Here is a 72,089-nt window from a genome sequence, read left to right on the forward strand (position 1 = left end):
GGGAGTTTCTGCCCCTCCTATAGAGACTTGATTGATGCGGTTTGGCATCAGTCCGGTATGCATTATCAAAGATATTTTTCATTTTGGCACTAATGTGGGGATGCTACTACTCAGGGGGAGTAGTCAGCTTTGAGATTCAATGGTTTATGTTTTTGCTTTGATATTTTTGTCAGATTTCTAGCATTGATTCAAAGGGGGAGAGATATTGATGTGAAAAAGAAAAAATTAAGGAGTTATATACATTAGAGGGAGAGATTTATGTATAATTCAGAGCTTTATAAAGATATGATTCATAGGGGGAGTTTGGTCTTTGTTTTAGAACTTCATTGCTATATCTTTGAGTGAGAGATTGTTGGTTTTCTTCCATTGGGGGAGACTTTTTTGGCATTTCTTGGCACTTCGATGTTTTTCACATCTAGTGTTGCCATCGATAAAAAAATGGGGAGATTGTTGGCCATTTGGAAGAATTGATTATGTGTTGCATTGATGTTTTGTTATTGATATCAACACTAGCCATTTTGGATTCTTTATCGACACCCTTCTAGTCTCTGTAGGTTGAGTGGTTTCTGATTGGTTTGGATCCAGCATAATCCGGTAGGCTCCGGTATGGTTTGGTTATGGAATTGGTTTATTCATGATACTCATGTTCATATTCAGTAAGGTGGTTTTGTTCTAGTGATCGGATGCTATCCTGCTTGCTTGGAAGCTTGGCTTGTGGTTTTGGTGAGGGTTTCACTAGTAGAGCTTTTTGATGAAGATCTTTGATGATATGCATAATTGGTGTTGGTGCAGCTTCTAGTGGAGTTTCAGGATGCTGATGGTTATCTTTTTCAAGACTTGGTGGATTTGAATTATTGCTTTAGCATGTGGACCTATATTGGGTCTCAATTGATCTAGGTTATGGACTGGCTTAATGTAATGTGTGGATTGGTCCTCTTGATGTGTTTCTAGGATGTGTTATGTGTTGGATATTATTTGTTTGGTCTAAGGCCAACATGTTTTGTAATTATGTAATTGGTTTATTGTCTGGTGGCCGACCTGATTGTTTATGGTCGAGGGTTTGTATATATATGTTGTAAGATCTCATTGTAGATCATTATGATTATGGTTATGGTCAAGGGATGTAATGTGGGAATAATGTAATACCATCCAGGATGAGGATTTGGTCGATCATTGGAGATCAAATTGGGTTTATGTAAGAGGATTTAGTCCTTCGGTATTAAGATTAACCAGAACAGTACTCAGACATAGGTGTATTAGATAGTTTAGATAACTAGAAGACAACTGAGAGGGGGGGGGGTGAATCTGTTGTAACAGATTACAAGATCATTCAACAATTAAAAATTTAATACCAGAACCTAAAACAATGATACCGAAACAATAGTTAATCAATTAAGCATAAACATTTATCATAGAATAAAAGCCATCCACACAAAACCAAGGTTTGTACGTGGAAAACCCAGTAAAGGGAAAAACCATGGTGGGAAGCCTACCCACAGTCAAATAATACATCTACAATAAGTATGTGAATTACAATCAAGGGGCCTACACTTTTAGTAAGGATAACAACTTAGAGCACACTTCTCATCACAAAAGGAGCCTAACTGACTACATATAAATCCAGACTACAATCCAGAGAAGTGTTGAACTACAAAAGATAGCATCTCCTATGCCTGAGTATAGTTACAGTTAAGCTCAATACTGAAGGAATAAATCCTCTTACATAAACCCAATTCTATTTCCAATGATCTAACAACTCCTCTCCCTGAATGATATTACATTTATTTGCACATTACATTCCTTGACCATGACCTCTTACATTAACCATAATGATCTACAATGAGATCTTACACCTATTTATACAAACCCTCGACCATAAATAATCAGGTCGGCCACCAGACAATAAACCAATTACATAATTACAAACCATGTCGGCCTTAGAAAAAAAAAATAATATCAACACATAAGACATCCCAAAAATACATCAATAGGTCCTATCCACACATTACATTAAAGCCAATCCATAACCTAGATCAACTGGGACCAAGTATAGGTCCACACGCTTCACCAATGATCTCCAAAAGCCACATCTCAAACATGATCACCAACATCATCCTAAAAATCCATCAGAATCTGCACCAACACCACTTATGCAATTAATCAAAGATCTCCATCAAGAGCTCTACCGATGAAACCCTCACTGGAACCAGAAACCAATCTTCTAAACAAGAAGGATAGCGTCCAATCACCAGACCAAAACCAATTGAACAAATATGAGTCTAAGTTTCATGAACAAGACAATTCCATTACCATATTATATCGGAGCCTACCGGATCATACTAGGTCCAAGTTAACCAGAAACCACTCATCCTACCGGGACCAAAAGGGTTCCGGTAAAGCATCCAAACAACTAGTGTTGACATCAATGACAAAAAATCAATGCAACAATTAATCAATTCCACTAAATGGCCAACAATCCACCCCTTTGACATTGATGGAAAAAGTAAATGTGAAGAATATCTAAGTACCAAGAAATTCCAAACAAGTCTCCCCCTATGGAAGACAACCAACAAATTCCCACAAATAGCTCAGAATATTAATATCTCTCCCCCTTTGAATAATATCTCTGTAAAGCTTTGAATTTCTTTTTCTTATCAATATCTCTCCCCCTTTGACATCAATGCCAAAAATCTGACAGAAATATCAAAGCAAAAACATAAGCTTATGAATCTCAAAGCTAAGTACTCCCCCTGAGTAGTAGCATCCCGCATCAGTGCCAGAATGAATAGTATCTCAGATAGTGCATGCCATACTGATGCCAAAGCGCATCAATCAAGTCTCTACCGGAGGGGAAAAACTCCCAATCTATCTCTCAGGTACTCAAATGATTCCTTGGATAATGATTTAGTGAAAATATCTGCAATCTACTCTTTAGTGTTCACATAAACTAGTATAACTTCATTTGCTTCCACCTTCTCCTTCAAAAAGTTATACTTGATACATATGTTCTTTGTCTTAGAATGAAATACCAGATTCTTTGATATATCAATAGTAGCAGAGTTATCACAGTGGATAACTACCGGTGCATCACAATCCACCTTTATATCCTTCAACATTTGCTTCATCCATAAAACTTATCTATAGTTAGTAGCAGCAACAACATACTCAACTTCAGCAGTAGATAGAGAAGTACATAACTGTTTCTTGTTGATCCATGAAACCAATTTCTTTCCAAGAAAGAAAGATCCACTGGAAATACTTTTCTGGTGATCAACATCTCCAACGCAATCAACATCTGTATATGCACATAAAGTAAAGTTATCATCCTTAGGGCACCATAAGCCATATTCTGATGTACCTTGCAAGTATCTAAAAATCCTTTTTATCGCCATCTCATGATTTTCTCTAGGATCACTCTGAAATCTAGAAACAATACAAACAACATTCATAATGTCAGACCAAGTCTGAGTCAAATAATGAAGACCTCCAATTATAGATTTGTATCTTGTAGGATTAACCAGTGTAGAAACATATTTTCTTGTTAATTTCTCACTTGTAACCATAGGAGTACTTAGAGGTTTAGAATATCCCATACCAAATTCTTTAGCATATTTAGTTTGACAGATAAAAATACCTTTGTCAGTCTGAGTAATCTGCAAACCTAAGAAAAATTTCATCTCACCAATTATAGACATCTCAAATTCTTTCTCCATATTCTTAGAAAATTCTATGTTAGGATTCCCAAAGATACTGAGAGGGGGGGGGTGAATCAGTACCTTGCTAGTTAACATATTTTCTAATCTTATTAAACAAATTGCATTCCAAATCAGTGTACTGGTAAACCAAAAATAATGCAGTAAATAAGATCAATAACCACAACATAGAAAGCACACCATAACACAATATTTTTAATGAGGAAACTCGGTGTGGGAAAAACCTTGGTGGGATTTGTGACCCACAATATTCACTCACTGACCAATAAATGAATATTACTTACAATAGGGGCCTGCACATGCAGGAAGGCCAACTGCCTAAAGCTCACTGATTAATTACAAAAAGGGAAGTCTCACTGACTTACAAAAATGAATTATGCAAATCCAATATCATGTACTGCTTCAGTTTGATATCTACTATGCCAGGTTCAGTACTAGTTTAAGCTCATACAACTTCCATAAACCTTATTCAAAAATCTGTCTTATTATTCGCATGTTCGCATTTGCCTATTACATTCCATACTTACACAAATGATCTGCAAGATCTCATACTTATATGAGTCCTATTACAATTCACCTTGTCAGCTTACAAAAAGATTTTACAATTAAATACAAAATAAAATCCTGTCAGTTGGGGTGCCAATAATCATCTTTGCCAGTGTCGGTGCCAGTGCCAGTGCCTGTGTCAGTTCCTATGCCGGTGCCAGAGGATTGTAAGGTTGTGATCAATGACAATACCTTCAATCACCTACAATTTCTCATTGGAGTGTGCATTTGCCAACATTCTATGCATAATTTATCTTCACCTCCAAAAATAATATCATCAACAAATACTTCAACAATCAGTATATCATCATCAATTATTTTATAATATAAATTACTTTCAGCACTTCCTTTAATAAAACCAAGCTTCAAAAGATATTTATCAAACCTTGCATACCAAGCTCTAGGTGCTTGTTTCAATCCATATAAAGATTTCTTTAACCTGCAAACCATATCTATATCATCTGATAGTGAAAAACCATCAAGTTGCTCAATATAAACTTCATCATCAAGATCCCCATTAAAAAATGCACATTTAACATCCATTTGATAAACTTTGTAGTTCTTATAAGCAACACAGACAAGAAATAATCTTATAGCTTCAATCCTAACTACAAGTGAAAAAGTCTCTCCATAATCTATTCCTTCCTTATGAGAATATCCTTTACAAATAAATCTAGCCTTATTCCTTATAAATTGACCATCTTCATTTAATTTATTTCTAAAAACCCATTTAGTTCCAATAACTTTTATTTTTAGGTCGGGGAACCAAAGTCCATGTGCTATTTTTCTCAATGTGATCTAATTCTTCTTCCATAGCTTTCAACCAATGTTCATCTTTACATGCTTCAATTACTGATATCGGTTCAACTTGTGAAATTAAACATACCTCATTAGTTGCTAGTCTTCTTCTTGGCATCACTCCATTGCTCTTATCCCCAATGATTTGATCTTTGGAATGATTCAATCTCACATACCTAGGAGTAATCTGACTCTCTAATCCTCTTCCCTATTCTTCAATTACTGTAGAATTCTTTGATGTTGCCGGAGTAACTGGTTCAACTCTTTGTTTTGGTAAAGGTGCTACTAGTTCCGATATAATCATTTCCACTATCGGTTCCCTCTCATAAACTCTGATTTGACTTTTGTTCATTTCATCTACTTTGACATTAGCACTCTCCATAATTCTCTGCAATCTCTTGTTATAACATCTATATGCTTTGCTTTCATTAGAATAACCAAGAAATATGCCTTCATCACATCTAGGATCAAAATTCCCAATAGTGTCATCTCTCCTGATATAACATTTACTACCAAAAATTCTAAAATACTTAATTGTAGGTGTATTACAAAACCATAATTTATAAGGTGTCTTACCAATTTATCCTTTGATATGTACTCTATTGAATGTATAAACCACTATACTCATTGCTTCTCTCCAGTAGATATGAGGTAGATTAGCTTCCATCATCATTGTTCTAGCAGCATCGAAGATAGTTTTGTTCTTCCTTTCCACAACTCCATGCTGCTGAGGTGTCTGGGGAGTAGAAATTTGTCTTCTTATACCATGCTTGTCACAAAATTTATTAGACTCACTGGATGTGAATTCTCCATTATGATCTGATCTCAAACATTTAATCTTCAATCTTGTCTCAGTTTTTAGCCTTAAAGATTTAAACTTTTCAAATGCTTCATATTTTTCTCTCAAAAAAGTAACCCACATCATTCGAGAATAATCATCAGTGATTAGCTTGAAATATCTATCACCTTGAAAACTTTTAATTCTATCAGGGCCACACAAATCAGTATGAATAAGATCAAGAACATCATTTGATTTATCTTGTATACTCCTAAAAGAGGTTCTGACTTGTTTAACCATTTGACATTCTTTACATACCAAATTATTGGGCTTCATAATCTTAGGTATATCCCTAACAACCTTAGTTGAACTGATCTTCACAATGTAATCAAAATTCACACGACACAACCTTTTATTCCATAGCCAACTCTCATCAATCTGTGTAATCAAATATGTCTTCTCATTGGAGTTCAAATGAACTATATTACCTTTTGTCTGTGTATCGGTTGCAATCTCCAAGCCAGATCTGTTAATGATTTTTCATTTTCCATCCTTGAACTGTAATTGAAATCCCTTATCTACCAATTGTCCTCCACTCAAAAGATTATGCTTCAAACTTTCAACATAATAAACATTGCTAGTATTGTTCTTTCCATCCAATGATATAGTTCCTTTTCCTTTGATCATACAAGCCTTGACATCTCCAAATCTAACTAATCCACCATCAAATTCTTGCAAAGACAGAAACTTCCCTTTATCTCCAGTCATATGATGTGAACAACCACTGTCAATTAGCCATTTATCCTTGTCTTAAATTTTAGTAGCAAGTGCCTTCTCCTCAAGTACATTCTCTTCCAGTGCCGAATCATCTTCCTTGATAGCCAGGAATACCCATTCCTTCCCATTTCTAGATCCACTAGTAGAGTCTTCTGTCCGTTCATCATCTGAATTAGTAATGCCTTCTTCATCGGCTATGTAGCATGATTTGTCTATGTTTTTCTTATATTTATATTTGTTCTGATATCCAGGGTTAGGCTTAAATGATCTTTTAACTCTTTTTTCAAATCTTGAATTCCTTTCAGGATATCTAGATGCAAAATGACCTATATTATTACATGCAAAACATTTAAAAGGTGCTCTTCCTTCATACTTACTTCCTACTGGTCTTTTCGATACCCTTCTAGCAAATAGTGCTTCAAGTTGCTCAAACTCATCATCTTCTCTCTTCATATCTTCTAACTCCTTTGCATATAAAGCTTTCTAGTATTTCTTACTGGTTGTAGATGTAGATGCATGAAAAGAAGGTTCTATCTTCATAGCTCCAGAAGGTCCAAATTCCTCAAGCTCAAAAGAAGATGGTTTCCCAGCCAAGGTATCTCTGTTGAAAAATGTATTAGCCATTGTTCTCAATTAATTGATGGTAGTAGCCTTCATTTTGTAAGCCGGTGGTAGGGCTCTCAGGACTTTAGAAACAATTTCATCTTCACTCAAAGTTCCACCACAACATTGAATTCGCATAACAATCTCATTTACCCTTTCCATGAATGCAGTAATCCTTTCATCTTCTTCCACCTTCAGGTTTTCATATCTCACCCTGTAACCATCAAGCTTAGAAATCTTTACTATAGGGTCACCTTCATTAAGAGTCTCCAACTTATCCCATATAGCCTTTCCAGATGATTTTTTGGTTAATCCCATTATTTGCTGATCAAAGAGTGCACACAAGAAGGCTTCTCTTGCTCTACAATAATTCTCAAGATCCTTGTCTAGGTTTTCCAGAGGAGGATTTCCAGATCCCGAATTATAGGGTGTGACAACATTCTGTGTGATCTCCCAAATCTCCTTGCCAAGACATCTCAAATGATTCTCCATTTGAATCTTCCATACTGTGTAATTTGTTCCATCAAGCCTTAGATTATCCCTTCGAAAGATAGCTCCAGAAGAACTGGATGAACTTGAATTGTTAGTTTCCATAGGATCTTCCTCAAGTGGTTAAGCTTTCTGCAGAGAGGACAAAAGCTCTGATACCAATTGTTAGACAGTTCAGATAACTGGAAGACATCTGAGAGGGGGGGAGTGAATTAGTTGTCATAGACTACAGGAACATTCAACAATTAAAACTTTAATACCAGAACCCAAAACAATGATACTAGAATAGTAGTTAATCAATTAAGAATAAAAATTATCATAGAATAAAAGTCATGCATACAACACCAAGATTTGTACATGGAAAACCCGGTAAAGGGAAAAACCACGGTGGGAAGTCTACCCACATTCAAATAATACATTTACAGTAAGTATGTGAATTACAATGAAGGGGCCTACACTTGCAAGAAGGTCAACAACCTGGAGCACACTGCTCATCACAAAAGGGGCCTCACTGACTACATATAAATCTAGACTACAATTTAGAGAAGTGTTGAACTGCAAAAGATAACATCTCCTATGCCTGAGTACAATTCTAGTTAATCTCAATACCGGAGAACTAAGTCCTCTTACATTTAAACCCAATTTGATCTCCAATGATCAACCAACTCCTCTGCCTAAATGATATTACATTTATTTGCACATTACATTCCTTGACCATGACCTCTTAAATTAACCATGATGATCTACAATGAGATCTTACACCTATTTATAAAAACCCTCGACCATAAACAATCAGGTTGACCACCAGACAATAAACCAATTACATAATTACAAACCATGCCAGCCTTAGACCAAACAAATAATATCAACACATAAGATATCCCATAAATACATCAATAGGGCCTATCCATATGTTACATTAAAGTTGGTCCATAACCTAGATCAAACGGGAACAAGTATAGGTCCACACGCTTCAGCAATGATCTCCAAATGCAAAGTCTTGAACATGATCACCAACAACATCCTAAAACTCCATCAGAAGCTGCACCAAAACCACTTATGCAATTTATCAAAGGTCTCCATCAAGAGCTTTGTCGGTGAAACCCTTGCCGAAAGTAGAAACCAATTTTCTAAGCAAGCAGGATAGCCTCCAACCACCAGACCAAAACCAACTGACCAAATATGAGTATAAAGTATCATGAACAAGCCAATTGCAATACCAGATCCAAGTTAACTAAAAACCACTCATTCTATCCGGACCAGAAGGGTGTCGATAAAGCATCCAAATAGCTAGTGTTGAAATCAATAAAAAATCATCAATGCAACACATAATAAATTCCACCAAATGGCCAACAAGGTGATGCTATCTTTAAAGTTCAACCGTTTCTCCGTATTGTAGTTTGGATTTCTATGTAGTTAGTGAGATTCCTTTTGTGATGAGTAATGCGCTCTAGGTTGTTGGCCTTCTTGCAAGTGTAGGCCCCTCAATTGTAATACACATAGTTACTACAAAAGTATTATTTCACTATGGGTAGGCTTCCCACCATGGTTTTTCCCTTTATTGGGTTTTCCATGTATAAATCTTGGTGTCATGTGGATGGTATTTATTTTGTGATTATTGTTTATGCTTAATTGGTTTAACTGCTATTTCAGTATTAGGTTTAAGCATTCCAGTATTAATGTATTGGGTTTCGGTATTAATGTTTTAATTGCTAAATGTTCTGGCAATCTGTGAAAACTGATTCACCCCCCCTCTTAGTTGTCTTTCGGTTATTTGAACCATCTAACAAAAACTGTCTCAGAAACCAGTAGCGATAACTTGCCGGAAAATGATCCAAATGCTCCATGTTTTGGGAATAATAAAGATGATCGGGTCTTCAAGAAAAATCCAACTCCACAGGTTCTGGTGAGGTGAATCTGGGACACATAGAAAGAAATGCTGAAACTACAAACAAAAAGGAAAACAAAAAGGAAACATTTTTGGTTCATGCAAGATTGCTATGAACCAGGAATGCTCCTGCATAAAGTTGACATGAGCATCATAATAATCAACACTCAAACGTGGGTACAAATGGAGCTACTGTAGATACAATTTCTTCTTACCAGAACACTATGCTTAACTCAAAATGATCCTATATCCGCATGCCAATGGTCAATACACTTCAACTACAAACCACAAATCACTATATTTTCTTTCCATATTATTGCAAATCATCTCGTGTAGTCATGAATGGGGGAAAAATGATCCACACAAATATTTATGTGACATTTGGATACATTTCATTACTCCTCCAAACCATTTTTTTCCATAAAATGAATCCTTCATTATAATACGATGGTTTTTTGTTATGTTATTTTGATACCAACAAAGAATAAATAGTCTATTTGTTATACAATATTAGCCATGGGCCACCTGCATTTGGAGCTATTATATGGTTTATTTGCCTCAAGAAAGTATGATCATGGGCCAACCCATCCAAATTATGGAAGGAAGCTTTACCACATAGTAGGACAATTGTGATGGAGATACATTATCAAAACCATTAATTTGTTTATTTCCTTTATATATATATGTTGTTTTAACAGTGTGGTTTCTTTACCTATGATTGATAATCAAGGCTTCACATAAGCCTCTAAGTTATAGTTTGTTGGTCATAGGTTACAACAAACTAAATATTTTATATCATATGGCTATTATTGGCTATACACACGATCTTTATTTATCTGGTCGATTGTAACAACATGTGTGTATGTATGAAATTGAAATTATTCTCTAAATATCAGTATTTTCTGATTTGAATTCGAAGGTCCTTTGAGAGTTCTCTTCAATCGGCTTGTTGGGAGGAAGCGATCCCCCTCTACAACTTTTGATTGAGTGTAAATACTGTATTTTTCTACAGGTGTGTTATTTGGTTATATATTCTTGTCGATTGGTATTTTCGCTACTATAATTACATAGTTGATATATGTGTAAGTTATCTATTAATTTAGATTGAACTAAATGATATATTTTTTTTTTTTTTTTTAAGTACGTTATTGGTTTGAGTTATATTTGCATGTTTTCGATTTTATAAATTCGACAATTTGTGTTGAGTTTCTGCTTCAAATTTTGCTATAATTTCTGCATAATTCCTGTCGCTTAAATAAAATAGAACAACTCCTATCATTAGGAAGTGACAGTTCCTATCTCCAGGAAGTGATAGTTCTTGTCGCCAGCTTTATTTTGATTTGCAAGAGGTTTTCTTTTCATAGATGCATTCATCTCCACTCATCTCCCGACTTTCACCCCTTGATGGCATATTGCCCGGACACCTTTCAAAATTTTACACCCTCGGATTGACACATATAGACCAAACTGAAATTCATTATGAAGTGTTAAATCTTCCTTATTCTTTTCCCCTATGTTGGCCTATTAGGTGTCAGTGATAAAACAACATTAGAAGCAAGTTCAACAGGAGTAGAGCAAGGTTGTAGAATAGGAGTGGGGGCCTCAACAAAGAAGACCAAAATAATAGAAGTGAGAGGATCAACATGAGAATCTGCAATAGAGAGGGACACAACCTCCTCCTAGGAGGAGGCATCATAGGGTCCAACCATGACTGTCAAGTGATCTACGATAGAATTCTTCTACCAGGTAGCAACACCCTTATTACAAGGAATGGAATATTTTGAAGCAAGTTGGCCTATTGAGAAGCATTTTCGACAGCGAAAGGGGAGGCCCTCATTGTCCAATGGTTGTGTCCATGGCACATCCCCATCCATAAGAACCACATCTCTTGAGAGAAGCAAAGAGATGTCAATATCAATTAAAATGTGGGAAAAGGTAGAGTGCTCCATAGAAGATGTGGCCTCATCATCTTAAATATGTTGGCCACCCAAGCTTATTGTATTTATAATAAGGAACACATTGAGCAAGATCTCTCTAACATGTCCCAAGTTTTGAAATTAAATAGGTCTGATTATAAACTTACCTCTATAGTATTTAACCTTATAAAGAAAACAATATCTCTATGATAAAGCTTGATGACTCGAGTGTTGTATTTGTTGCTAACCTCAACTACCTAGAAGGCCTCTTTAGTGAGATCTCCAAAATACTTTCTAATAAACACCTAATCTATACCTTTCAACAATTCTCTAATATGAAAACTATCATCCATTCTACCAAAGGTCACTAAGAGAATTTTCTCAATTCTAGTGTCTATAGCATTATTTTTTCTTGTGGGAATCCATATATAAGAGAAGATAGTAAATCCATTAGCATTAGGGTTAAAGAACATAATGTTGACACTAGGCATGAGTGACTATCAAAATCTCCCCTTCTAAAGAACTCCCACAAGACTAAACATCACATTCACCTAAATGACACCCAAGTTCTCATAAAAGAACATTTTTTTAGTGAAAAATTACACGATCCATCCATAATAGAAATTATCTATTTAACTTTAATTAGGACTAGGTGCATGACTTAATTTTCACCTAATATTATTTATTTCATTCACCCACACCAATCTCAATTCCTCCAAGTTTTTGACTCCTCCCTCCTCCCTTATTTCTTTTTCTTTTTATTCTTTTCCATCTTTTGGATTTTCTTTCTCCCATTTTCACTTCTTTGATGACCTCTCCTCCTCCACTCCTCCATCGCTCTTCTTTTATCCCAACTACCCTTTCCCCTACTCTCTCTCTCTCTCTCTCTCTCTCTCTCTCTCTCTCTCTCTCTCTCTCTCTCTCTCTCTCTCTCTCTCCTAACCTCATTTTGAGTTCTACATTCTATTAATCATGTATCCTCATACCTCTATTTTTTTGTGTCTTATTTTTTATGAACCAACCTTCTTTCTCTATCCTAATATGGACTCTCTCTTTGGTCACCCTTTTTTTCCATTAATTAGATTTTTTTTTCTTTTTTTCTTGTAATCGGTGAAAAATTAGTGTTTCCACCACAAGAAGGATGAAAATTGCTAATTTTTACTTAGGGACCAAATAAATTCAAAAGAGGGTTGAATCCAATAGATTTTGTGACAAACCAAAAATGATAAGGACTGAAAAATAGTGATTAGATTCAAGGGGTGGATTTGTTTACCATCTTTTGTGAGCTGAATTGTTGAATTAGGGTAAAGTGTTGAAAATGAAGATAAAAAAATAGAAACAATGAGCTACAAATGCGAGACTAAGAGACACACCTAGATGGAAGAAGTATAAGAAGATTCTGATATGATCCCTGAAAAAGATCCAAAAAATGTTGGGATTGGAGCAAAATTCGCCCTGGTCCTCCTAACGTTTTGCACACCAAAAGGGGTTGATTTGTCTCTACAAATAATGTCGATTCTAAAGATTGCAACTTTGTACTTGTTTCCTACTCATAGAAAGAAAGGGAATTAGGTTGGGAATAGGGGCTTTCCTAAGTCAAACCTCAGTTTTGGAATTAACAATGAAATAGAGATAAAGATAATTGAATTGTTGTAAATGAAGATTCTCCTTTTGAGGAAGATGTTGAATAATGACTGAAAACCAAATGATATACCTCTTTGTAAAGCTTTATTTGCCTCCACATGGGATTAGGGTTTCATGAAGTCTTTCACAAAATAGGATGTAAATCTCCACTGCAATGCTTGAATCTTGACTTTGTTGCTACTCCAAGGCTTGAAGGAAGACTGATTACTTTCTCAATTTCTTGAATGCTTGAATGTTTTATGTGAAATTGAATTTCATGTGTGTGGATGTACAAATGAGAGGGGAAAGCCTCCTTCTATACATACCCGTTGAAAAACTTGCTAATTTTCTGACATGAGCCGACATGGAGCTAGGAATCTCGCTGAAATTTCAAATAACAAAAAGGGTTTGAAAGAGGGCCCAATTGGGGAGGACCAAAGCGTGGCGCTTTGGTCCTAATTAGGACTAGAGTGTGGTGCTCTAGTTAAACCCTAATTTTTCTAGGACAAGGTGCCATGTTAATTCAAAAGTAAAAAATGCAGTCATACTTGAGCGATATGAGCAAAATCAGGTCCCAATCAAGCCTAGGGGTGTAAATGCTAAGGTAGGGACCCAAATGTGATCAAAATTGTAAAAGGGTGCAATTTTAGGACACTAAATTTAGCCCCCATTTTAGCTGGAGTATGAATTCAATCATGCTCTTGGTAAAGTATAGGGGTTCGCATTGAAAAAAATTCACCAAGTCACCAAGAAGGCAAGATACACCCAAAAAGACAAGCACGTTATCACAATAATATACAAGGGACATCACAAGAGAAAGAACAAGGGATCTTACAATTTTGATGACAAGATACAAGGGAAATCACAAGAGAAAGAAGGAAAGAACCATGAATACAAACTATTAAGGGTCTCTTACTATGAGTCATGAAAATAAAAATACGAAAATTACAAAGAAAAAGACTGTTTGCTAAGTAACTTAAGTATCGAGAAATGTAAAAGAGAGAGATAGTTGAGTGGAGTGCATGCCGCCATGTTAAAGTGGTTGTGTATGCCTCATTGGGAGAAATTTATTTAAGGTATGATACACCCAAAAATACAAGCACGTTATCACAATAATATGCCCCTAAGAAAAGACAAATCAAAGGATACCGATTACAAGAAAAAAAAACACAGGGTAGTTTTGCTTACCTCTAGGGTCAGTATGATTTTTATGAGAAATTATATATATATATATATATATATATATATATATATATATATATATATATATATATATATATATATATATATATATATATGCATAGTATTGTCCTCATCCCCCAAAGAAAGAAAAACCATCATGAAATAAGGGCACATGTGTCTTTTGAGTCAACATGGGAGAGACCAAAAGTGATCTCAACACTTTGCATCATCCTAAAGTAGACAACATTAGGGACAACAAATAAGATAATTGAGAGACAAATATAAGAAGGTCAAACAAACAAGAGAGGAGAGAGATAGAGAATCTATGACCCTAATGAAGCTAATCATGCAAATCATCCACCTCCCCATCTTTCTCATCACTATTTTGGGAAGGTGGACGACATGCAAGAGGAGCCACTTCGAGCACAGTAGATGGAGCTATCACAAGTTTTAAACAAGGACCATGCTCTAATGATGAGTCACTTTGTTTATTAGTAGGAAATATGATTAATGCTTTTAAAAATTGTTTAGATAAATCATTGTTAACATAAATATACTCATATTCATCATCTAAATTATTAGCATCAACATTTTCATCATGAAGAACATTCTCACCTATTTCTTCATCAAGATTAACAAAAATAGGATCTCTAATAGGAATAGAAATTGAACCATCATTTGTCTTAATCATTTTGATTCTTAGAGATTTAGGTTGAACCTATTTATTAGGAGAAGGTTTAACAAATGTTATTATGTCAACAGTTGGTGCCTTCAGAGAAGAAATTGTTTGAGAAGAAAGTTCATGAGCCCTAGCACAATTTCTCTATCGGTATTCTTTTAAGGAAGGATTCATAGGAGAATGTTTCTTAGGTTGAAAAATAGGAGATGTCAGGCACTTCTATTTGTAAGATGTAGGAGGTAGAACCACACCATATAAAGGAGGAACAAAAAGTGTAGGAACGTGACTAGGTTCTTTATGAGGAGTAGGAATAGGTATATCCTTAGGAGGAATAATATATTTATCATTAGGAGGAAGAATAGGTTTATCAATAGGAGGAAATGAGAGAGAATGCTTATGAGAAGGAATATGTTCATTACTAGGAGGAAGACTAAGTGTTGTATTTCTAGGTTTTCTCAAGGATAAAATCATGCCATTCTTCCATCTTTGATAAGATTGAAAAAGAGCATCACTTCTAGGCTTACGAGGTTGGAATTTTTTAGACAAAAAATGGTCAAGACAAACATCTCCATTCCTCATTGTAGGTTGATATGTGCTATGATTTTATCATCATGAGGAAATTTCAAACACTTATGAAAGCATTTAGTTCCAACCTCAATAGGAAGTGTGATAGAACCAATAGCAGGACAAGAGAATCCATCAAATATTTTAATCACCACATAAAATTTATCATATGTCACTCGATGCAATTGTAAGGTATAAGGAAATTCTTCAGTTTTCACATTAATCATACAAGCTAGTGTTGGAATCAAGGAACATTGAGAGTGGGGGGCTGAATCAATGTTCTACCAGTAAATAAAATTTCAAACTTATTCTCAGATTACTAGAAGCAAATGCAAGAAAGTAAAATGTAGGAACATAAGATAATCAACCACAAAAACATAACACCAAGATTTTTACGTGGAAACCTGGAAAGAAAAAAACCATGGTGGGATTGGAACCCACAATATTCATATACTGTGATCAGGAGTATATAAATATTACATAAGGGGAATGCACTTGCATTCAGGAACATTGCCTAGAACCAAAAGTTAAATTACCATATGGAAGTCTCACTGACTTACAAATCATTTACAATGATAACTATAATTATTGAACTCCAAAATAGCATCAAACAATGCTTGGATGAGTTCTGGTTAAGTGCAAAAAGTCTAACTGTAACTGCTCTACAACTCTGTCCCATTTTGCTTCTCAGTAAGCTACCAAATCAAGAATGCGCATGTGAAACTACACCAAATATGTTTCTCAATCTTCTACATCGGTCATATATATCCACAATCACGAAATGAAATATTAATGAAGTCGACCATCCATATTATGCAATGTAACATGTAAACAAGTGTCGACTTAGACTGGATCTCTAAAACATATGTGGATCAACCAAATGATGTCAAAATTATTTCTACAAGTTGGCCCTATCATCCCATGCACAAATCCGACCACCAAAATCATCGCAAAGATTCCAAACCAAAAGTGCTCTGCTGTCAAGAAGTAATGATGATAGATTACCAGACCACTCACTATGCCAATTACCAAAATCCATAACTACCAGATAGGATTTCCATGAAGAGTTGCCATCAATGAAAATAGTGATGCATTATACATGCATTGGTATCCACCGGATGAGTGTCAATTTCCAAAAATATCCCCCTTTGGCATTGATGGAAACACTCATGAAAAATGGCTAAGTGTTGTATACCAGATCAAAATTTCTAAGACTCCCCATTAGACCAAAAACTCAAAAACTTGTATCATTCTCTGTACATTTTTCACTCTACTCTCCCCCTTTGACAACAATGCCAAAGTTGGGGTGCTGGTCAAAAATTTATATACAAGGGTATATACTGAATATTTTATACATACTTGAAGATATCTGCAAAAAGCATCTTAAAAAATCCTAAGTGGGTATCCCACCCATTCTTCAAGTTGTCCAAAACTATAATGAAAGAACCGAAAAAAAAAGCATATATGTCCACATATTTCAAGTCTGTCAGAACTAGTTGTGCCATTTTCTTGATGCAATCTACTTTGTTGCTCAACATGGTGTCCATCCAGGTGGGTAATAAGGTTCTGAAGTTCACCAACCTGCCTCAGTATTCTATCCTTTTCTGAATTTAGGCTTGAGATTTGATCAATTAGGGTCATCACTTGTCCTTCTATACTTCTAGTAAGGGCTACATTGGAATCAAATGACTAAGATATACCATCAAGCTTTCCCTAATAAACAATGATCTTCTTGTCTATATCTGATGTGAATTTGGGCAATATGAGGCATGACTTATACATCTTTCCTCCTTCACTCAATGCCTCAAAGATTGTTTGTAGTCCTTTGTTCAATTTTACCCTGTCATCTTTAATCATCTTTCAAAATGTCTGCATACACACCTCCTTGAATTTGTCCAATACTTGGGTGGTGGTTGCCTTTTCCAATGATTCAAAGGTGGTACTGATATTGTTGATCAACTGTAACAACTTGTTGGAGGGGTTAGAATTTGGATCTAATTGTAGTTTTGGCACAACCTTTTGCAAAACACTTACAATCATCTCAATCAACTTTTTGTCTTCATTCTCTGACTTAACAAAGTCCTAACTAGCTTGACCTTGAACTGTTGTAGCAACCATCAACCTTTCAGCTAGAGACATTTGTCCAATGTTAAGAGGTCCATCAAAACTGATGGAGGTTTATGAGAAAATCCTTTTCCCTTATCCACCTCTTCAATCTTATCTTGTACCTTGTCCTTCTTTGATTCCTCTTTTCCTGCACATTTTTCTTGATCCAGTTCCTACTCAGTATGTGCTTCTTCTTTATCCTCTTCTTTTTCTTCAACCTTTGCACCGATGTCACCACTTGGTGCAGTATCATATTTTGGTGTCTCTTTGGCCTCTTCAACTTTCCCTTCTATTGTCTCCGGGTTGTCCTTGTCAATCAGAGGATTTTGACTCTCCTCTGCATCAAAGGTTATACCTGGATTAGCCTTTGTCTGAATTTCATTCTTTTGATTACCTGGAGCACCTACCTGTACTTTTGGAGGGGAAGTATCTTCCTTCTATGAGTCATCATCATACTTGGGGTTGATTGGAAACTGATTGTTCTTTAAGAACTTTTTTAATATCTCTTCAGTTTTTTTTCTGACTTCCTCAATCCAACCAATGATAAGCCTGTTTACTCTACTTTTTCTTTAGAATTCCTTCTTATTGGCTTGCTTCATGAGTCTATCAATTTCTTCTTTCGAGATACAAGCACTGACATTGATCAATTCACTTTCTCTCATTTCCTTATCTACTTGACTTGAAGTTAGGCTTCAAGCATCAAGAATGTTATATAGATCTTTTGGAATACTACATTCTAACTCAATTAATGATCTGCTGAGGTTATGCAAATACAACACAACAACTTCCTCAATCTCCCTCTAATCATTATCATCAATATTTTCATAGTATGCACTAATATTCTTGAGATTACCCTTATTAAATATTTCATCAACCAATTCTTTTGTAGTCAATGGGGGAATGATGGCCCACCTTGCCGGATTCAAGATCTTCATCAAGCTTTGTCCTTAGCTTTCTTCCTCTTTTTGGCGTACCGGTTAGAGAAGATTTTGATATTGTCTTTTTTCTTTGCTAGGCACTTCTAGACTGTGGTTTCCTAACCACTCTGACAAATTCTCCTTTGTTCTTTTCTTTCTTAGCTTCCTCATCTGACTTTGTCTCGAATTCAATAGGAGATACAATGACATAAGTGTTGAACACAATGTAGCACTGAGAGGGGGGTGAATCAGTGGTTCCTGAATTCTTTTCCTTTTTAAAACAAACTTAGAATACCGGTTATTGTCCTAAGCACTAACTAGTCAAACTGGCAAGACAAAAGTGGATACCAAAAGAGACAAAAACACAAATGCAACCCACAACACCAAATGTACAAGGAAAACCCAATATGGGAAAAACCTCGATGAGAAATAATGCTAGAGACTACTACTCCAATCCAGCCTCACAAGTGAAACAATGAATTACAAAGATTCAGGGCACTAACCTAAGGAATACCAACCCCTACTGATTTAGGGAACTAACCCAAGGAGAACCAACCCCTACACCAAGCTCCAACTTGGTGATGTATATTGAAATACAATTTTGATATAGTTATAGCTTCTGACTGCAAATGAGTTCTGTAACACTTGATCAAATAGATTTTTACCAGTTAATAGCCTTCTCTTCTTCTCTCTCAGCCTCACATGACACTTAGTCACACTTGGATTCCTTCTTGACCAATCACACTTCAATTGTTAGCTCAACTGTCAGACCTGCAATACTTAACTAGTACTTTGTCTCTATCGATTAAACCCTCTCACCGGTTTGCCTGCTAACTCGCTCTGCAACTTTCTTAGAATAAATTCTAAGGAAGATGATCCTTATCTATGCTCAATCTCTCTTCACACTCCTTCTTCACCTCAAGCATCATCAATTTTTGTCTCAAGCTCACATATTTATAATCTAGGGTTCCCGCCAAAAACCGCATTCAAATAATACTGTGTTAGGTTTTGCCTTCTCCAACTCAATCTAAATTAGATTTGATTCATTTTGTTTTTCCAGGAATATGATCTTCATGACATTGATTAGCACTAGCAAAGCTTCACATTCCAATGTGCATTTTCTAAATCTGGAGGTCTGCACCATGATTTTCTACTTTTCTCTATCATATGCCATTAATGGCTTGGCTATTTCCTTCAGCAAACAGGTACGAAGATCAAATCTTCTTGCGGGTTTAGTTTAGTCGCTTGCCATCTTGCCTTCCTTGATCCACAATCCTCTGATATCCTCTGTGACTTGTGAGTTCTTCATAAAAGTTTACCTTCTTGCTGAATTGTTATGTTGATGCACACTTCATCGACTTGTGCAATATCACCACCTGGCATCCAGCTGTCATGTTTGTCAACATCCACCTCTGCTTGGATTTCTATGTCAGTTTGACATTCTTTGTTGACCAAGGTTGACTATCAGCATAGTTCACCTTACTGGTACAACCAAAAAACATCCTCTTTACTGGCAACACTTCCTCCTAACAATTCCTCTTGTTTTTTTGTATGTCTTCATGCCATTCATTTTGTTCTTCTGCTCACAAGGTGTTGTTGTGATTCTTTTAACATTCTGCCTCTTCATCACAAATAAACAACCAACCTTCATCCTAGTTTATGCCTTACCGGTAAGCCTTCTTTACTAGTAGATGACACAATTTATGTGTACTAGTAGCCTTCCTTCTGTCTACTTACTCACATGTGGATTGTCATCATTAATATTTCTCTTCTTATACCAGTAACTACTTCTCACTTACTGGTGACCTTGCCAAACCAGTTGACATCAATAACAACTTAATACCAATAATGCCAACAATAAGTTCTTTTTAGTTTCTGCTTCTGCTTCAGTACTCCTTTGCTGAATGAGCTTTGAGCTGTTGATTAAGGAGATGGCTCACTGGAGTAGGAAAAGACTTAGTCTCCTTAGACTTTATCTTGAAGGGAATCGGTTCAATCTTAGGCTTCTTTGATTTCTCCTATACTTCCATCTGATCCTTCTTATACATCGCTTTCTTGATAGCTTCTCTGGTAAAGCCCATCTGTTCAGCCACTACCTCAACCATTTTTGTTGTCTTTCTTTTCCTTTTGAGCTGAGTGAACTTCTCATGCAATTCCATATCTTTTTCTTTGAATGTGCAAAATTTTTCTTCTTGAGGGTCAACCAGTTTTCTCAAAAGATGTTGAGCATAGCTTTCAAGAGTTTGAGCATCAAACTCATATCCCCTTGGCATTATCCATACTATCCTTGGCTCTACTGCCTCCATATGGTACTGGTCCTTGTCGAACATGAAACAAATAGTATCTACATATTTGTCTACTACTTCCTTAGGGATCCTTTCCCTATTCTTCATTCTTCCTTGGAAAATTTTAAAGAAAATCCATAGGGCAGCTACCCGATTCTCTTTATTTCCTAATATTTATTGACCTTGTTTGATCTAAGTAGCTACCGGTAAGTCAAATACCCATTGGACCCTACCTATCCCAAGGATTTCATTCATAAAGTATAATGCTAGACAGACAATCAATCAACCAAATTTGAAAACATGCTTCTTGTCTAATTTAATTTTCTTCAAATTGCTCAGGAGCTCTTCAAGAAGAATTGTGCACAACTAATACTACATATCCTCTTTCACCATCTGATAAGCTACATATATAGTAGTACCAAATATTGAATTCAACGTGCTATACTAATTAACTTTGTACCCAATAATCATTGATGCAAATTTGACATCATGCTCTAAGATATCATCAATCGTCATTGACCTGCTGTCATATTGAGCACCAATTAGTTTGTTGATGGCTATGTTTGTTACCTTCCTCAAATTAGGTTTTCCACTAGTTTGGTGTAGACATGTGACTGCATGAATGACATTCTTGGTTATCTTATAAGGTATGTCCAGCCATATGAATTCATCGTGGACATGACTTAAAATATATCTTACTCAGTCATTTTCATCGAATATTGGAAAATGAACAAACTACGTGAAACCCTTCTTCTATAACTATGCATATTCCAGTTTGGGGCTTCCAACTTCATCCATTATGTGCTCAGTATACAAGGTTAAGATCTCCTTACTTCCAATTTCCTCAATTGTGCAGTGAATGTATTCCCTAACATCGTCAATGTGTAGAACTTTGTATGAAATGAATAGAAAAAGCACCATTGGGATTTTACTCAATAGATTTAAATAGATGTCTTATGAATTATGGCCTTGCTCATTCAGAAATTTATACTACCAAATGTGTATCGATAAAAGAAGATGCCATTTCATGAAATTTAGGGTTCAAAGGATGAACACACTTCGGTAAATACCTATTTCTTCTGTCAGATGCACAAAAACTTCTTGTCCGATCACCTCAAGCCTTTTGATCGCCTTGAAATCTAGTTCACCTCGCTCAACTTCAACTCTTCGCTCGCAATGTGAGAAATGATTCTTTCTTTTTCCCTTTTTAACTTTGCAAACCCTAACTTTAAGTTGAAATAAATATAAAATTGTAAAGTTCAACTGGATGTCCTGTTCAACATAATCCAATCCACCGAATTCCAAGATCGATATGATGAATTCTAGATAATCATCTCCAAGCATCTGCAATCAATCTTGATTAATCAAAGATCTCTTTAGGGGGGTTTCTGCAAGATTTGGCATGAATATGCCACCCGCTAAGGCCGAATGCCTTAGTTATCGGATGAAGATCCTTCATCAGATTCAGGTGCAAATCCATTAGCTACCTTGGATTCATCTTTCCAGACCCACATCTTCTCATACTTGTTCTTGATCTCTTCTACCTTTTCCTTTCCTTTTTAATCATCTTTGTATTCTTGTTCATATTCTTGCTTCTACAATACTTTACAATGTGACTGGTTTTGTTGCATGCATGGAAAACAACATTGTTCTTCTGACTAGCGTTGTTATTGCTTCGATTTACTCTAGATCCACATTGATTAGCCATACATCCAAATCTACTACAAGCATGACATCTGACATTCTTGAGACTTCTACATTCAATTGAATTATGACCATACTTATTGTAATTGTAACATTGACCAGAGAATGATGTTATTCTGATTGACTCTATTTCTACATTGACTTGCCATATGAACAAATTTATTGCAAACAAAACATTTATTGTTGAACTTGTGAGCATTAGGCTGCCTTACCGAAGGTATCTTTCTCTTTTGATGATTAGGCTTTTCATTTCTCTATCCAAAACCAGAGGATTCTCCTTTTTTATATCCAAGTCCTCTTGTGTCCTTTCCTTGTCTCTGACTATCCAGCATCTCATGAAGCCTTGCTAAGCTAGCATTAAATTTGTATCTGTACTCATTTTTAGTAGTAATTTTATCTCTTAAGACAACAATATATCTTTCAAGTTCTTGACCATCATTCCTTGATTGCATTAATTCAAGCTTCACCTGATCATTCTCATAGGTAAGTCTGTAGCATTCATCTGATCTATCTTTCAATGATTGAGTCAAACTTTCTTCATTCTTCTTCCTGTCTTCAATCTCCTTAGTCAGCTTCATCATAATGGATTGCATCTCATTATTCAATACAACATTCCCTCTAGCAAGATTTTCATATTCCTCAGTTATGCTTTGGTCTTCAATGCTTTTCTCTTGTTTCTCCTTCAACTTTTCCATCAACTCTTTTCTATTGTCTCTGGAATTGTTGAATTGATCTTTCAAATCATTAATGAAGTCTTTAGCTTCATTCAAGGTTCTCTTTAAGGAACTTATTTCATTTCTTGTTGCATCAACATCCTCAAGTGCCACACAAAGCTATATCTACCAACGTGAATCCATTTATTCAATCTCCCAGACCTTCCTCAAGCAGTTAGGCTTCTTCAAAGGAACTAGGCTCTGATACAAATTGTTGGAATCAAGGAACACTGAGAAGTAGGGGTGAATCGGTGTTCTACAGGTAAATAAATTTTCAAACTTATTCTCAGACCACCAGAAGCAAATGCAAGAAAGTAAAATGTAGGAACACAAGATAATCAACCACAAGAACATAACACCAATATTTTTACGTGGAAACTTGGAAAGGGAAAAAACATGGTGGGATTGGAACCCACAATATTCATATACTATGATAAGGAGTACATAAATATTACATAAGGGGAATGCACTTGCATTCAGGCACACTGCCTAGAACCAAAGGTTCAATCACAATATGGAAGTCTCACTAACTTACAGATCATTTACAATGATAACTACAATTATTGAACTCCAAAATAGCATCAAAAAATGCTTGGATGAGTTCTGATTAAGTGCAAAAAGTTTGACTATAATTGCTCTGCAACTCTGCCTTATTCTGCTTCTTAGTTAGCCACAAAATCAAGAATGCGCACATGAAACTGCACCAAATAGGTTTATTGATCACTACTTTCTTATATCACACCTCAAAAGATCTTCTACATTGGTCATATATATCTGCAATCATAAAATGAAACATTCATCAAGTCGACCAACCATATTATGCAATGTAACATGTAACCAAGTGTCGACTTGGACTAGATCTCTAAAGCATATTTGGATCAACCAAATGATGTCAAAATTATTTCTACATGTTGGCCCTATCATCCCATGCATTAATTTGACCACCGAAATCAGTGCAAATATTCTGGACCAAAAGTGCTCTGCTATCCATAACTACCGGTGATAGATTACCAAACCACTCACTCTGCTGATTACCAAAGGATGGGATATCCATGAAGAGTTTCCATAAATGGTAACCCTTATCCATTATAGATGCATTTGTATCCATCAGATGAGTGTCAATTTCCAACATCTGGATCAATGAGCAGCCCTTGTGAGGGTATGTCTTTGATTCTCGTAGTGATAAATAATGGAACATCGAGTGCCTTAATAGTCTCACTAGGATCAAATGTAATGCATAAGTCCTTAGGAGGTTTAGTTTTATCAATAAGGTTCACCACATTATTAGACTCAAGGCCAAGGTCATTAGGAGAGAAGGCAAGATGATCAGCCTGAATCACATTAGTGGAATGGGAAGGTTTAGGATTAGTGAAAATTTGAAGATTTTGATTAGGAGCTGAGGATTTATTTCGTTTATCATTCACACTAGCCACATATATGGTATTGTTATCAATCAAGTCTTGAATATTACTCTTTAAGGAATAACAATTTTTCAGTGTCATGAACAGGTTGATGATGATATTGGCAAAAATATTTGGAATAAAAATAAGGTGAAGAGAGAGGTCTTTGATGGATCAAGTGGTTTAATAGAAGGAAGATTCAAGACATTCCTTTGTAACAATTGCATCATAATACTATGCAAAGATTCATTAAGAGGAGTGAATTTTCTAAAGTATTTTGACAAAGGAGGCACACCTTTTGTTGTAGTTGCTACTTGAGTGTTGATGTTGTCATTGAACTTGATGAATCCCTTATTTGGTTTGAACTTCATAAAATATTGTTAAGCACTTCATTTTTATTAGTCGAATCTATTGAAGAGGATTTCTCCAATTGACTCACGGTAAGGTGATAATTGTGAAGTACTGTGCACAACTATGTAAAGGAAGTAAACTTAGAAAAGAGAAGTTTATCTCTAATGTATTTTTACAAATTAGAAATGAAAATTATTTGAATATCTTGATCAAGGAAAAGAAAAGAAATTTGTGAATACAAATGCTTATATCTACCAATAAATTTAGTCACTTTTTCTTTAACACCTTGCTTACAATGTATCGAATCAGTCAAAGTGATCTTAGGATGAATATTATTGTGAAATTGTTGAATGAAAGCATTGGTCAATTGTTCAAATGAAGTAATAGAATAAGGATGAAAATAAAAATACCATTGCAAATCTTTATCCCTAAATGTTCTAGTGAATAATTTAGCCAAAAGTCTTTGGTCATGAGAAAAGTCACTACACAAAGTTTGAAATGTTTTAACATGAGTCAAGGGATCATGTTTTCCACTCTAAAGATCCAATTGAGGGACTTCCACATGTTTAGGAGGGATAACGGACACAATGTCATTGGATAATGGGCTCGCCACATCAAATGTGGGCACATTATACTTAGATAGACTCATAGAAGCTATTTGTTGTTGTAAGGGAGACAATGTTTGGGTTAGATTATTGATGGTAGCTCTGATAGATGGATTTAAATTGGTCATGTTGGATTGAGATGGAGGAGTAACATTTTTGAATGGAGGATCTTGAGATTAAGGAGGTGGGACACTATGATAGGTAGGTATGGGAGATGATTGGGTAACAAATGGAAGACTCATAGGAGGCGAGATGAAAGAATTATGATTAGAGGAGTTACCCCCTTGAATAATATTTGTAGGTATGACATTTTGTGTAGAGGTAGCCATGATGATGTATGTAAATGTGGTAACACTAGCCATAGGAGTGGTCAAAGGAATGGAATGATTGACTTGACTAGGAGGTTGTGTATAACCAAGGACTTCAACACAACTCTTTATAGTCATAATATTAGTATCCATAATATGAGCAATACCACACACCACATCAACACCAAGTTTATCACTTTTAACCATTCTTTTTAATCCTTGAATCAATGGTAGAGCTTCACTTTTTGGGTATTGTTGACTCATCCATTGTTGAAGATTTTCAAATTGATTGTCAATCTTTGCCAATTGGTCAACAAAAACCCTAGTTAATGATTTATCCACATCATGAGGATAAATGGGGTCATTTGTAAGATTGGAAGAACCACCAATATCCTCATGTAAAAAGATATCCAAATTAGGCCCCATCTTCTTAGTAATGAAACCTTGAGAAGCCTTAATTCTACAACTCTTTCTCACGAGGATATTATAGGTTGGACTAATAGTAGTAAAAGTCATGCACAAAGGAGGGAAATTGGAAATTTTAAATAATTAAACAATGCAAATTTTTTGTAAAAATGTTTACTAAATTAATTAAGCAAATTGATTTGTGATTTGGAAAAGATAAATTCATAAAGAGCATGCAACCCACCAGTAAATTTAAATTTAGAAATTAAGGTTTTGTGAGAGCAACCTCTTAATTTTTAAAATTAATTTGAAATTGGATCTAAGAATGCAATTTTGAATTTGAATAATCAAATCTAAAATAATTAATCCAAAATTTAAACAACCCACAAGCTCAATTTTAGATTTAAAAATTAGGGTTTTTGAAATTAACTTGTAAATGTTATAAAATTCACTTGGAAATCAAACCTGTAAATGAAAATTTGAATTTTAAATTTCATAAAAACTTAGATCTAAGAACATAAATCAGTATTAAAGGTGTATGGAGCTGGCTTCACCAAAATGTATGGGGTGACAAATTAGTGTTTCCACCACAAGAAGGATGAAAACTGCTAATTTTTACTTAGGGACTAATTACATTCAAAAGAGGGTTGAATCCAATAGATTTAGTCACAAACAACAATGATAAGGACTGAAAATATTGATTGGATTCAAGGGGTGGATTTGTTTACCCTCTTTTGTGAGTTGAATTGCTAAGATTAGGGTAAAGTGTCGAAAATGAAGATAAAAATATGGAAACAACAAGCTACAGATGCGAGATTGAGATACACACCCAAATCTGAGAAGTATAAGAAGATTCTTATTTGATGTCGAAAAGATCCAAAAAGGTTGGGACCAGAGTGAAATTCACCTTGGTCCTCCTAACTTTGTGCACAATAAAAAAGGTTAATTTGTCTTTTCAAATAATGCTAATTCTAAAGGTTTAAGCTCTGTACTTGTTTCTTGCACACAAAAAGAAGGGGAAATAGGTTAGAAATAGGGGATTGCCTAAGTCAAACCCCAATTTTGGAATAACCATGAAATAGAGATAAAGATAATTAAATTACTCTAAATGAAGATTCTCCTTTTGAGGGAGATGTTGAATAATGATTGAAATCCAAATGATATACCTATTTGTGAAGCTTTGTTTGTCTCCACATGGGATTAGGGTTTCATCAAGTCTTTGACAAAATAGGATGTAAATATCCACTCCAATGTTTGAATCTTGTCTTTGTTGCTGCTCCAAGGTTTGAAGGAAGACTAATTACTTGCTCAATTACTTGATTGCTTGAATGAATGCTTAAATGCTTGATGTCAAATTGAATTTCATGTGTTTGGATGTCCAAATGAGAGGAGAAAAGCTCCTTTTATACATGCTCATAAAAAAACTTTCTAATTTTACGACATGAGCCGACACGGAGCTGGGAATCCCACTCAATTTTGAAATGGAAAAAAGGGTTTGAAAGAAGGACCAATTGAGGAGGACCAAAGTGTCGTGCTCTAGTCCTACCCAAATTTAGGGCTAGGACAAGGTGCCATATTAATGAAAGAGTAAAAATACAATCATACTTGAGTGATATGAGCAGAATCAAGTCCCAATCAGGCCTAAGCGCACAAATGCTAAGCTAGAGACCCACATGTGGTCAAAATTATACAAGGGTGCAATAATTGGATGCTACAATTCCATCCTTTATAGTATGTTTTATGAGTCTTGTTATTATTAGGAATATTGTGTCTTAACCTTGTCATTATAAAAGGTTACTATTGATAAATGAATGTGGTGGGTTGTAAGAGGGGTACCCCACTTTCATGGTTTGAGGGATGTGAACCAAGGGAAAACTATCATGAAGATACAAGGTTAGTTTTAATCTAAATATGTATAAAACATTCAAATAAATACAAAATAAAGCATTATACCTTCATGAAGATGATCTCTTGCTCCTTAGATTAGGCCTTCGGAAGAATGTGCCCCTTCCACTACACAACAAGATTGATTGGATTGAATGATGAATATAAATGAGATGGATGAGTCAATATTTTGGCATTAGGATGGTATGATTGATGGATTCAAAGCTTACATGGACAACATAAGATCAGGTGAAAAGTGGATGATTTGTGAGGAGACAAGACTCTAATTTATAGATTTGAGATGGCCAAAATAGAGTACCAAGATTGATTTAAAAATGAAGGGTTGAGATTGATTTAAAATGGAGGAGAAGATTAAGAGGACAAGGTGTGGGATTCAAGATATTTGCCATAAAGGCATTTCTTGTCTCCACACTCCTCAAGGTACATGGGGAAGAGATCCCAAGTTCATTTGGAAGAGAAAAGGAATATAAAAAATCCTTGGGGAAAGGGAGGAGGAATTACAAATTCCAAAATAAGAGGATGTGTGGTAAGAATTGATGAGTACTAAGAGGGGGGGTGAATTAGTATGCCAAAAATCTCTGCACTTAAACACTTTGCAAGACTAATAGTAAACTAGTAAAATAGTTTAGCAGACAAACCGATTAACACACATGCAAACCAAATAGCTAATAATGCATTCACCCACAAAAGAAAAAACACCATAACACAAGAGATTTTGACATGGAAACCCAAATGGGAAAAACCACAGTGAGATGGAACTCACAAGTAACTATCTGGAGAATAGGAATCAGATCGGTTAAGGTCCGACTGGTTAAGGTCTTACAATGTTCTTTACTAGAACAGGTCCTGTTAGGAATCTCAATCTCTGTTAGGAGATAAGTCCGATTAAAGACTACCTTGCTAGAGGATTTTAGATCCACAGATGTGAACCACCTTGTTAGAGGATTTACAAAAGGCTTTTGGGCCTACCCAGTTAAGGGATACAGACTTGTCAAAGATGTGAGTAATCAACAAGTGTTTGATCTAGCTAGTAGCACAGACTGCTTGGTTAGATCCTTGATAGCTCGTTCCTAATGCACTCCAGCATTACTTCAGCCTTATACACATTCATACTCTCTCCAGATCCTCAACCACATTAAACCCTAGCAACAACATAAAATTTTGCTACAACCACATCAACAACCTAAAACCCTAGACATGATGTCCCTATAAAGGAATCTAATTTCATGTCGGTCCAATAGGATTACATAACAATTTCCTAGGTTCAATGAACTTGGACATACTTGGTACCACGACACAAAAAGCACCATTTAGGTGTCGGCACCGTCAAACAATCGATGGATGGTAACTCATCACAAAATGTCGGTTGGTAACTCATCACAGAGTATTACCGGTTCATATAAAATGCTGGTTGTCGGTTTGACAAAAATGAAGACTGGTAAAAATGTGTTATGCCACTTTAATCCCTCGTACCACTTGGGATCCACGAATTGCTTGGGGTCAACATGCCGCTTCAAACCGGGAAACACATTCTGCAAAACACCAATAGTCTAAAGACTATAATACAACATACCGGTTGGAACAAATACCAATTGTGCTCTAACTCATACATATAAAGGAGATCTCAATGCAAGTGTGTGTCCATCAATGACAATCAAACCATAAATTAACATAAAAAATGCCAACAATCTCCCCCTTTGGCATTGATGGCAACACTTAGGAAAATAAAATTTTGACATCTAAGTGTTTTACAACAAAATCATGCCATTAGCAAAATTGCTCCCCCTAAGCATATACACTATCCCTTTAACAATACAATGTGTAACACTTTTGCATATAGAGCATAAACATTGAGATATTTAGAGCATATATCAAAATTTTGATTACCAGATACTTCTCCCAAATAGAATTCTTCTCCCCCTTTGCCAACAATGACAAAGTACAGCTGAACAACCCTGTTTTCAATTGATATTAAAATAATAAAAGTTTATGACAATAAGGAATAATACTTGTCAAAAATAGATTTAAAGTCCTGCTAGAATTGTTTCATCGAAAAAGACCAGGACTCAAGTAGGGAGGTGGCTACTTCTTTCTCTGTCTGCATCTGGGAGACCTATTCTTCCATGGCATTGATTGTGCTCATCTCTTGTGTAACTGTTAAGGCATCCAAGTTTAGATAGCACTTCTGAAGAATTTGCAATCGTGGGAGTAGAACTAGTTGTAGCTCCTGCAAATCTCTAGACTGGGTGCTGATCTCTTGCTCCATTTTTGCTGACTGGATGTGAAATCAGTGAACGGTTTTCCCATAAGTTGTAAAGGAATCATAAGGTGGCTTGAATGTGCTCATGTAGGACTGCAAGTCTATTTGAATCTTTTGCTTTTGAGCTAGCACATCATCATAGAATAGATGGGGTTGGCAGATCTTGCTGAGTAGTAGATTCCCCTCATCTAGAGCATCCCTTATATCCTTTTGGTATTTTTGCAGTTCAGACTGAAGCTCATTAAACTTCTTCACCAGAGCTATATTAAGAGCTTTTTGATGCTCCTTCTTGACATTTGCCTCTGCTGCCTCTTCTAGGCTCTGCACCTGATCATCCACTATTGTGCATAGGAGCTTAAGTTTATCTAGTGATGAATTAGTGTTGGGAAGATTTTTACTGGGTATCAAACTGGTAAGAGTGTCCACAGCCGCTTGAATTACATCCTGCTCCTTCTTCCTTCGAATAATTTCAAGGTAGTCTTGAGCAACCTTGATGCTTTGCATCAGCTCAGTTTCACTTGCAGACTGGAGATCGATAGGACTAGTGAGATCAGCTGGTTTGGCTTGACTCCCGGTTAACTTTGGAGTCTCCATCTGGGTGCTCTTCTCCGCTTCTCCTACCTTGTCCTCTTCTTCTTTCTTCTTCTCTGCTTCTCTCCTCTTCTCTGCTTCCTTATCCTCCTCTGCTTTTTTCTTCTCTGCTTCTTTCCTTTTCTCCTCTTCTTTGTCCTCCTCTTCCTTCTTCCTTTTCTCTGCTTCTCTCCTCTTCTCCTCTTCTTTTTCTTCCTCTTCCTTCTTCTTCTTCTTCTCTACTTCCTTCCTCTTCCCCTCTTCCTTGTCTTCCTCTTCTTTCTTTTTCTTTTCATCTTCTTGCTTCTTTTTCTCTTCTTCATCCCTCTTCTTCTTCTTCTCCTCTTCATCTTTCTTCTTCTTCTCTTCTTCATCCTTTTTCTTCTTCTCTTCTTCATCCGTTTTCCTCTACTCGACCTGTTCCTTTGCTGCTTCTTGTCTGTCCTTGGCTTTCTTATCAACCTGTTCAGCCTGTTGCTCCTATCCTATTGCCTCATATGGTGTTTCCTGAGTAACATCTTCTACATCTAGGGCATCGACATCAATAGTGTTGAGTGATTCATCAATCGGATTTACTTCATCATCAAGTACTTCGTCCAGTTTGGATATAACCGGTTCTTTCTCAGCTTGCCGGTTGGCTTCGGCCACTCGATGCATCTTCAGAGCTTCTACAGCATGAGTGTGTGTATCCTTGAGCACTTCCTTACCCTTCCCTTCCAGTAACAAGAGTCTTCTTCTTCTCATGAAGAAAAGACCTTTGTATTTGTTCATTACATCGAACAGTTCTGAATTTGATACATCAGGAAAATGTTCAGCAAAATTTTTTTCTCTCATTTCCAGTTCCTGCTCTATGGCAATGCACCATTTATTGTCTAAGGACTTATACAAAGAATCCGGTGTTTCAGATCTAATTTCTGAAGGTGATTGGTCATTAACACATAAATACTGAATTATTTCCTTTTCGATCACTTCCTTTTCATCATCATTAGAGTCATCAAAATACTTAGTTAAATCATGTAGCAATTTTCTCCTAATATTCTTTATTGTTCTTTGACAATGTGTCAAAGGTTTATATGAGGAGATATCAATATTTACTAGTGCAGATGATGCTGATTCATTCTTTGTCTTCTTTCTTGTCTGTCTCGCCTTCTTGGGCGGCTCCATAGACAGTTTCCTCTGAGTCCAGTGTATTGATTTTTGTCTTCCTTTCCTCTTGAAGACTTTAGCCGGTGCTGCTTCTGGTTCCTTCTTGGCCAGTGACCATTTGGTCACTTTTGGGCTTGTTGTTGTAACCGGTGCTGATGCTGCAAGCACTGCCTTTGCCTTCTTCACTGCAGGTTATTTTCCTTTCTTTGCAGAGGGTTCCTTGACCAGTGTAACCCTTTCCAAATAGGTTCCAGTCCTCTTTGCCTTAGGGTCAAGAGGTGAGGCAATAAGGGTAGAGGCATACCCTTCCAGCATATCGTACATCACCTCATAGCCCATTGGCTCCACTTCTTCTTGTCTGGGCTCAACAGCCTCCATTATAGATTTATCCACTTGGATGGTGAAACATATATCATCTTCATATTTCTTAACGATGTCACCTGATATCCTCATTCTTTGGCTCATTTTCTATCTAAACTCATCAAAATACTTGTTCAGAACATCAGGGTAACCAGTTCCAATTTCTTGAATGCTTTCCTTGATTTGCTTGGTCACTGGTTGGTCAGCAGACCACTGGACATATCCTACTCCTGGAAAGTAGCCTTGGAAATAGAAGAACAACCCAACCAGTAGCTATCCAAACTTGAACCTTAGTGCATTATTCTGTTTGATCAACTTTAGATTCAACAGGAGTTGTCTCTGCATACTAGTGCACAGGTCAAATGATGTATCCTCCTTTATCATCTGGTAAGCGACATTTACCGTTGTAGTAGATACAAAGTTAATTATACTGGCAGAGAATGTCCGGTAGCCTATTACCATGCAGGCATACTTAACCAGATCATCCTTGATAGAATTGACTGCCATGCCTCATGAGTCGCTCATTGAACCGGTGAGCTTGGACATTTCAGTTTTGCTTAACGTCCTTAGGGCTGGCACTTCCCCTATGTTGTAGAAACTAGTGACTACATGAATTGCCTACGACATGATATTATGTGTTCTCTCTAGGTACATCTTGTCACCATGGACTCTGCTCAGAATGATCCTTATATGATCCTCTATGAAATCCTCTAGGAAGTAAACAACATTGTGGAGCTTCTTCTTCTCCAAAATATTATACTCTGGTTTTATCTTCTTATCCTTTCCACAAAATAAACCTAACTAGGAGTGGATAGCTAGAGACCCTAGGTCTTCAATCTTGTAATCTATGTAGTCAGAAATTCCCTCTTCTACTATCACACTAGTCAGAACTTGTGATAGGGCATTATACTTAGACTTTCGTTGAATAAAACTTGTAGACTCGACAGATGCACTAGAACTGGTATGAGATGCGAAAGCCATGATAGAAATTTTAAGAATTCGAGAAATACCTTTTGAAACACGTGCATTTAGGGCTTGCAGATTCTCCTTCACTTCACTCTCCATCGATTGCTGAATCACCGCTTTGTGTTCTCCACTTGATCGTTTACAGTTTGAATTTGAATGTCCTTCGCGGTTTCTCAATTTCTCAAAATCTCAGCTCAAATCACCTTTTCGTCGCTCTTCTCTTTGAAAAAATTTTCTTCGCTCGAAAACTGATGGTGAGAAATGATTTGAAAAATGCTTTTAAGCATATTCCTCACAACCGTCATTAATGCTCCTCCATTAGGGCATAAACCCTAATTTGCCTTTTTACCATTTTTGATCTTCTGCCAAATGAAAGGTATCACATACCATTTAAATTCTTTTACCGATGTAAACCGGGGGTTTGAAACATTTCGCCATTTTCTCCCCCTAAGATTTTCTGAAGCTTAGTTTACCGGTTCCATGATTTCCACACTAGGTGCAGAAACTGGTTCCTCTTGTAACACCATTGGTTTCTTCTTCCAGGTTTTGTTCATGTCCGCTTGAACAGTGTCAACATCAATGTTTCCTGCTGGAGTGACTGGTATATCACCAGATATGTTCTTTCTTGATCTACAGAATTAGGCAATGTGACCTGGTTTGTTGTTGTGATAGCAGACCAATCCAAGTGCTCTCCAAGGTCCATTGTTCATGTTTCCATTCTTCCTTCTATATGTTGCAGCAGTGTGACCATGACCATGATAGACCATATAGTTTTCTCTCCATCTGGTTGCCGTTTGATAGCCACCACTTCTTTGTTGATGATTGAAGGCATTAAACCGGTTGTGATTCCAGTTCACAAAAGGTTCAGGACCAGCTTCTTGGGTCCTCTAAGGATATCTATCAATGTTGTTCATAATGGACCTGCATTCAGATGCTCTATCTCCATACATGTTGCATGCATAATAGTTACCATTGAATCTATAGGATCTAGGCTTATCATTTAGGAAATAAGGAAAATTGCTGTAAGCCTTACTTCTACACACATTTGCAGTATGTCCTTCTTTAAGATAGTTGAAGCAAATAGGTTTAAACTTTTTCTTACCTTTATCCTTTGATGTCAGTTGTTTCTTTGGTGTTCCAGTATTTGTACCAGAGGTCTCACCTTTCTCATGACCAAAATAACCAAGTCCATTGGTATTCTTGACCGGTTTGGCAGATTCAAGCTTTTTCTCTAGCTTGACAATACTCTTGTTGAACTTAGCAAGTATTTCCTTTGACTCAGAGAGTTCTTTGGAAATAGCAGCATTTGTTTCCAACAGGTTTTCATTCTCAGAGATGGCAATGTTCAGTTCTCCTTGCATGTCTTCCTTTTCCACTTTGCTTGCATGGAGTTGAGCAGTTAGGGCACTGATCTCTTATTTCAGCTTGGAGATCTCATGATCTCTTTCTTTCACCAGATCTTAAGCTTTCCTCTGGTTCTCAAGCTCTTGACAGATCTGGATAGTCAGTCCTTCCAACTCCTTTCTCAGGTTGGAGTTTGATTCTTTCAACTTATTTACTTCTACAGTTAGGGCTTCCATGTCTGCTTCATCTGAAGAACTATTTTCAGATAGCTCCATCAGCTTTTCAGCATATTCTCTCCTTTTTGCTTGAGATTCCTTGTATTTGACCATAAGATCATCATAGGCTCGCTCAGACTGAGTGAGATGATGTGTAAGCTCCCTTATAGAGTATTCCCCCATATCTCTTTCCAAGTGGTTAAACTTATAGAAAGGTAGGCTCTGATACCAATTGATGAATACTAAGAGGGGGGGTGAATTAGTATGCCAAAAATCTCTGCACTTAAACACTTTGCAAGACTAATAGTAAATTGGTAAAATAGTTTAGCAGACAAATCGGTTAACACACATGCAAACCAAATAGCTAATAATGCATTCACCCATAGAAGCAAAAACACCATAAAACAAGAGATTTTGACATGGAAACCCAAATGGGAAAAACCACGGTGAGATGGAACTCACAAGTAACTATCTGTAGAATAGGAACTAGACCGGTTAAGGTCAGACCGGTTAAGGTCTTACAATGTTCTTTACCAGAATAGATCGTGTTAGGAATCTCAATCTCTGTTAGGAGACAAGTCCGATTAAAGACTACCTTGCTAGAGGATTTTAGATCCATAGATGTGAACTACCTTGTTAGAGGATTTACAAAAGGCTTTTGGGCCTACTCAGTTAAGGGCTACAGACTTGTCAAAGATGTGAGTAATCAACAAGTGTTTGATCTAGCTAGTAGCATAGACTGCTCGGTTAGATCCTTGATAGCTCATTTCTAATGCACTCTAGCATTACTTCAGTCTTATACACATTCATATTCTCTCCAACTCCTCAACCACCTTAAAACCTAGCAACAACATAAACTTTTGCTACAACCACATCAACAACCTAAAACCCTAGACATGATGTCCTTATAAAGGAATCTGATTTCATGTCGGTCCAATAGGATTACATAACAATTTCATAGGTTCAATGAACTTGGACATACTTGGTACCACAACACAAAAAGCACCATTTAGGTGTCGACACCATCAAATAATCAGTGGATGGTAACTCATCACAAAATGCCAGTTGGTAACTCATCACAGAGTATTACTAGTTCATATAAAATGCTGGTTGTCGGTTTGACAAAAATGAAGACTGGCAAAAATGTGTTATGCCACTTTAATCCCTTGTACCGCTTGGGATCCACGAACCGCTTGGGGTCAACATGTCACTTCAGACTGGGAAACACATTCTGCAAAACACCAATAGTCTAAAGACTATAATGCAACATACCAGTTGGAACAAATATCGGTTTTGCTCTAACTCATACATATAAAGGAGATCTCAATGCAAGTGTGTGTCCATCAATGACAATCACAACATAAACATGAAAAATGCCAACAAGAATAAATGAGAAAAGGAATTAAAAATTCCTTGGAAAGAGGGTGTATGGGGAGGTTTAAAGAATTTGAATTTCATTGAAATGATCAAAGTTAACCCTATTGGCAATTGAAACTCATTCGACTTAGTTGTGTTATGATTGATGGCAATAGACACAATTTTTGGTTGGTCACTTAACCAGTACTCACCGGTATATACTGTTTGTCAACCGACACCCACAGGAAAGGGAAACCGACAATATAGGAACCAGTATATGAGGCCGACATGGGAGATTGATTTGGCAGGTCTACAAGGCATTGATCTTTAATTTTAATGAATTTATTTTTTCTTAGGCCGACATGTAAATAAATTGTAATATTATTGTAAACCGACATAAGGCATTTATGTTTGTATTTAGGAAGGGTATTTAAATCAGTCTATTTAGGTTATTTTGGTAATGAAAAATAATGTAATGGGATATAGTGATGTGATGTTATGCGAGAAATATTGATTGACAAAATGTGAATGTAATATTCTGTATTTGGTCTTGGATATTGGTTTAGAGGTGAAGAAAGATATTGGGAAGGAAGGACACAATGTAAACCAATATAGACTGTGCTTTAACCGGAACTCATCCATCATAGAAGATGCATTCTCAGAGTTCATAATTTTGTTTGTAACCCCATATGTGGTGATTGTAGTAAGTGAGGCTCCTTTAGTGATGAGCACTGTGCTCTAGGCGGTTGGCCTTCTTGCATGTGCAAGCCCCTATTATAATATTTATTCATTTGTCTAGTGGATAGATATTGTTGGTCCCCAATCCCACCATGGTTTTTCCTCTTTGAGGCTTTCCACGTATAAATCTCTGTGTTATGGTGTATGCTCTTGTGGTTGTTTCATTTTTATTTGCTTTTATATTCTTTTATGGTTATCGGTTATTGAACTGCATTTTTTAATAAGGTTAAAATTTATTATATCGGCAGAACACTGATTCACCCCCCCTTCTCAGTGTTCTTGGATTCCAAGAATTGGTATCAGAGCCTGGTGCCTTGGAGTAAGTCTAACAGCTTAAGGAAGATCTTGAATCCAGAATCCATGGAGATGAGTCTAGAAAAACAACTTGAAGTAGCACTTGAGGACTATGATGCTGAAAGGATGAAGAACTTGAAGTTGCAAGATAATTGAACTCTACAAAGGAATTCATTCTTACCCCACAGGAGAGGCTATCATCTATTCAAGATAAAAGGAAGGAACTTTTGCAAAATCCGGATGATGAAGAGAAGGATGCCCTTAAGGAACAATGTCAGAAGCTGAGTTAGGAGAATGGTGTGATGAAGAATGAAATGAAATCCATGACTATGAGAATGTCCAAGGAGATTGAAGACTAGAAGAAGGATGAATAAAATCTTGGTAGATCTTTAAAAGATAGATCTGAGGAATGCATAAGGTTGGTGATGAGAATGATGTGTTGAGAATTGAGTTGGTGCAATCACAGAACAATGAGAAAGAGTTGGAAATAATGATGTCAATCCTAAGAAGTGATATGGATGCTACAAATGAATACAATTTCAGGGTTAGTTTTGTAAGGCTTGATGAGTTATTGAAGGATCAAAGAGACACTGGAGACACTAGAGGTATTGGATTTGAGCATGGAGAAAGCTCTGATACTCAAAATCAGGAGAATCCACCTAACAACCAGAATCAAAATACACTGGTAAGGAAACCAAATTCACATAAATTTAATGGTAGATGCTTTGTTTGTAATAAGTCTGGTCATAGAGTAAGTCAATGCAGAAATAGAGCATATCAGATTAATAATGTTGTTCCCAGTCAGTGTTCAAAATGTAATAAGTATGGTCATAGGACATACGATTGTAGAATGAATATTAGATGTCATGCATGTGGAAAGTTTATACATATGGCTAATCAATGTAGGTCAAAGAATGGTCAAGGACTCAACAAGGCAATTCAGAGAAACAATGTCACTTGCTATGCATGCAACAAAATAGGACATATTGCCAAATGTTGCAAAAGCAAGAACAATCTGGTAGGAAACGATGAAAAAGGAAAACAAAATGTTGAAAATATCCAAAAGGAGCATGAGAGGAAATGAGTTAGGAAATTTGAAGATCAACCGACAGAGACAATCAACCTGATTACTCAACCAACAGAGTAGAAGGTTCTTGCACCAATAGGAAACTTATCTGGTAACTAAGGCATTAGCCTTAGGGGGAGGCAAATTAATAACAGATCTTGCATTGTCCCTGGTAGAGGTCCGAAAGCTTATTTTAGATCTTGGAGAAGACAGTCCAGAGATTCACTGACATTGAGATAATGGATTTTGTATCCGGTATCATATGCCGACATGCATTAATGTCAGTGAGAAATTAGGGTTTTCACATAATAAAAGGAAAATGCTGGTTCATTTTTTATCACAATACATTCAGAGTGAAATAGAGAAAGTTCAAGGCGATTCAAAGTGATCAAAATAATTTCAAGCGAATTCAAGTGCATTTTCTAGAGCATTCACCGGTGAAGGTTGTGAGGTATTTTATCAGTTTTTTGGCTATCTTTTATTTGCAATGACTTCTGGACCATCTTCCGCTCTGGTAGGTGTGGCTACCCCTATTATTGTCAACATCAAGGACCGTCCACACCCTATTTTCAAGCAATGCCCTCAAATTGCGAAGGTCAATGATTCAGTTGGCACATTTTCTAGGGTTCCTAAAGGAGTTTTGTATGTCGAAGATGTTCATGCATATATTCACTGCACTTTGGAGGATTTGGGTTCTGTTGAGATCAAGAAGATGTATGGTACCTTGCTAAACCAGGATGGGTCAATGAAATGGAAAATTCAAATTCAAAAGGATCGGGGTTTTATCAACATTTTGGAGATGCCAGAATTTCAAGATGAATTGATCTAGTATGCACTGAGCCGAGTCCATGGCAAATTCATATGGCTAGACCTGCCCCACAAGATCACTAAGGAGGCTATTCATGCGATCACCGGTTTACCCCAGACCAGTCCAACACCTAGAAGGAAGAATTTATCTAACAATGAGGTGTGGAGATTAACTGGTGCAACATCTAACAACCGGTCAATGATAATTATCACTATCAAAAACAAAGAAGTTCAATTTGCAAGCATGATCATCGGTTACAAGGTAACCTAATCAAATAGGTTTAACTTTGTTTCCAGTTCATGCATTTTCTGTGCTCACAAAATGAATAAGGAGAATGTAAAGCTAGATCTATGTTAATGGATGTGTGATGAATTGATAATAAACCTAGGGAATATTAAGGGTGATAAAAAGGGTATTTTCCGGTATGGCAACCTTGTTGTTTGTCTAATTCTTTTCTTTCTGAATGAGTTACCTGGAACTGATAAGACCCAATGGGAATTTGATATACTAGTAGCAAAACAAATCAAAGATTCTATAAGGAATATGGCACAGGATAGGGACTCCATTCTTTGGGGCTATTTCAAATGATTCTAGAAAGCAATGAAGAAGAGAGAAAGAGTTCCAAAGCATATTGTAGATAAATATTCAACTGAAATCTATTTTATGGTAAAGAAGGATGAAACACTGATGGAGGAAGTGAAACCTAGAAAGATCTAGATAACTGAGATGGGCTATGAGGTAGATGCTGAGATATTGGACTTGTATGCCAAGACTCTTATTGATGCCTCGATTGATGAAGTAGAGAAAGCTTTTGGGACTGCAAAGCAAAAAAAAACTGAAGTTGAAATTGGATTCAGTAAAGATAAAGAAGGTTGGGGAAGTTGTACATAAGATGTCCTCTGAGATAAATAAGATCATAGGACTAGCTGAAGGATCTTTTCCACCATTAGTGCAGGATCATAAGACTTATATTGCCCTTGTTACATCCGGTTATGATACTGATGTTGTGCCCTCACATATACCCAAAAATTTCATCAGGATACCAAGGAAGAAGGCTCATAAAGTAAAGAAGCAAAAAGTGAAGGTTACCCCTCCAACAACACCAAATAAAATTTCAAAGGAGAGGAAGCCCATAGAGAAGAGGAAACCGGTTAAGGAGTCTACTTCTACTCCCAACAAGAAGAAGAAATCCAATGTAGATATAGATCTCGAATCCGATAAGAGTATTGAAGTCATTCCTCCTCTTTCAGTTGTTGTTTTGATTGATCAAATCACTAAAGATGGAATTTTGAGTAATATACAACATTAATATGTACATATGGATGATAAGGAGAAAATGGAGATAGAGGAATCAGTTTTGTTGTACTTAGACATATATAGGGATTGAAAAATAGATATCGGGACATTTGTATAAAAAACTAGATGCTAGAAGGTTATCTGTGGTTGAAGAAGATAGACACATAAAGTTATAGGAATTGTTAACTGTTTGTGGTGCTATAACTGATGAAGAGATACAACAGTGTTTAAAGTTTGCAAATAAATCATTTTTTTGAAGCAAACACCGGCATGTGAGTCTCATGGTAGGTAGAGTGAATGAGATAGTTAAGGAGAAACATGAGGCTTGGGTAAAATTCTTTGTAGATAAACAAGGATTCTTTACATCACATTAAGTCCCTCAAAATTCTAACACTCTAGACATCTTGGTAGATGATAAAGGGAAAGGTAAATTGGTAATGGATATACCATTTTTGGATCAGAAACTATAAGAAGATATTCCTTCGGTAGAACCACTTGTACCTAATATAAAGATACCAGTAGATAACATTGAAATTATACAGGATAAGCTAGATATACTAGAACAGATCATTCCAGATATAGAGGTTATTGACATGGATACAAAAAAAAAGCAGGTTGAGGATATTGAACCTCCAACACCAAATGTACATACTGAAGAGGTTAAGGTTGAAAAGGTTATTGCACCAAGTGGCGAAGCCACCGATGCAAGTCTTGAGGTTGGATCTTCCCAGAAGATTTTGGATAGTCATTCATTGTTGGAACTTGACTCAACCGGTCAAATTGACTTTGCACAAAAGAATATTGAGTAACTGAGTAGTTTTGAATTGATGTATGTTGTAGCTCAAAAGTTAAGGAAGGAAGAGACTGAAGATAAGAAGGTTATTGAGAAGGCCATTCCAATTTTGAAGCAGCTTGCACCGGAATATAAGTTAGATCATATTGGAAGTCCATCGGGCAAAATGTAAGGTTTGACAGAGCATATTTCCTAAGAGTTTAAAACTCTTCAACATGTATCAAATCGACAATTGATTGAGTGGTATAATGCAGAAAGGTCACTTGTGACAACATGATTTTATCTAACAAGGCTAAGCTAATAGATGAGATATCAAAGATTGATGTGGCTCTAAATGAGTGTAGCAATATATATAGGTCCTATACTAACACCGACAAACTAACAACGAACCTTGAGGTGAAATTGAAGGCGGAAAAGACTCGGTTAGAACATTTAGCTAACAATTTTGATGGTACTCAAACACTGACTAGTACCATTGATGGTCAGATTTTGATTATAGAGTCTAAGATTTCTAGATTAGAGAAGGACAAGGATAGACTAATCTAGCGTGCAAGGGAATTAAGAGGTTTGGTGAGTCCTCGGTTGAACACTCTATTACTTCACAAGAGGGAAAGCATAGAGTTAATGAATAAACCTACTCTGGTAGACCTATCAGAAGAAGAGCTTCATGCATATAGTCTCAATGGTTTTATATCCATTTTGAGCACATTGAAGATAGGTTGGGATGCATACTTTGGATTTTTGTAGAATGCTTACCTGAATATTTTCAAGTATGTCTAGATCCAATAATCATATTTTGGTTTGTACAAAATTTTATTTCTTATTCTTTTTTTTTTGCCTCGGTCTTTGAAATTTCTATCAAAGTGGGAGAGGTTTATGTGAAAAATGATTGGGACATAAGAAGTAATGTATAGCTTAGGGGGAGCAGTTTTGGAGTTTTTGGCAGGGAACCGAAACAACACTTCAGTGATCCATTTTTCACATGAGTGTTAACCATCAATGCCAAAGGGGGAGATTGTTGGCAATTGACACTCATCTGGCTTAGTTGTGTTGTCATTGATGAAAACACATGCCATTTTGGGTTGGTCACTTAACTGGTACTCACCGGTATATATTGTTTGTCAACCAGCACTGGCAGGAAAGGGGAATCGACAATCTAGGAACCGATATATGAGGTCGACATGTGATATTGATCGGTTAGATCTATAAGGCATGGGTATTGAAGTTTAATGAATTTATTTTTTCTTAGGCCGACATGTAAATAAATTGTAATATCATTGTAAGTCGACATAAGACATTTATGTTTGTGTTTAGGAAGGGTATTTAAGTTAGTCCAGTTAAGTTATTTTGGTAATGAGAAAGAATTAATGGGATATAGTGATGTGATGTTGTGTGAGAAATCTTGATTGACAGAATGAGAATGTAATATTCTCTAGTCAGTCTTGGATATTGGTTTAGAGGCGAAGCAAGATACCGGTAAGGAAGGACATAGTGTAAACTGGTACAAACTGTGCTTTAACCAAAACTCATCCAACATAGCAAATGCATTCTCAGAGTTCAAACTTTTGTTTGTAACCCCATATGTGGTGACTGTAGTCAGCGAGGCTCCTTTAGTGATGAGCAATGTCCTTTAGGCAGTTGGCCTTCCTGCATGTGCAAGCCCCTATTGTAATATTTATTCATTTGGCCAGTGGATAGATATTGTGGGTCCCCGATCCCACCGTGGTTTTTCCTCTTTGAGGGGTTTTCCATGTATAAATCTCCGTGTTATGGTGTATTCTCTTGTGGTTGTTTCATTTCTATTTTCTGTTATATTCTTTTATTGTTACCGGTTACTGAACTGCATTATTAATAAGGTTAAAATTGATTATACCGATAGAACATTGATTCACCACCCCCTCCCCCCCTCCTCAGTGTTCTTGGATTCCAACAGACCCATCCCTAATCAAGGTGATTAGGGATGTGAAAATGATTAAGGAGATTGATTAGGTGGGTTAATGAGTGATTAGAGTGCAAGTGGTAAAGTTAGGAGGATGTGACTTGAGGAGAGAGAATGAGTGGAGGAATATAAAACTGAGGAAAATGATAAGCCTGATTAGAGGATGATTAATTAGGTCAAATGATAGGATTAAGAAAAGTGATTTGTAGGAATCACATGATTAGTTTAGTTAATTGAAATCAATTAACTAAGTAGGGTTTAGAAGAAATAAATGATATTTGAAATGATTTCTTAGAAGAATGGGAAATAACTAAGTTTGATAAATTAGTTATAGGACTATAGTGATAAAATTAATTTAATTTAATTTAATTAATTTTAAGAAGAAAGGGATGACCACAATTAAATAAATTAATTATGTTGACAAGCTTAAATTTATTAAATATTTATTTAATTAATTTTAGGTGTCTACATTTTGCCCCTCTTTGATATAGCGTTACGAAGTGATGTTATATCAAAGAATAATAAAACATAGTGGATCGAAAGGATAAGGAATAGTAGCATGATGCCCCAGTTATAGTTGAGATGGGGAAATATGATGAGGAGGTAGTGTTACAAGTGTGGTTGCCGTTGCACCAAAAGATTGACCTGTTAATGCCCGATACAACTACTAGAATTATAGAATCCTTAGGAGGTGGTTAAGCCATGTCACAAACCCGAGCGCTGCATTAAAAAACACAAGGAGACCAAAGGTGTGCAACAATCCCCCTAGCACAAGTGAGGGGTTTGAACTTTTGACCAAGCTCTGATACCACTTGGTAAAAGTGTGGTTGTCGTTGCACGAAAAGATTGACCTATTAATGCTCGATACAACCACTAGACTTATAGAATCCACAAGAAGCAGTTAAGCCATGTCACAAACCCGAGCGCTACACTGCACAACACAAGGAGACCAAGGGCATACATCTTGCAACAAGTAGTGGTTGTTAGTGTAGGTTTTTTATATTTTATTTTTCCTACACATTCTTAAGCATACTTAGGTTAATAAGGGACATGGTTTATGTGAGGACACATGGCATAGTCCTAAATTCACATGTGTCATTCACACCCACATTTGAGAGGTTGAATGTCACACCCTCTTTTAGACTCATTTTCCACCTCCCCATAACCATTTGTTTGTCCCTACCTGAGTTGGTTTGCCACATGTTTGACATTTTCCAAGTAGGCACAACTCCCACCTAACTTGGTTATTCGGTAGTTATTATTCCTCTTGGAATTATATGCCTACATGTTTCTATATAATCAGCACTCACCTCTCCCTTATGAGCAATTTTAGAGCTAACTCAGATGAGTGAATATCACCTCACTCAGTATAAGGGAGTGCTGATCCATATTGTATCTTTTGGAGTGTGATAATATCATTATTCTGTTAATGCACCATATTCAAACATTTCATCTTCTCTGTTGCTCTCATGTAGAAGGTTGATCTTGGTTTTGCAGGTGATCCTGGGAGATTGAGTCCATTGGTAACTCTGACATGGTATTAGAGATTCCAGATCTGCAAGCCCCTTCTCGAATTTGGGAAAAAATCAACACTAGGTTTTCGCTGGGTGCATTTTCAACTGAAAAGGACATCACAATCAAGTCCAAAACGCTGAACAAATGAATTTTGATATAAGACACTATATTTTGGTGAAAATAAAAAATTGGTCCCACATGCATAATTGCAGTACAGAGAATATTTTTTTGTTAAAATAAAAATATTCTTTCTTGCATTAAAAAAAAAAGAAAAACATTTATTGTTAAATAACAGTTTTTTTTATATATTTACAAAAAAATATTATTTATTTAAAAGTTTTTTTTAATAAAATTTTAAAAAAAGTTTTGAAGAATAAACTTTTGAAAAAAACAAAAAATAAATAAAAATTTTGGAAAAAAAAAAAAATCTTTTTTCAATTTTTTTTTAAAGAACCCCGTGCAGTACATAGGGCACCTGCGCAAGGTACTATAATACCAAGAAGGTATGTGGGAACCCACACCCCACTTGCCCTCCATTATAGCCTTTAAAGTCTTTCGTGGGGTTTATTAACCCCTTTCAAAAGGGGTTGGGGTGCGGCCGTGGCTCCCCCACCCTTTTTAACTTTAAAAAAAATATTTTTTAATAAAAATAAATAATTAAATCTGCACGTCCGTACCTGCGACCGGCAACAGTACAGTGCCTCAACTTTTGTACCTATGTTGGGTCACCACCATATTTGGCGGTATTTTTGGCAATTTTGCTAATTTTCTTTGAGAATTTAATTTAGTTAGAGATTTATTACATTTGGAAAAATTCCAAACTAGCTGGTGGTTTCTCTAAAGTTGGTGGCATCTCCAAATATATCAGCAGTTCAACTATTTTTGGTGGGACTCTACATTTAACAACTCTCAACTAAATTTGGGGGAGGTTGGTTTTCTCAAAATTTTGCCCCCTCACCAATGGAGTTTTCACTTTTGAAGCTGATCTTTTGAAGGCCATATCTCAAGCATCTGGGCTCCGTTTTGCGAGAATTTTTTTTTTGATTTGGGGTAGAATTTGCATGCTTTGCAGAGGTAGAATCAATTTTTTCTCAAGTGATTTGGGTTTTCTAGAAAATCAAGTTTTTCATTAGATCTGAAGAGCAATCCTAGTTTTTGCAACTTCAAATGGACATAACTTTCACATATGACCTCAGATCGAGGTGCTTTTTTTGAAAGTTGATATTTTTTTTAGCACTATTTATTGGTGCTATTTTGAGGTTGTAATTATGACACTGGTGTAGTGTCATAAAATTGCGACCCTAGCAATTTTAACCACATTTGAGGTCCTCACCTTGGTGAAAACATCTTCCTTCCCAACTGGGACTTCTCTCTGCATTTTCACCTCAAACCTCTCCTTGTTTAAGCCCTGAGATGGCCTTAGGACCCTGTTCGGACCCCATGATAGGGAAGGACAGGGGCATGGCACCCTTGTCCCCCTAGGACAGAGGCGTGGCACCCCTATCCCCCTCTCTTAGGGTGGCCCCAAGATAGGTCCCTCTCATCCTATAGGTCCCTCTCATCCTATCGGCATTTTGGGATTCAAAATCTCCCCAATGTTGGCCTTTGGTGAGATGAATTAATTCTCTAAGGCATGTATAAAAGGGACTTAGTCTTCTCATTTGCTAATGCAGAATAGACAGAGGAGGAAATATATAGGAAATACATGATAGGCAAAGTTCAAGCATTCAAGTATTCAAGAATCCATCAAGTCTTTTTCTTCTTCATGTGTCTTCTTCATTCATCCATTGGAGCAACATTTATAACATTTATTTGCAAGCATATGTGTGTGTTAGGTTTTTGTCATGTTACATGCCATTTAATGCAACATTTGTGATTACATTCAAGAAGAAAAGCAACCATCATCAATAAATTGCAGATCTACAAGGTACACATTTCCATTGTTTACATTCAAGCATTTGCAATTTCTTTCTTTCAAGGTTGATTCCTCAACCAGGGCTTGACTAAGGCAAACCCCTATCCACAACCCCTCTTCCCTTCTTTTCTATGTGTAGATTACAGGTGCGCAACTGTATTTTTCAGATCTAGACTTTATTTACAAAGGTGAAAGAACCCTTTTGGTTTTGCGAATTTTTTGGAGGACCGTGGACACTTTTAGCACGATCCCAACAAATTTTGTTCAAATTCACAGGGCAGATCTGCATCATTCTAAATATCTCAAATCCGAAGTTGCAATGCGATCCCAAACCGATACCTCCTCATTTCACTCATTTTATCTCTTTTTTCTACATAGTCAACAAGTCAACTTTCTCATTTACAAAAGAGAGTAAATCACACTTCAACCCTTGCAATCCACTTGGAATTCACATCCTTGTTTCCCTTGGATTTGGATCTAGTGGATTCAAGCCTCTCTTTTGAATGTAAAGTTTCTCCAATAGAAAATCATCCTAGTGACTTCCTTTCTCTCTCCTAGGTGGGGAGTCACTAGGATCCAATTTTCCACTTTACAATTGTGATGTACTTTTAGTATTTGGGTCCACATTTGGACATTGTAAAACTATGGAAAACACTCCAGAATTATAAATGCACTGATTTATAAAGTGCCACCATCATATTTTTCTAGGGGAGATCATTGATTGAGTGAAAAAGGGGGGGTCTCTCTTGTTGTTTGTTTTTATGATTTACTTGTTTGTGCTCTTATATTTTTAGTTACGGGTTCTCCAAAATTTCCACTCTTAACTCCATATAATTATGCAACTTGGAAAGTTAATACATGGAGTAAGCTAATGGAAAAAGGCCTAAATCATTATGTTGAAGGCACAATTTCAGAAGCCACATATTTTAATGATCCTAATATGAAAATGGAATGGCTCATCAAAAGTTCTTTTGCTGCTGGAACATTGAGAAAATATATATCTCCTAATCTTATCTTTCAAATTGATAAGTGTAAGACAATCAAGGAAGCTTGGGATAAACTTGACAAATTATATGGTCAAGTTGATAAGATTATAGGTTACACACTTGAAAGTAATCTTCTTAATTTGGATCCTAAATTTTTTGATACAATCCAAGACTATGCCAATAGAGAAAATGAGCTAAGAGCACAATGCAAAGAATGTGGCATTGCGAAGGATGATACATAGTTGGTTTTCAACTTGTTGGGTAAGCTTCCTTCTGAGTATGCATCTTTTGTTTCTAGCTTCCAAACCCATCAGATGACAATTGGTAGTGCTTATACTACACCTTCATTTGATTTATTTATAGAATTATTGATGCTTGAGCGATCAAAGTTGATCACCATGGGGATTCTCAAGTCATCTATGCCACATGCTTTGGTGGTTAAACAAGAGAGTGTAGGAAAGGATTCTAACAAGAAGCAGAAGCAATCAAAGCCAAAGTCACATAAAGATCAAGCACAAAATAATTCATCTACGAAGAAGAAGCTTACTTGCACATATTGAAAGAGGGTTGGACATGAAGAACATTCTTGTTATAAGAAGAATATTGATGAACTAAAACATCCTCTTAAGAAGAACAACATTGATCTTCCTTCTAGAATGTCTGAGTCAACTTATTCTTCCAATTCAAACTAGTTAGGATCTACTAAGGTAAAAGGTCCTGCAGGACTTTCTTCTGAAGTGGCTAAAGGTAAAGGTAAAGCTCTTTGTGATACAAGTTGTGAATCAGGGAGATGGATCCTAGATTCTGGAGCTTCTCATCATATGGCTTCTACACAGTCTATATTTTCTTCATTTGAGCCTTGTGTTATGTCACCTATTCTGATGGGAAACAACACTTAGATGAATGTGATTGGGAAAGTTCTATTGATATTGGGGATGACACTTTCAATGATGTTTTTTGTGTAACTCATTTGTCAAACAATATTCTTTCCATCTATCAGATCACCCATGGTGGAACAGGGAAGACTGTGGAGTTCACACCTGATTTAGTCATCATTCGAGACTTGGAAAGCATAGAGATAATTGCTACTGGGATGGTTGATCATGCATCTTGGTTATCTACCTTTTCAAACTTTGCACCTAATGATGGTTTTGATCCTTTGGCTATTGATCACACTCCTAGTGTGAATATTGATTCTGAGGAGAACTTTGGTTACTTGAATCTTGGTATTCTGACATCAAATCTAGTTCTTGAACCTTGCATTCCTTCTCCTCCATCGACTATTATTTCTGATGATACTGGTATTGCTACATCCATGGCTCCTATTGATTCAGTGCAATAGGAGATTCATTATCTTCCAGACATAGCTACTTGGGATGAGTACTTGACAGACATTGATGGTTTGTTTTGTGAGTCCTATCTTGCCGACTTGGAGGACACTATTGAGTACATACATCTTCTCTTTGATGAAGTCACTTCATCTTCTTCAAGTATTGAGGGGGAACCTTTCAACCATCTTGTTCAGTACCCACACAATCATTCCTCATAGTTTGACATGACTGTGGCCACTATTGAGCACCATTTGGACGAGACACGTTTGCCTTTGGAGGAGATACCTTTGTCTCTAGATTGTGTTCTACATCAATTTCCACTAGGTTTTGGATTGTCATCTTCTACAGTATGGCCTAGAAAAACTGATTTGATGATGAAAACTTTTGACATCAACATAGGGACACCTAAGTAGAGTTTAGAGACATCATACATCTTTATCATTCTTCCTACATATTTATTTCAGGAATGGGAAGACAATCTTCATGCACCTTTGGTTTTGTTTCTTCCTAAGGGGAGGAATGTTGTTGAACGATCGTGGTCCATCTTATACATCTAGTATTGAGCATCAACCATTGGTGCAGTTTAATACTTTTGGGAATGCTACATAGTCTTTCTTATTCTTTCTATTTTAGAGGGGATTTCTTCCTTGCATGAGATTCAAGTCTTGTGTTGGGAAACTTGTTTCTTTTCTCTATTTTGGGGGGGAGTTTTGTCCCACTGGGTTTTCTCCTTTACTCCATTTGTGAGAGATTGTTTTGTACATGGGTACCTAACATGGCCTTGTAGTCAAGACCCATATTTACATCTTTTCATCTTTTCACCCACCTAAGCTATGCTTAAGGGGGGTTTTAGTGTAGGTTTTTAATATTTATTTTCCTATACATTATTAAGCATACTTAGGTTAATAAGGGACATAGTTTATGTGAGGACACATGGCATAGTCCTACATTCACATGTGTAATTCACACCCACATTTGGGTGGTTGAATGTCACACCCTCTTTTGGACTCATTTGCCACCTCCCCATAACCATTTGTTTGTCTGTACTTGAGTTGGTTTGCCACATGTTTGGAATTTTCAAAGTAGGCACAACTCCCACTTAACTTGGTTATTTGGGAGTTATTATTCCTCTTGGAATTATATGCTCACATTTTTCTATACAACCAGCACTCACCACTCCCTTATGAGCTATTTCAGAGCTAGCTCAGATGATTTAATATCAACTTAGTCAGTACAAGGGAGTGTCGATCCATATTGTATATTTTGGAGTGTGATAATATCAATATTCTATTATTGCACCATATTCCAACATTCATCCTCTCTGTTGCTCTCATGTAGAAGGTTGATCTTGGTTCTACAGGTGATCCTAGGAGATTGAGTCCATTAGTGACTCTGATAGTGGTATGCCTCCTTGAGAGGACATGTGTGTTATAAGAAAATGGGTGTTCTCTCAAATAGATTAGAGGACCAGAGGAAAAGGATAAGGATTATGAAGGAGGAATGAATGAATTGGAGTCTCCAAGATAAATGGATGAAATGAGATGAATGAATTAAATGAAGTAAGTGGATGAGATTTATTATTATGTAGATGTGGAGAGAAAACCTAGTTTTGTTTTTGCCATAGATTATCTACACTAGTGATTATAAGAATCAGGATGTTGTGAATATCCAGGGCGTGGAATAGACTCTAAGACAATAGGTTATCTCTATAGACATAGGTTCGCAAACACTGATGATGGTGTAGATGCAAGGCTATAGGATCATACAAGAGAAACCATAAAACATGCCATACCACAAAAAATATGCCCCATTATACACCAACCAAGACATGCCAAGATATATGATGATCAAGGTAGCCCTAAATAGGTATAGTCCTGGGACATTAGATAAAAATCAAACTGAAAATCTCTTTCATACAAACAACATGCACATGGACAACTTATATCTCTTACCAAGAGTAGGATGTGGGTTAAGATAAAATTATAGACATGGGAAGGATACATCCCAATGGGCAAGTGATGGATTGGATAAACTGCCAGATATGGGAAGGATGCATCCCAATGGGTAGGGTGTGGATAGGTTGATGGGAGGAAACATATAAGATGGTTGTGTGGGGTCTACATATGGAAGGATTTCCACTTGGATTTGGTTAGCTCAATATGGGTGGGTGTTTGGATTATGCACAAGTCAATATAAGCTCAGATAGATGGGAAAAGATTAGTGTGATGGGGAAAGTTCAATGTGAATGGGATAAAGCTCAGTTTGATTGGATAAAGATCCATGTGATGGGGATCATAAATGGATTGGATAAGAAGCAAGGAGAATAAATGATTGGATATGATAGGATTGGATTGTGGATATAGGATCAATGGATGGGGACCAATGACAAGGGAGAACCAAGGCTTGGTAAATGAATGGATGGATGAAGAGATTGATTGGCTAAGAGATGAAATGATTGAGTACATGGATGGTGATAGGATGTGGAGGAGTAAAACATGAAAGATAGTCAGAATGAGGATCCAAGAACTATGTTACAAAGGAGGAAAATACCCCAATAAAGGTAGTTTGATTAAGGATGTAAGGATGGTGGATAATGATGTATGATATGGAAGGATAAATTTAAAGGGATATGGATGGAGGATTAATTAAGGCTTGTATTTTCCAAAGCATGCATATACATTATTTTTCCTCTAGCATGATCAAGACCAAAGGTAGGAATGGAGGATACATTTGGATAGAATGAGATGGATGATGGGATTAGATAGGATGTGGATAGAGGATAAGGGATATAGATGATGTGAATAGTAGGATGGCATAGATGAAGCTTGCCCCCAAGTGTAGAGTGCAAGAGGATAAGGGGATTACACATGATGCCTATTTACCAAGTTTTCATCATGGTACTTACACAAGGCACCACAAGAAGTGGTTTTGACCATTGGATGGATTTTTTCTCTTTACTTTTTTTTTGGAATAGTTTGGATGGATAAAGATGAAAATAAGTGAATGTGGAAGATAGTGGATGCATGGAAGGGAGATGGAGGGAGGAATTAAACATCTAGTTCCATGGATAGTATCCCTTAAAGATGTGCTATAATAGGCTCATATAATTGGAGACATGGTCATAGATATTGGTAGAAATAGATGGGGATATGGAGAGGTATGGAGAGGGATAAGGATTTATGCAAAGGTTTGGACTAAAGGAATGGGATTATGAAAAATGCATGTTGGATAATGGATGGGGTTTTGAAAGACTTGTGGATAAATGGATGGGGATGTGGGGAAGATCAACATTGACACACACCTTGAGGGGTGTTGGAGTTGGAGAGGAGGGGGTTTTAAATTAGATGGAGTATCAAATGTGGATTTTGGGGCACGAGGACACAAAATAGATGAAGGGGATGATGGAATTGGGATGGTGGATTTTGGGACATAAGGACTCAAAATGGATTTTGAAGATGGAGGGTTGTTAGATGGAAGATTGGAGGACTTACGAGTGGAAGAAACTTTTGAATTAGAAAGTTTGGATGCCAATTTGGATTTTACTTTGAGATACATTTATTCTATGAGTATCTTGGGAATCCATGTAATTTTTTATTTTTTCTTTTGGGGCCTTTGTGGCCTTTTGGATTTTTCTTTATTTTGGATCATAGTTTTATTTTCCTAAGTGTGCCTTTTTGATGGGACATGTTGATCCTTGTATTTTTGTGGATTTTTTAATTTATGTATTTTCAATTTGGCATCCAAAATGCATCCCATAGAAATGGTACGAGTGTATGAGGATGGATAACTTGGAAATTTTATGGATGGGGTGATGGAGGGAGAATGTTGGAAGGAATTCAAGGATGTGTGCCTGTGTTGATCTTGCTTAGGGATCATTTGAGGTGATGGAGTGAAGGATGGAGGGATGTAAGGACCCAAGATAGATGGAAGGGATGAAGGGTTTAGCTTTGGAACATAAGGATGTAAAATAGATGTGGATAAAGGGGGATGGTGTGATTTTCTTTTATAAGAAGGGATTTTGGATTTAGGAGGGATGGAAGATATACCAACCTCTTGAGCACGAGATTTGTAGCCAAGGCCATGTGAATTTTCATTATCTTTTACTTCAAGGGGTTCCAATATGCCTTGTTCATGGAGGCCTAACCCTTTGCCTTGATATTTCATTTTTTTACAAATTCTTTTTCCAATAGGATACTTATTAATTTGGAAACAAGATGCGAGTCCATTTTGAGGGGGATATGAGGTGGAAGGAATTGTAAGTTCTTGGAGGAAACCAGAATGGATGAAGTTGGAAGAGCCGAGCTCATAGTTATGGGATTCATGGATGGCTTGGATAGGGGTGATGGGATCTTGTAGAGGATTATAATCTTGTGGGGGATTAGGATCATGTGGGAGATCAAGATCATGTGGAGGATGAGGATCATGTGTGGGATTAGGAGGAATGTTAGGATTGTGAGATCTATTAGGATCATGACATGGAGATGAAGAAATACTTTGATCTTGACTTGGGAGAGGATCATGTGGTGGAGTGGAAGGAATGATTAGATCATGAGATGAAAGGAGAGGATTGGATGGAGGGATTTATTTTTCTTGAGATGGAGTGGAGGGGATGGGATCATGAGTTGGAAAGTAATCATGAGATGGAGTGGAGTGTAGAATGGATTTTTAGCTATAGAGGTATCATGAGATGGAGGGATGCGTTGATCTTGAGGTAGAGAAAGATATATGCTAGCATGCTTTGGAACAAGCTCTTGGAATGTTTGGAGTTGTGGGGATTGTGTGATGGATGAGGATATGGAGGCTTCAACTTGAGTGGATGGAGGGATAAGAGTATCATGAATCTGAAGGGATTGAGTTTCATCTTGATTTGGAGTGGATGTAGGTGGATGGTGGACTTGGGGAGATTGGGAAACATTGTTTTGAGGGGGGAATTTTTGTCTCCTTTGCTAGCATGACTTGGATAAGATTATGAATAAAGGACTTGGGGGATGGGGATGATGTGGATTTTGGAGGATGAGGATTATGTGGAGGTTTAGGATTAGATGGAAGGTTGGATTGGGATATGTATGCGGGAGAAGATGAAGGTATAGATGCTGGATAGGATAGGTATGTGAATGAAGGATAATATGAGGACATGGATGGGGAATAAGATGGATTTCCCTTGTCAAAGGTAGGGGAAGGATAAGGGATATGAGTGTAAGGAAGTTAAGCAGCGAAAAAAATTCCTATAGTAACCTTGAGAGGAGGGTAATGCAAATTTTTTTGCAAATCATCACAACAGTTACATAAACTTAAAAAAAATACTCATAAGCAACATTCATACCACAACATAATGATTTACATGGGGAAAACCCTTTTGGGAGAAAAGCCCCACACTCCAAAATCAGCTCAATATATTATTCAACAATAAATTACTAATTACAATATACTTGCAGAGAAAGCTCTTCTCAGGAGTACCACTAATTAGAGATTCAGAGGTAACTCAATAGCCATAAGGCTCTTACACACAACCTCTATCTCATGCACCTCATATATAGGAGCCACAATATAAGAAACTGTAAAATGGTATTATAAAACCATGGGCTAAAACCACCCAATAAGGTGTAGCCGACCATATCTCCCTTCTAGATTCCCTATGACATGTTAAAACACAAATCAACACATGTCCCTCCCTTTAACATCTCATTTATGTGTCCAATACATTTTATATTTCCTATTTCAGGAGTACAAACTTCCAGAGGCAATAACTTGCGAACTATGTGTCTGATTGACAAACCATTTGAAGCACCAGAAATCTCGCGAAGTGCTCTATCAACTCGTAAACCACTGTGCCATTTACAACCACTTTTTAGGGAATTTTGGAGGTTCTAAAGTCCCCAAAATTAATTTTAAACCTTTAATCGCACCCCTCCAAAACAAAAGCTTTAATATCTTCAAAACTAGTTGTGATCTTGTGATGAAACTTTGCCGACATGCTTATCTAACCAACTAGAAGCTTCTGGGAGAATTTCATAATATTTTGTGCTTAAATGAAAACTTACTATAAATAGTAATCTCATGTAAATGCAAGTTTGAGACACCATTTTTCCAACATTGAGATGGACTAGGATTGAATATAATGTGTTGAGGTGGAATGGATGAACATATGGTAGATGGATGGGAGGTTATGGGATTAACTTGGTAAGTGGGTTGGGGTGGGAATGATTGACAAGGTCATCCATGAGCTTCCATGAGTATTTTCTCATACCAAGCTTTGATGTTTGGATTTTGGAATTGGGTTGGAGAAGAAATTTGATAAGAATTGTGATCTAGAAGTTCATCTCTTTGGGCAACCATCTTCTGCTTTTGTGAGCACATGTAGACCATGTGAAGATAACCTCAAAATGTTGACAATGGGGGTGATAAGTTGGAATTGGATGAATGTGACTTGGTCAAGAAATGTGATTGGATGATGTTAAATGAAGATGAGGACTAGGACTTAGCAACTTTGGATTTGATTTGATTTGATTTTCTTGGATTGGATTGGTCCTTGGTTTAGGACAAGATTGACTAGATTAAAATGACACCTTAGCCCTTGGATTAGGACTTAGATGGTAATTGATGATGTTAACCACAAAGAAAGGTGACAACCAAGCTAGGTAAAATTTGGACCTTTGCAATTGATCAAGCCTTCTTCTACTTAGGGTAGCCTTATGTTCCTAAGAAAAATATGGTAAAAGGATTAGGGTTTTGATCAACCTGAAATGATTAAGCAAAGGTAGTTGGGGGAAATTGTTTCCCAAGCACAAAATCTAATTTATGATTGATTAAAGATAAAGGTCTAATCAAACTTTCAAAAAAGTGTCAACCTTAGGATGAGGTTGATTGATTGATTGGGATTTTGGAGATTTGATTAGGTTAATATGCTAAGTCCTTAAGGATAAAAGGAAAATTATTCTAAGAGAATGAATTGATAATAGGAAGATGAAGAGGAAGGTTTCTTGAGGCTGGATTGATTATTGGATAGAGATATTAGCTCGGGATTGATGATCATTTGGATGGATGAAAATTGATTGTAGATTTGACCTGAACGGAGATGGCAAAAAAGGAGTTTGACAGTGATAAAGTGAAAATTGAAGGGTTTGGTCAAATTTGAGAATGTTTTGGATGTTATCTACTCTTGGCAAGAGAAATCAAACAATGACAAGCACATTGGCCCAAGCAATTCTTTATGAAAAACATGAAAGTGAAGGGGGCCTAGATTAGCCCAAACAAAATTTCCTTGGTTTTGCACAAATGAAGACACATGTCAGACATACAGCTTAGGTTGGAAGATGGAAACCATTCAATAGGCCTCTCACACAAGTGATACTTCAAACAAGTGGACATATAGAGATTTTGGTAGCACTAGCTTCCCCTTATAACACACTCACTTCTCAGGCACACTAGATTCTCTTACCCCCGAGATCCGAAGATCTTTTAACAGAGGGATTCCTATCTCATCTTGAGTGGGTAGATGAGAGGTAACTTCAAGGTACGATCCACATCCCCTGCACTATGAATGTGGGATTTTTGACTACAACAACAAGGTTCTTAGTGTAATTTCCAATGGATCACCAATCGAATGATGGATTGTTGAAGAAGGCCACTTAAGGCTCTAACTGAGCTTATCAGTGTAGAGGGGGCCTCCACATATGTTGAGGCTCTAACTAAGCTTATCGATGAAGAGGGGGCCTCCACATACATTGAATTCGCTCAACAATTTAGCTGGCTGACTAGTATCACACTGGGAGAGTCGATATCCCCGACGTGTCCCTATTTGAGATACCCTTGTGAGGTGATCAAATCTTCATCAAGAAATATCCCCCTCTAAAGAAAAAAAAAGGTGGGTGTTGTTGATCACTTTTTCTCTTACACCCAAGGTCCACAAAGGCGAGGGGAGAGGATACTTAATTGCAATGGTGGGTCCACCCAAACATGTGTGCAAGAACACCAATCAAGGAAGATATACATTCATTTTAATCCCACATGTTCAAGTTTTTCTAACTAATTTACAAAAAATATGTCTTTGACTAGCATACTACATGAAAACAGTTAGTAGTTTAGTATTATGCCTTGGACAAATGAGGTGAACCTGCAAAACCAAAAATTTTGATCCGTAACCAAAGAAAATAATCCTAAGGTTACAACGCAGGTGTTGAACCATAGGCATAGATGGTGCAACACTTGCGCAGACATTAAAGCATCTGTGCAGACGTAGAAAGAGCCTACACACACCTAATGAATAGAAAGGTGAGAAAATCAACATAAACTAAATTTTCAAATTTTGTTTATTAAATACTTACAACGAAGATGTTGATACATCTGCACCTGCGTTAATGCAAAAAATTAATTATTAACAGCTAGCTAAAATTAAAAAATTTAAAATTTAGGTGGGATTTCTAGTCCAACATAGGTGCTGAAACAAAGCAAAGACGTTGATGTGTCTGCACAGGCACTGATTTGCCAGCAACTTGAAAAACTAATTAGATTGCCTAAAAATATAAATAAAAAAAAAGAAAGAAAACTAATCTAAATTTGTTTTTGCATTCTTTAAATTCCTTTTTTAATTATTATTTTTTTTTACTTTAGAAGAAAATTTAAATTGTAATCTAAAGTTCTAAAAGAAAGTGTAAAAGAACACTATGGAGGTGCTGATCCCATACACATACATTTTTGTACGTGGAACTTGCAGAAGGTAGGTCAATAAAATTTGAATTTTAGTGCATGCATTGATCTAGAATGAATGCATTGAAACAATAGTAGCGCTCATGTTGATTTACAAGAAGAGGCGTTGATCCGCGAACTGTGAGTGAATTTTTTTTTTTAATAAAAATTAGAAAACAAGGACGTAGGTCCCAACGGGTGTGCCAAAATGAACCAAGGGAGAATTACCATTAAGATACAAGGTTAGTTTTAATCTAACTATGCATAAAAAATTCAAATAAATACAAAAGAAACCATTATACCTTCATGAAGATGATCTCTTGCTCCTTGGATTAGACCTTTGGTGAAGTGAAGAATGCACCCCTTCCTCACTTGATTGGATTGGTCCTTGGATGGATGTGGAACACTCTCCACTGCACAACAAGATTTATTGGATTAAATGATGATTATGGATGAGATGGATGAGTCAAGATTTTGGCATCAGGGTGGTATGATTGATGGATTGAAAGATTACATGGACAACATAAGATCAGGTGAAAAGTGGATGATTTGTGAGGAGATGAGACTCTAATTTATAGATTTGAGAGGGCCAAAATAGAGGGCCAAGATTGATTTTAAAATGAAGGATTGAGATTTATTTAAAATGGAGGAGAGGATTGAGAGGACAAGGTGTGGGATTCAAAATATTTGCAATAAAGGAATTTATTGTCTCCACACTCCTCAAGGTACATGGGGAAGAGCTCCTAAGTTCATTGGGTGGAGAAAAGGAATATAAAAATCCTTGTGGGAAGGGAGGAGGAATTAAAAATTCCAAAATAAGAGGATGTGTGGGAGGACTAAATGAGGAAAGGAATTAAAAATTCGTTGGGAAGAGGGTGCATGGGGAGATTCAAAGAATTTGAATTTATTTGAAATGATCAAAGTTGACCCATCCCTAATCAAGGTGATTAGGGATGTGCAAATGATTAAGGAGATTGATTAGGTGGGTTAATGAGTGATTAGAGTGCAAGTGGGAAAGTTGGGTGGATGTGACTTGAGGAGAGAGAATGAGTGGAGGGATATAAAATTGAGGAAACTGATAAGCATGATTAGAGGATGACTAATTAGGCCTGATGATAGGATTAAGAAACGTGATTTGTAGGAATCACATGCTTAGCTTAGTTAATTGAAATCAATTAACTAAGTAGGGTTTCGAAGAAAAAAATGATATTTGAAATGATTTCTTAGAAGAATCGGAAATAATTAATTATGATAAATTAATTAAATATGACTATAGTGATAAAATTAATTAAATTTGATTGAATTAATTTTAAGAAGAAAGGGCGCAACACAATTAAATAAATTAAATATGTTGACATGATTTAATTAAATATTAATTTAATTAATTTTAGGTGTCTAAAGGATGTATGTCAAGTGGGAATTTGAGGGGAGCACCCCTAAAAGCCGTATTTAATGTATAATTTATCATTGTAAATATGGGGCATTTATCATTAGGTCACAAATCTAACAATATATTTATGTATGCTTTGGTTTCCCTAGAATGAAACCCTATTTTAAGAGGGCATTGTAATATGGTTGTGCATTTTGATGCACTATGAGAATCTGATAGTTGTTGAGTTGTCTTTGGATCTCAAGTTGGTGATACTCTTATGATAAGCTTGCTATGTAAGTATATTGTAATCTATTGTTTATTTGTGATAATATGTTGGGTCGCTAATGCAACCATTACCCGAAGGATCTTCAAAGATAAAAATCTGGATCATGCAGTGAGAGTAACACAACATAGGAAATATGCAAAATAAGACATCCAAATCATCATATATTCATCATAGAACGTCTGGTAACATCTAGGTTACATATGGGCTAACATTCCCAGTTACAGACTACATCCCAGAACACAATCCATCCATACCTCCAAAAAGTATTCGAATTACAATTCATTAATCTCAATCATCATACTACTTAACTATCTCTCAAAGGCTCACATACAATAATACATATACCATCTAGAACACATCCGAGTCAACCACAAAAGATTACATTTATCAAGGAAGGAAAATGAAACATGTAAAATAGGTCGACACCAAAACGTGAAAATCTCATCTGCCAAGAACAAACATGAAGTACAGACCACAAAGGAGAGTCGACCAAGGGACCAATAACATTGTCTGTGGTGCCAAATTGTTCTGCAATCCAAGGAATTTCTTCGCATGAGAAGAAATATCCAACATAGACTGTAAGCCCAAAACTACTTTAGAACCAAGAAACAAACACTTTGAAAGGAATAACTTGCCAGAAAATAATCCAAATGAACTGGAAATATGTAATGATGAACAAGAACAAGCTTGGAAGCTGAAAATATGATCCATAACAAAAATGAAACAACTACCAGAAAAAGATGAAAGTAACACAAAAACTGCAATGAGAGCAAATATGTTTTGTTGATCCAAGATTGCTCATAGACCAAGGATGCTCCTGCATCAGACACCCCAGGTAGAAAAATATGTTCCATGAGAGGCAACTCATGAACATAAAAAATGATGTATACTATAGATTCCATGCTCATTTTTTATCAAAATTTCTTCTTTGCCTGCAAATTTCTTCCTAACCTCTTCCAAAACCTCAACCAAATTCTCTAGCTTTTATTTCTCTTTATCTCCCTTTACTTACTTGATACCTGCACACTATCTCTGACTATTACTCTCTTTCTTCTTTCACTCTGATTTATTTTTATCACAAGATTTCATCCAATCTGCTACCATCAACTTAACCTTTCTGCCATCCGGTACCACTTTGCTATCAGACCTATCCACTAGATCCTTCTGCATATCCATGCCACCGTCTAGTGTATCCTCTGCAACCTACTTTTTAACACTTCAGTTCTTCACAAGACTCAAATTATTCACTACCTTCTCCTCATCCTTCAAAGAAGCCAAAGTAAACTGCTACCCATCCTTCTCAATAGTGATCAGGTTTCTTCTACAATCATAAATATCTCCTCTATCAAATTGCCAAGGTCTACCCAATAAAACATGACAAGCACTAATAGGTAAAATGTCACTCAAGACTTCATCCTTGAAAGGTCCAATATTAAAATTCACCAAGCATTGCTCTCTCACTTCCACCTTATGCTCATCTTGCAACCAATTCACCTAGTAAGGGCTAGGATGCTCAAGCCTCTTCAAACCAAGCTTCACTACCATCTCCTCTAATACCAAATTATCAGTACTTCTAGTATCCACAATAACCTTACAACACTTACCACCTGATTTGAAAATAGATTGAAAAAGATTCTTCCTTTGAGTAGGTATGGCATCTTCATTGTTCTGCTCCCTCAAGACTCTTCTGAACAAAAGGGACTCTCCCTACTCAAGTTCTAACATATTCTCTTTGATAACTCTAGCTTCTTGATCCTCATTTCCCATGCATTTCCTTACCATTCCTTTCTTACACTCAAAAGATCTATGTCTGGTTTCTCCAAACTTAAAACATCTACCTAAAAATTATATATTTCTGCTGCCACTACCTTTTTTTTGTGTCTTATGATCCAGTTCTTTATTCCATTTTGATTTTTGTTCTTCTCCAACATTCTGCTTCTCTACACTACCATTCACTTGTCCCTTATATCTCTCCTTTCCTCTAGGGTTATTCTACTGTCTCTTTTTCACTTTATCTTTAGCCTTCAAAGCATATTGATAAGCCTCCTCAACTGTAGAAATCTTCAGCATACTCATCTCATCCTAGTTATTAAATTGGAGTCCATTTATATATCTAGCCACCATCTCCCTATCCATCTCTCAATAAACAGATCTGATCATCACCTTGTACAATTCTTCAGTGTACTCCTTCACACTCATGTCCTTTTTCTTCAAGTTCTGCAACCTTTTGAACAAATCCAACTCATAGTCTCCTGAAATGAATTTAGTATTCAATCTCACAACCATTTGCCTCCACCAGGTGATTTTTATCTCACCATTCTCCACTCTATCTCTCTGCAACTCTTTTCACCATAAAGAAGCATGCCCTTTCAACTTAGTTTGTGCTAACCAGACTCTCTATGAGTCCTTAACATCTTCAAACTCAAAGTAGTCTTCCAACTCTCTGATCCAATATATCAGGTCTTCCAGATTCAACAAACTTGAAAAGTTAGAAACCTCAACTTTATGAACTTTACGCACTTGTGCCACTGCTCTACGAAATCTTTCTTCACCCTCATTTGTCGGTCCTTTCGCTTCTTCAGCCTCAAGCTCTTCTCTTTCCTCTTCATATTCATCCTCTGATTCCGGATTCCTCCACAAACCAGCCAACATGTTTTAGATTTTATTCCTCATCTCATTCTTGAAATCCTTCATCATCTGCTCTATCCTCCTAGGGTTCATCCTTCTTGGTGGCATCTCCTCCTTTTTCTCTAGTGCAACTGCCTCAACTCGGTGATTTGAGTACAAGGTTTGAATTGCCTCTTTGTTGGCAATCTATTGAACACACTTGCAGCCTGTCTCAATTCGGCGATCGATTCACCCAAAGGAATGCCTCAAGGTTCACAACTTGGTCTCATACCATCTGATGTAGCCATGACCCAAATTATCCTCAAAGAGAACAATCCGGATCATGCAATAAGAATAACACAATGAAATAAATAACACAACATAAGAAATTCGCAAAATCATACATATGCATCATCATATATTCATCATAGTGTTAGATTCTATGAGAAGTGAGAATAGAGCCAGGATCTGATGTCGGTCGTAGATCACATATAACTCCAAGAAACAAATGATTGAAGATCAAAATAGTTGAATGAAGATAAATCTCATATGAGAGAAAATTAGAGACAAAGAAGAGAATTTAGAGAAAACTCTCACTGAGCTATCAATGAATTAGTGAAGGTGAGAGTATAGTGCTTTTTATATAGAAAAATAATAGCATATACATCCAAGGGGTGCATTAACTCCTATTCCCCATAAAAGTGGGAGGTTTTACCTTCTTGGTAAATTCCAAAACATGTGGCATAACCTCATTACATAAGGACGCGAAAGGAGTTGAGAAAGTTGGCACATAAGGCCAAAAAAGGGTGAGAAACCCAACTACCCCATAACCCACTTAGGAAATGATAAACTAGTGGTTATGAGAGATGAAACAACAATCCAAAAGAGGGTGTGTAACTCAACTACCCATGTGAGGTGGAGAGTTACACATGTAACTAAAGTATTTCGCCACGTGTTCTCATATTAACCAGTCCCAATAACCCAAGAAAGCTTAAATAATATGTGTAGGAAAAATAAATACTCCCCAGCATAAGGAAAATAAAAAACCTACAATAACAAACCCCCTTAAGCATAGCTTAGGTTGGTGAAAAGATGGGTCTCGACAAATGAAGCCATGCTAGGTACCCATGTACATAGATATCCCCAAAAAAGAAGAAGCCCTCCCATAAGAGGAATACCCCTGTTGACAATATTGCATTATAACAAACAATGAAAGATTGTTGGCATTTCAATAAGGATATTGAGAAGGTTGTTGATGATTATGGATATAACTGATTAAAGATGTTTTACTATCTTGATATTATTATTTTGTCATTGATGTCAAGAAATTGATTCTCTAATTCAGTATGATGTTGCCATATCTTGAGAAGTATGATATGAAGATTATGAAGAGGTCGGTAAAAGACACAGGAAAGAATATGATGAATAAAGGGATGAATAAGTTATTCAATGGGTAACTACTACCGAGTAAGACAATGATGAGATCATGATGTTTTAGATTGTTTTAACATCATACATATGTTGTAAAATGTAAAGGTTAATACTATACTATGTTATCAAGCAAAGAACCTAGTCGGTAAACCCTAAGGTTATCGCTATTGGTTAATGAAGGCGGAATGTCTACCAAGTTGTAACCGAGCTATAACATAAATCATTGAATGTTTACATGTGGTATTTAATGAAAGAAGCTGATGAGTTGGAGCGGATCAATGATTGGTAAGCCGTGGAAGAAGTTTGTTAATGAATCTAAGGCAATGGAAAGTCGGCATGATGATCTAAAGCTCAGATTGAACCACAATACCCTGGCACAAGTTCCAAGACTACTATGCAAGTTCCAAGGTGGGGTAAAACATTTTCAGATCAAAAGATGCATTGAACCTAGACAAGATTGAAGATCTGATGGCTATGATTGATCATGGGAAATGTGATCAAGGAGATTAAACGGTTACCTAATTGTTTATAAATAGGAAACTATGGATAAACAATTTATGCAGGCAAGTGTATGCACAGGGATGCTACATAGTGATTACCGAGCACAGAAGCTTGAAGACCTATTAGAATAACAGAGTATAGAAGCCTAGCAAATAGACAAGATTAGTTCTATGTCTAGATTGTATTGAACAAATAAGAATCTACTTTAGCATTTTAGATGTGAAGTTGCAGGTAGATTCTTATTACTGGTATTTTGTGAAAGTGACAGAAAATATCTTAACCGAGTGGACTTAACAGTCTTATATGTAAATCCTCTAGCAAGGTGACATTCTGATTGAGTGTTTGAAATCCTTTGACAAGTTCACTTCTAACAAAGTGAAGATCCTAACAGATATGAGGGAAATCCCTTAATCGGGTCACATCTAGCAATGTGTTTGTAATCTTTAACAAGATTTGCTTTTAACCGAGCATACTCTAGAAGAGTATATTTCTTAGTGGGTCCAAAATCCCACAGTGGTTTTTCCCTATTTGGGTTTCCACGTTAAATCTGGTGTTATGAGGTTTATATTGTTCATATGCTTTTGAGTTTGCATGTTTGACAATTTTGGATATATGACTGATATATGTTACCGAGGTTGAATCTGATGTTTTTATGGATGATTAAGTTTGTATGATTCACCACCCCCTCTCATCTTGTTGGCTATTGGATCTGTACTTATATTAAGTATCAGAACTATCAATTGGTATCAAAGCTTTGGACTCTGGAAGGAAAGTTTAAAGGCACTTGAGTTAAAGATCCAAAGATGTATAAGAGGGATGCACCGAAGCTGAACAAGTCATGTTTCTCTACATGGAAGAAAAGGATGAAGTTACATCTATCAGGAGTTGGAGAATATGTTGTATACTATCTAGAGAATGATTTTGTCACACCGAGCACCTATCCATTGACTATGGAAGAGATAAAGGCAAAGCAAGAACATATTCAAGCAATGATTGAAATAACATCTACATTGACCGATTTAGAGTTTAATGATCTAGAAGGTTGCAATGATGCAAAGGCAATGTGGGATAAGCTCATATCAGTATATGGAGGAGATGAACATGTTCAAAGAGAAAAAGTAGACAGTTTAAGAGGACAACTTGAATCTATGAGGATGAATGAAGGTGCGAACATAACTCAGTACAATACAAGACTAAAGGAGATTGTCAATCAAATCAAAGGAGCAGGTGGAACTATTGAAGAAAAAGATATAACAAGTAAGTTGTTAAAAACCCTTCTACCAGCTTATGCAATCCGAGTCTCAGCAATCAATGAATTGAGGTCTGTACCTAATATGCCAGTTTCCTTGGATACTACTATTGGTAAGCTACATGCATTTGAGTTAAGTAATTTTGATAATAGTGGATCTTCAGTAAATAAAGTTGAATATGCATTTAGTTCTTTTCATCTTGATGAATCTAATGATTACAATGAAAGAAAGTATAAGTACTCTAAAGGAGATCACAGTGGAGCAAGTGAAAGATTTCAAAAGAACATGGAAGCAGTACACAAACTGTATGAAGAAATCAGAAAGCAAGAAGAGTTTGAAGCACTATTAGCCAAAAGGTTACAGAGAGGCAAAGGTAAGTATAAAGGAAAACTACCTTTGAAATGTTTCAATTGTGATAAGATTGGACATATGCCTTCTAACTGTCCTGACAAAGATTTTACTGAAAAGAGAGATTACCGAGATGACAGATAGAAAGATAACCATTACAGAGGACACCGAGACTTCAGAAAAAGAGATAGAAAGACATTCTTAATAGCTGATGAGGAATCTAATGATGATAAATTAGATAAGATTGATATAGAGGAAGTTGTTTATGTGGCTATCAAGGATGGATCAGATGAAGAAAGGTATGAAGAAAAAGCCCTAATATCTCACATAAACACTAATGATTCTTGGATTATAGATAGCAGATGCTCACATCATATGACAAGAGATAAACACAAGTTTGTTATGTTAGAAGATTATGATGGAGGATATGTTAGATTTGGTAATGATGCACCATGTCCAGTAAGAGGTAAAGGATCTATAACACTTCTTGATAATGCAAGATGCAATGATGTTTATTGGGTTGAAGGTTTGAAATACAATTTGTTGAGTGTAGCATAGCTGAACAACACAGGTTACCGAATAGAATTTCAGAAAGGAATTGTCAAAGTTCATGACAAGAATGGAAAGTTAGCTTCTACTGAGACACAAACAAAAGGTAATATAGTTCACCTTGACTCAACTCGGAATAAGTGTTTGCATGCAAAGATTGATGATACCTGGCTATGGCATAAGAGGTTTTGTCATGTAAATTTTGATAACCTGATCAAGATAAGTAAGAAGCACAGAGTAAGAGGTCTACCGAGTCTTGAAAAACTTGAGAATTCTATGTACCAAGGATGCTAGATGGGTAAGATGACAAGATCAAGCTTTACAAGTAAGTCTTACACTTCTAAGGGAATTTTAGATCTAGTGCACACTAATCTTTGTGGTCCTATGAAAGTTCAAAGTTATTATGGTGATAAGTATTTCATATTATTTGTGGATGACTATTCAAGGATGATGTTAGTAATGTTTTTAAAAGAAAAATCAGAAGCTTTTCAAATGTTTAAATGGTACAAGGCAAGAGTTGAAAATGAAACAGGAAGACAACTGAAATGTCTTAGATCAGATAGAGGAGGAGAATTCACATCTGATGAATTCAACTTATTCTACAATGACCGTTGTATTAAAAGACAAGTCTCTGCATCGAGAACTCCATAGTAGAATGAAATAGCTGAAAGAAGAAATAGATCTATTGTGGATTGTGCTAGAACACTGATGATTGAGAAGAAGGTGTCACAAACATTTTGGAGAGAAGCAATAAGCACAACTGTTTACACCTTGAACCGAGTTCAATTGAAGAAAGGTACTTTGAAGACACCATATGAGATCTGGTATGATAAGAAACCTAATGTTAGTTATTTTAAAATCTTTGGAAGTAGATGCTATGTTCATAAAGATGATAGAAATGGCAAATTCGATTAGAAAAGTTAAGAAGGAATGTTTCTAGGTTACTCTTCTAGAAGCAAAGCATTTAAATGTCTGATTAAATCATCTAACAAAATAGTAGAAAGTGCAAATGTGAAAATTGATGAATTTGTAGAAAGAAATGATGAAGGAAATTCCAAAGAACCAGAAGACTATGATGAATTTGTCTATGTGCAACTGAGAAGTCCTACCGAGATAACTGTTGAAGAAAATGAAGAAAATATCTAGCTACCAAGTGATGAAGAAGATCATATAGAGCCTACCGAGCCTCTATTAGCCAGGTATGTCAGAAGACATCATGCACCAAGTCAGATTATAGGAGATAAGGATGATCCAGTGATGACAAGGAACAAATTGAGATAGAACACATGTTTGATATCTGAATTTGAACCGAGAATAGTAAAAGAGGCATTTAACAGTGAAGATTGGGTAAATGCTATGACAGAAGAGATTGATCAAATAAAGAAGAATGACACATGGACACTAATCCCAAGACCGAAGGACAAAAATGTAATCGGTACAAAGTGAATTTTTAGAAACAAGCTAAATGAAAAAGGGGAGGTCATTCGAAACAAAGAAAGATTAGTTTGCAAAGGTTATGCACAAGAAGAAGGAATTGATTATGGTGAAATTTTTGCACCTATTGCTAGACTTGAAGGAGTAAGAACATTGTTGGCCTATGCTACTTTCAAGAACTTCAAGATATATCAAATGGATGTCAAATCTACATTTCTGAATGGAATATTAGAAGAAGAAGTTTTCATTAAACAACCTGAAGGATTTGTTGAAGACAATAATAAAGATCAGGTATGTAGGTTGAACAAATCTTTATATAGTTTGAAACAAGCACCAAGAGCATGGTATGAAAGATTGCACTCTTATTTGATTAAGATTGGTTTTATAAGGACAAGTGAGAACAACAACATGTACATGAAGAATGATGAAAATAGAATACTGATCTCAGCCATATTTGTTGATGATATTATATTTTGTGGAAATGACTCTTTATGCAAGAACTTTGGAAATGAAATGAGCAAATAATTTGAGATGTCATTAATTGGTGAGATAAAGTATTTTATAGGTGTACAGATACTGCAAATGAAAAATGAGATTTTCATTACTCAATCCAAGTACATAAAGGAAATTTTGAAGAAATTTGGAATGGATGATTCAAAACGAGTAAGTACTCCTATGACTACGAACTATAAATTATCAAAGAATGATGTATCTACATCTGTTGATGAGACACTCTACTGATCCATGATTGGAAAACTACAATATGTTGTTCACAGCAAACCAGACATAGCACATGCAGTAGGTATAGTTGCAAGATTCTTTGTAGATCCTAAGGAAACACACATGATAGCAATCAAAAGAATTTTTAGATACTTGAAAGGCATAGAGGATTATGGCTTAGTATATTAGAAAGGAAATGATTTTGATTTAAAAGTTTATACTGATGCTGATTGGGTAGGCAACATTGATGACAGAAAAAGCACAAGTGGTGGAGCTTTCTGTTTAGGAGAAAGACTAGTGAGTTGGCTTAGCAAGAAACAAGGATGTGTTTCACAGTCAACAGCAGAAGCTGAATACGTTGCTGCAACATTGAATTGTACCAACATTGCATGGATCAAACAACTGTTGGAAGGTATAAATGAGAAAGTTACTGAGCCAGTAACTATATTCTGTGACAATACTAGTGCCATTAATATTTAAAAAAATCCTGTTATGCACTCTAAGACAAAGCACATATCTATCAAATATCATTATCTTAGAGAAGAAGCTTAAGAGAAGAAAGTGGTGTTGGAATATGTTAGCACAAAGGAGCAAATAGCAGATATCTTCACCAAGCCACTACCAAAGGACACTTTTGAATATCTCAGAAGTAAGTTAGGGGTCCTACCCCTATCTTCTACTCACTGACCGAGTTCGATGAAAGCATCAATCCGATGACATTGAATATCTTTTGGGAGTTGATGCTAGAGTTATACACTTTAGGATGTTTTCTAAAAGTGTACTGGAATTAATACTAGAAATAATACAAAAAATATTACAGGGAACAGGAATTGAAGACAAATGCTCTGACCGAGACTCAGTTGATACACAATAGCAGGAAATAACTTCTTATAGAAACAAATTATGTTTCAGTTCTTTTCTTTTTGGCATTGTTGTCAAAGGGGGAGAATACCTATGAAAGGGGGAGAATACCGATGAAAGGGGAGAAGAGCAGATTACAGATTGGAAAGAAGACTGAGAAAATAGGAGAAGTCTAATGTATGGGGAGAGCATTTCAGCATTTCAGAATCACAACAATCTGAATCTACTAAGGTCAAATAAATTGGTTTTGCCATCAATGCCAAAGGGGGAGATTGTTGGCAATATTGCATTATAACAGACAATGAAAGATTGTTGGCATTTCAATAAGGATATTGAGAAGGTTGTTGATGATTATGGATATAACTGATTAAAGATGTTTTACTATCTTGATATTATTATTTTGTCATTGATGTCAATAAATTGATTTTCTAATTCAGTATGATGTTGTCATATCTTGAGAAGTATGATATGAAGATTATGAAGAGGTCGGTAAAAGACACAGGAAAGAATATGATGAATAAAGGGATGAATAAGGTATTCAATGGCAAACTACTACCGAGTCAGACAATGATGAGATCATGATGTTTTAGATTGTTTTAACATCATATATATGTTGTAAAATGTAAAGGTTAATACTATACTATGTTATCAAGCAAAGAACCTAGTCAGTAAACCCTAAGGTTATCGCTATCGGTTAATGAAGGTGGAATGTCTATCGAGTGAAGTTTTGTATTTACCGAGTTGTAACCGAGCTATAACAGAAAGCATTAAATGTTTACATGTGGTATTTAATTAAAGAAGTTGATGAGCTAGAGCGGATCAATGATTGGTAAGTTGTGGAAGAAGTTTGTTAACGAATCTAAGGCAATGGAAAGTTAGCATGATGATCTATAGCTCAGATTGAACCACAATACCCTGGCACAAGTTCCAAGACTATTATGCAAGTTCCAAGGTGGGGTAAAATGTTTTCAGATCGAAAGATGCATTGAACCTAGACAAGATTGAAGACCTGATGGCTATGATTGATCATGGGAAATGTGATCAAGGAGATTAAGCGGTTACCTAATTGTTTATAAATAGGAAAATGTTGATAAACAATGTATGCAGACAAGTGTATGCACAAGGATGCTACATAGTGATTACCAAGCATAGAAGCTTGAAGACCTGTTAGAATAACAGAGTATAGAAGCCTAGCAGATAGACAAGATTAGTTCTATGTCTAGATTGTATTGAACAAATAAGAATCTACTTTAGCATTTCAGATGTGAAGTTGCAGATAGATTTTTATTACTGTTATTTTGTGAAAGTGACAGAAAATCTCTTAATCGAGTGGACTTAACAGTCTTATATGTAAATCCTCTAGCAAGGTGACATTCTGATTGAGTGTTTGAAATCCTTTGACAAGGTCACTTCTAACAAAGTGAAGATCCTAACAGATCTGAGGGAAATCCCTTAACCGGGTCACATCTAGCTATGTGTTTGTAATCTTTAACAGGATTTGCTTTTAACCGAGCATACTCTGGAAGAGTATATTTCTTAGTGGGTCTGAAATCCCATAGTGGTTTTTTCCTATTTGGGGTTTCCACGTTAAATCTGGTGTTATGAGGTTTATATTGTTCATATGCTTTTGATTTTGCATGTTTGATAGTTTTGGATATATGACTGATATATATGTTACCAAGGTTGAATCTGATGTTTTTATGGATGATTAAGTTTGTATGATTCACCCCCCCTTTCATCTTGTTGGCTATTGGATCTGTACTTATATTAAGTATCAGAACTATCAACCCCCCCCACCCCCTTAAATAGAGAGAAAAAGAATGAAGAACTAAGAAGCCCCTTCCTGAAGTAGACAACTATTGCATCCCAAGCAAATCTCGCAAATGAAGGAACTTGCTTTTGGTTAAGGGTTTGGTGAAGATGTCCACAGTCTACTACAATGTAGCACAATACTTAAGATCAATGATGCCTTCCTGAATTATCTCATGAATGTAGTGCATATGTATCTCAATGTGTTTCATCCTTTAGTGATGAATTGGATTTCTTGAGATCTATATAGCACTCTCATTATCACAAAAGATATTGATAGGCTTTCTGATGGGAATACCCAACTCAGTGAGAATATTTGAAGCCAAATAGCCTTAGTGGTGACATTGACTTCCCCTCGATACTCAACCTATGTCGATGAAAGATCAATTGCAAGCCGTTTCTTGCTTGATCAACAAACTAGACCGAAACAAAGTGAGGAGCAATACCTTGAAGTGGACTTGCGATCTTGAGAATCACCTGCCCAATCTGAATGTATATATCCCACCAAATTAATATCCATGCCTACCGCATACTGAATTCCATAATTGTGAGTACCCTGAATGTAGTGTAGAATCTGCTTAGCTGCTTTCCAATGCAACTCATGTGGATCTTGCATGAATCTAGAGACCATGCCCACAACATATGAAATGTTGGGTCTCATATGAGTCAAGTAGATGAGGCTCCCAATAAGTTGTCAGTATAAAGTGCCATCAACCAAGGGTGAAGAGAACTTAGCCTCAAGTTTGACCCTTGACAAAAATGGAGTAGGTGTAGGCTTAAAATTATCCATGCAAAATCTGGAGAGAATATCAAGTGCATACTTGGGTTGTCCAAGGAAGATACTTGAAGAAGACTGAGTGATCTCAAACCCCAAGAAGTAATGCAAAAGATCCAAGTCTGATATTAGAAATCTATCATGTAGAGCAGTGTTCACTGCCTTGATGGTGGATGGGTGACTCCTTGTGATCAACAAGTCATCAACATAGAGAACCAAAAATGTGAGAGTATCATCCTGCTATAGAATGTATACATTCAAATCTGAATGGCACCAAGTGAAACCAACTGTCAGAAGGAATGAGTCTA

The sequence above is a fragment of the Cryptomeria japonica genome, chromosome 8 (assembly GCF_030272615.1).
Source record: "Cryptomeria japonica chromosome 8, Sugi_1.0, whole genome shotgun sequence".
Lineage (NCBI taxonomy): Eukaryota > Viridiplantae > Streptophyta > Pinopsida > Cupressales > Cupressaceae > Cryptomeria > Cryptomeria japonica.